This window comes from Nicotiana attenuata, unplaced genomic scaffold (assembly GCF_001879085.1).
Source record: "Nicotiana attenuata strain UT unplaced genomic scaffold, NIATTr2, whole genome shotgun sequence".
Classification (NCBI taxonomy): Eukaryota; Viridiplantae; Streptophyta; class Magnoliopsida; order Solanales; family Solanaceae; genus Nicotiana; species Nicotiana attenuata.
In genome coordinates this window covers 190,060-261,571 of record NW_017670932.1, presented here as the reverse complement: position 1 = coordinate 261,571, position 71,512 = coordinate 190,060, and the positions used below count along the sequence as shown (strand labels likewise).

General features: G+C 39.2%; 5 protein-coding genes and 1 pseudogene across 9 annotated transcripts in view; 4 read left to right on the top strand and 2 right to left on the bottom strand.

Moving 5' to 3' along the window:
• The window catches only part of LOC109244586 (ubiquitin carboxyl-terminal hydrolase 12), a 22,740-nt gene extending 21,754 nt beyond the window's left edge, over positions 1–986 (bottom strand). For both annotated transcript variants that reach the window (XM_019411697.1, XM_019411698.1), the window contains exon 1: positions 806–986. In XM_019411697.1, the coding sequence (XP_019267242.1) occupies positions 806–835 (30 nt within the window). In that variant the 5' untranslated portion in view covers positions 836–986. The remainder of the gene's footprint in view (positions 1–805) is intronic.
• Positions 987–24,304: 23,318 nt separating this feature from the next.
• Positions 24,305–29,057, top strand: LOC109244584 (myosin-binding protein 7). Of its 3 annotated transcripts, XR_002070712.1 has the most exons (6): positions 24,305–24,597; positions 25,225–25,283; positions 25,427–26,830; positions 28,287–28,333; positions 28,518–28,824; positions 28,944–29,057. XR_002070712.1 is itself a non-coding variant. In XM_019411696.1 (5 exons), the coding sequence occupies exons 3-5, from the start codon at positions 25,433–25,435 to the stop codon at positions 28,618–28,620; spliced, it is 1,548 nt and encodes a 515-aa protein (XP_019267241.1). In that variant the 5' UTR covers positions 24,305–24,597; positions 25,225–25,283; positions 25,430–25,432; the 3' UTR covers positions 28,621–29,057. The 3 variants fall into 3 exon arrangements, 2 of the variants coding, with proteins under 2 accessions (XP_019267241.1, XP_019267240.1); XM_019411696.1 differs by having other exon boundaries at positions 25,430–26,830; positions 28,518–29,057; XM_019411695.1 differs by having other exon boundaries at positions 28,518–29,057.
• A 916-nt stretch (positions 29,058–29,973) lies between these two features.
• On the top strand, positions 29,974–33,451 carry LOC109244583 (F-box protein At5g06550). Its single transcript, XM_019411694.1, has 2 exons — positions 29,974–31,341; positions 32,890–33,451. Exons 1-2 carry the CDS (start codon positions 30,044–30,046, stop codon positions 33,128–33,130), a joined length of 1,539 nt encoding a protein of 512 aa, XP_019267239.1. The 5' UTR covers positions 29,974–30,043; the 3' UTR covers positions 33,131–33,451.
• Positions 33,452–34,099: 648 nt separating this feature from the next.
• LOC109244582 (calcium-dependent protein kinase 20-like) lies at positions 34,100–43,957 on the top strand. Of its 2 annotated transcripts, XM_019411693.1 has the most exons (8): positions 34,100–34,553; positions 38,363–39,181; positions 41,082–41,225; positions 41,325–41,477; positions 42,435–42,550; positions 42,864–43,031; positions 43,187–43,411; positions 43,537–43,957. In XM_019411693.1, the coding sequence occupies exons 2-8, from the start codon at positions 38,515–38,517 to the stop codon at positions 43,615–43,617; spliced, it is 1,554 nt and encodes a 517-aa protein (XP_019267238.1). In that variant the 5' UTR covers positions 34,100–34,553; positions 38,363–38,514; the 3' UTR covers positions 43,618–43,957. The 2 variants fall into 2 exon arrangements, with proteins under 2 accessions (XP_019267238.1, XP_019267237.1); XM_019411692.1 differs by lacking the exon at positions 34,100–34,553 and having other exon boundaries at positions 37,746–39,181.
• Positions 43,958–44,621: 664 nt separating this feature from the next.
• Positions 44,622–51,429, bottom strand: LOC109244581 (prolycopene isomerase, chloroplastic). Its single transcript, XM_019411690.1, has 13 exons — positions 50,573–51,429; positions 48,733–48,939; positions 48,537–48,636; positions 47,618–47,700; positions 47,473–47,529; positions 47,248–47,400; positions 46,585–46,663; positions 46,298–46,446; positions 46,084–46,218; positions 45,866–45,979; positions 45,609–45,719; positions 45,401–45,509; positions 44,622–45,076 (listed from the first exon to the last, which is right to left on the bottom strand). Exons 1-13 carry the CDS (start codon positions 51,041–51,043, stop codon positions 45,003–45,005), a joined length of 1,842 nt encoding a protein of 613 aa, XP_019267235.1. The 5' UTR covers positions 51,044–51,429; the 3' UTR covers positions 44,622–45,002.
• Positions 51,430–53,045: 1,616 nt separating this feature from the next.
• LOC109244575 lies at positions 53,046–53,627 on the top strand (annotated as a pseudogene).
• Positions 53,628–71,512: the final 17,885 nt, after the last annotated feature.

Sequence of the window (71,512 nt, the reverse complement as noted above, 5' to 3'; positions counted from 1 at the left end):
TAAGGTTTAAACATATAACCCATTATATTTTTTATAGTTATGGGTTCATATCTACTAATTTTGCAATTTTAACAAGTTTTTACATATACATTTTTACTCCGCGTCAAAAATTATGGGTTTGATTGAACCCGTCATTACCACACTACATTGCCCCTGTGCCCCAATCCAAGTAAGCATTTATTGAGGATTACCTAGTGAATTAGTCAATGACTAAATGTGGTAACTCTATTTCTCCTTTTATAAACGTGGTGTACGGGCCAGCTTGTACGCACCTCGACTAATTCCACGGTGTACCTGTTACCTCCCATCAGCATAGGTACCGGGTTAACTATGTTTAATAAGCATTGATTAATAACCTAGACTAAATAGTAAGTTACATGCTATAACAGGTTAAACTACGCTGATAGTGTAAGATAAATTTACATTTACAGTACATATAACCCATCCAAAAATAAAAAAGACGCATGCATCATAAATGCAAAACAAATAAACATAAAAGCAAGTCAGGAGCATGATCTAGTAAAACCCTAACCTAGTCCTTTGAATAAAAAACACTACTTTTTTTTCTCCATTCACAACAACGCAACTCAATTTACAAACCAATGAAAGACAATTTAGTCCCTAAACCCTACCTTACCATAAGAAAAACCCTAGCTGATCACAAACCTATTCAATGCAAGACAACTTTTGGCATCACTTGAACATGCGAACAATTAACAAACTTGACCAGGAAAAAACCATATAAATAGACATTTCTATCGATAGTAACAGTGAAATTCAACGAAGTAATGTAGGGAAGACTCACATCCAACGGTTGAGGATTCAGCATGGTCATGCTTGAGGATAACGACTGACCGTCCGATCAACTATGGAAAAAAAAAAAAAAGTTGCCCTAGTAGGGGTGGGTAGGGGTAGGGGGTGGGTGGGGCTAAATGAAGAACTGAGTTTTATTTTTAGAAAGAAGGATGAGTTCTGATCGAGAGTGTTGTTTGGTTGGGTTTTCGATGGGGGAAGGGATACGTTTGGAAATTAGGGAAAATAAAAGGGTAAATTAGGGAAAGGAGAAATAGTCATATTTATGCTGTTAGAGAAGCTTTGCTATTGTGAAATGTTTGTACAAAAAATGGGTATGAGATGACATATGAAAAGCTGACACGTGCAGGGGGACACGTGGCGGCGGTTTGGGGATGACCGACAATTGCACTACTTTGTGATTTTTGTGGAAAATAAGGTGGCGTTTTTTAAAAAAGGCAGAATGCATAAAATGACACCTGAACTTGTACTCAAATCTCTGTTACACACTTGTTGATCACAAAAATATTTTTAAATACTCAATCTTTCAAAATTGTATCTATTACACACCACTTTGCCTACATGGCACGCGCGTCCTTTACATACAAATAAGGCGAGTGAACTAAAAAATTTTGTATCTGAAGCCTCATAAAAATGCCACATGTCCAACTTTTTCCCATTTCTTTTTTTTTATTCATCTCCTTCATTTTTCTTCCTCCATTAATGCTCACAGAACCTCTTTCTAGTTTTTTTTTTTTTTACTTTCCAATCTTTTTTTCGTTTTTCAACTAGTAAATAAAGTATTTTCGGATTATCAAGAGATTGCTGTGAAATTGTTGGCTCGAAAAGTGCGATTTTAATTAGACCCAAAAAATTTCGATTCAAAAAGTGCAATTATTTGCCTGAAAAATCAAGAGAACAGTACTAAAATTGTTTATGTAAAATTATTTTTTTACTGAAATTGATATTTGGATAATGAATTAGTTGTTGATTAGAAGCTCCATTTCAAGTTGGAACTCATTTGGATATGAATTGAGAGTTGGATTGAAACTTGTTGAAGAATACCCAAGAACAATGTTTTGAATTAAGTATTGGATCTTAGATTTGAAGAAGTCTAAACTTGATTTTAAAAATTTTGGTAGCTGAAATTAAGATGAAAGTGGGCGCAGCCATGGTAGTTGGTCTTGGGAAGAAGATGAGTTCCCTTTTCTTTTTCTTTTTTTGCCTGGGTTCCTTTTTTTTTAAAAAAAATAAATTGCTGGAGACCTTTTTTTATTTTTTAAGTTAATAACACATGTCACGATAATATTGATGCGTGACGTACACCTATTTAAAAGAAGTGGTCAAATATCAAAGTGGTGTGTAATAGATACAGTTTTGAAAGGTTGAGTGTTTGAAAATATTCCCGTGGTCAACAAGTGTATAACAGGGATTTGGGGTACAAGTTCAGATGTCATTTTATGTATTCTGCCTTTAAAAAATTAAAAAAGAAGTCTGTATTATGAAATATTATTTTGTAGTGGATGTCTATAACTCCTAAAGAAGCTACTCCCACTACTCTTCTCCATTAAGTAGATAACTCCCACTACTTCTCACCATTATAGTTGTAACTCCCACACCTCCATAACCTTCCCATGATCTTTCCCCATGATCTCAATAGTTAATACCATGTTTATGATATCCCTTTGTATACCTCAATGTCATCCTATAAATAGAGGGTTTGGACATCACATTGTACACACTTGAATACATGGAAGAAATAGATTCTCCTCTCTTTCTCTCTACATTGTTGTCTATCTTTTTGTTTTATATTATTACTTTGAACTAAGTTTTGTAATACGTTATCAGCACGAGTCTCTAATCAATTGAGTTATAAAGGTCTAAAAATTTGTTCTACATAAGTAAAGGTTGCAATCGAAAGCCAATCATCATATTTTGATAAGCACATGAAAAAAAGGGAAGCTCAGATGTGCAACTCATCTTCCTACAAATTCATAAGAGTGCGGAGACTGTAATCACCACATTGATCGCAAATAAGCTATCTCAGCAAACCCAAGAATGCATTAGCGGAGAAACTTTCTAGTGTACAGATACGTTCTTCACCATTTCTAAACTTTCCATCTTTGCATTAAATTATGTGTACTTGTTGAAACATGAATCTGTACTGGTACATCATGTGAAGTTTTCTTTTTCAAAGCTTATGATTAACAGGCCATTAGATGTAAATAGGAACTACCTATGACTAGTAGTGAAACTTGAGAATCTATGGTTTTTAGATGTGCTACAAATTTTACTAATCTTTATTCCTATTAATGCTAACCGCTGGGAGCGCTTTCATGAGATATGCATATACTTCACTATAATTATTTCGCATCTATTCAAATTCTTCTATTACATATTTTATATGTGGGGCCTTGCAATATAATTGTTTTTAGACCGTAATTTTGGTTTAAGTTTCTCTAGTTGGAATATGGTGTCTTGCTTTCTTTTACATGTGAAAGGAAATATAAGTTTTCCTTTATTTTCGGGGTGCCTAGTGACTTGTTATTTATTCTTTTCTTATGAGCTCTAATTTAATATTCTGAGTTATGCAGGGAAATAGGAAAATCTGTTTTTTGAGCTTTTGGATTGAAGGATGCAGTAGAGGACTTGTGTGGAAATATAAATTAAAGTGCTTGGCCTCTTGAGGTCTGTACAAGCCTTCCACAAAGGTTTAGTATGAATTGGTCGACTGGCGATGCTTTCCATAAGTCTTGTGACGTTTGATGTCATTAGCATTACAAAATTTTAAGAAGTTTATGACCGCCGCACGTTATAATATTTTAAAGGCTCAAATGCGGTCCTAGTGAATTTTGGCCTATTATGTCGGAGATTGAGGGTAAGACGGTGGGTTCAAGTCCCATCGTACTATGTTGATGAAAAGATGTTGGATTCGAGTTCGAACGCATTATGGCCTTACATGCCTTTATATGGGTAAGGCATTGGGTTTGAGTCCCAATGCACCATATTGATGATCTAATGATGACTAATGAAAATAATTTTTCATGATTGTATGCATGTACGAGGGCATGGCAAGCGGCGAAATAATAGTTGTCATCACTAGGGTAACTATAAAAAGAGAACTATAAGGGTTCTCGAAGTAATCCTTCAATAGGTGAAGGAAATATTTACCATCAAATTGGTATGAAAAATTTATAAAGCAAGTCGCGATAATTATACTCCATTCTTTGAAGAGAATGTGACTTGTGATAAGCATTGAGAATGCAGATTCATTCCTGAAGGTGAATGTAACAATATGTGATAAAAGTAATGAATAAAGGCGTGCAATGCATGATTGGATACACACCACAACTCACCTCTAAGGGAGGTTTGAGAGAAAGAGAGATAATGAATATTACTGTGTGGTTACATGAATATGTCATTGGTCGCGTACGTGTGGTACGCCAAAAAATAATTTGACATGCCTTATAAAAAGTTATTAAAGGGAAAATTAAAGCAAGAAAAGAGTTTGCTTATGATGATTTTGACCATGACAATTATTATGATAAGATAATTTTCTATGTGGAGGAAAAATTCACCACTTGGATGGTGTTATAAAAGATCTTGTAGTGCAAATTACTGAGAGCTCCAGAAGAGCGAATTTGTTACTACCCGAATAAATAAAATTATTCATGGCATTAGTGGTAGTAAGTCTCAAAAGATACTTTTTGAGTTTCAAATATATTAGCCAAAGTGGTTGGCATATTGAGACTATAAATGAAAGGAAGATCGATTATCTTCATATTACTATAACATACCGGGTAAATATGAAGGTTACCCCATTTTTCTTCTATTTGTACTACAGATGTATAAGCATGATGATGAAATCACATGCCAGAGTAAATTAAATGTTTACTGAAATAAATATCAGTTGGCATGACCAGTTGCCCATCCCGGTTCATTTATGATGTGAAAATTGATTGAGAATTCACATTGGCATATATTGAAGAAATATAAGATTCTTCAAGAATTCTCTTGTTCTGCTTATTCTCATGATATACCAGTTAAGGTTAGGACTGAATCCCTTGATTTCTGGAACGAATAGAAGGTGATATATATATGGGCCCAGTCACCTACCATGTGGATCGTTTACTATTATATGATTTTAATAAATGCATCTATTGTATGGTCACATGTGCGTTTGTTATCAACTTGCACTTTGGTTTTTGCAAGGTTGTTTGCTCAAATTATTAGAGCACAGTTCCAGAATATATATTATGATAATTTATCTTGATAATGCTGGTTTAAATCCAAGTTGGTTTAGCAGAAATTCTATGCCTCCAATTATAGCTAAACCATTGGTTATGAGAACAAAACTCCCAAATAGAAATTTGGTATGATGTGTATTATTTAATATACAAAAGCACTTGTACGCATCTAGCCAACAAGTTATGATAAATTCTCCCCATCACAATTGGTTCACGTTCAATAACCAAACATTCCCATCTAAAAATATGGATGTGCTATATGATTTAATTGTGCTGCCATAGTGCACAAAGATGGGTTCCCAAAGAAGGTTGGCAAATGTGTTGGTGATCTCGACATTAGGGGGGAGAAAATGGGCAGCTGAAAAAGTGATACGTGAAATGAATTATTATGAATACATCTAGATCCTCGTACAAGAAAATGTGAACTTGAAGTTCAAGTGATAATTCATTTCTAAAATATTTCCAAGCACATTGTTGACCCAAAGCTAAATGTCATATTCCAGCTGCTAATGCTCCAAATAGAATAACGTCCATGATGGATAGAGTTTATGGCACGCATGAAGCGTAATAGACAAATCGGTTCCAAAGATAAAACTCCTTGAAGAAGGAGGGAGCAAATGTTCAAAATGGTCATAATAAGGAGGCAAGTGCTTTATAAGAGCACCATGATATAACATTTTATAAGACCTTATGGGAGAGGCTCGGGTACTTGAAAAATAATGAGATCTCGATAAGTTATGTCTTTATTGTGCGATGATGGAACCGATATAAAATGATCGTCGACGATGTTGTTAATATAATGTAGCGCTCAATATTATTAATATTGAAGAGGATCTTGAGCTCAAATATGTCATGGAATTTGGACAAATAAATGATTGGCCAAATAAAAAATACGCAACGAAAATCTATTTCACCTGAAAAATGTGAAATTGGACGGATAGTCCCAACACCTGAAAGTATAAAACCAGTGAAGGTATATATGTGTTCTTGTACGAAAATTGAAATGTAAAATCAAGTCGATAGACATAAAGATGACTTGTGGCACAAGAAGATTTGCAAATATCATGGCATTGATTATATGAAGACATGTTCTTCTGTGGTGGATGTAGTCATTTCAGGTTTTGGTCTGATAATACATTTGATATGCATATAATGAAAATCCTTGAATGATTTAAATTGTTCTGAAACATATTAAGGTTCCCAAGAAATTTATTAAATAAATCTTCGGCAGATCCTTATGTAGATTAGAGCGATCGTGGCGTATATGATTTATTTTTGTGTCTAGTACAATTGGTACACTCATATATCTGGCTAGAACCATAAGTATTACAATATGCTAGCAAGATATAGTTTTATTTCAATGTGGAGATATTGGAATACAATTAGTATTATTTTTCAAAAGGAATACTTGATGTAGATTTGTTTATTCTAACAAATATTGCCAAGATTTTGTTGGTTATGCAAATGCAGGCATTTTCCTGAAGTTCGTTCTTCAGACATTCTATTTGCATGTGAGAGTACTGCCATATTATCATTTTACAAGGCAGTTAATTGTTGATACTTATTCAAGTCATGCCAAGATAAGCAACTGATAAAGCAAGGGGCTCAACACACAACACACGTGACTTGACTTTGAAGAGAAGATTCCAATTATAGCTCCTCGAATATCTTCTCTTGTCCTCCTTCTCTTCTTGTTCTTTCTTCAACCTTATCTGAAATGAAACAAAAAAATAGAATTTATCACGGGCAAACTGAGTAACAGGTGCACAAAATCTATTTCTTGCCTGGAGAATTTTTGAAAACATACCCTTAGGTGTTCCGCAATGTCTTTCTCACCGACATCACAAATTATTTTATCCTTGTCACTCTCACGTATATAAACAAGCATGTACGCGTTGGAGTATTTTGTAAACTTAAAGGGAGTGTTATTGAAGCCAGGATTTGTCTGTGGCAACTGTTAAAGCAAAAGTAAGTCCAAATCAAAGCATGACACAACAAGACACAATTTAGACCTGCTATTAGCGACATATACCTCCTCCTCTCCACCATATTGTTCCTCTAGAGCCCTCTTCAAGTCTTCTTTTGTCACCCGTTCATCATCAAACTTATACCTAGCATAGAACCAAATAATCACATCCAATCAGAGCCCAATCACAAAGATTAACTTTTCAGTTTATCTGAATGACATATGATAGATACAGAATTTTTTTGTTACCGCTCTGTTGTGATCCTACGGGAAAACTATATAATGTAGATACAAGCGCATACAAGCGCCCATCCCCCACCCCACCCCCAAAAAAACAGCAAAGAGAAAGATGAAAACAGAGACCTGACGTAGAACATTACGAAGAGAATTCCAAAAATTGAAGCTAACAAAATCCAAGTATATTTAGATTCTTTGCCAGTCTCAACATGCTTGAAGTACATGTTTATATACATCACACATACAAGCATGTGTGAACACGAAGTGTAGGAGATAGGTACATCAGAGGGTGTTCGGTGTTCGGGTGCATGTTCGTGAGCATATTGGATTATTAGAAGAAAGAGACAGAGGAAGAAAATATTTTACAGAACGGTGCATACCATTGATCTGATAATGTTGGCCTGATGAAAGCATAATAGTGTCCACCGTGCACACCACCACTATGAACCAACACACTGCATTAAGAAAAGGGCAAGGCGATACTCTTAGCATAAAGATAAAAGATAATGCTAAGCATCTAGGCTAGCCAATGGTTCGGAATATCATATCACTAATGAACAAAAGGAAACAGCACAAAGAATATTGACATACCAATTCATTGTAAAATCTTAAGCAAATACAACATAAGAGAATGAAAGCGAGTATATAAGAGTATAAAACTAAAAAAGTGTGAAAAAAATTCTCAGTAACTACAAAAAGGTTTTCGTGGTACATATGGTTTATAAAGAGCAAAAGAAACACATCAGAAAAAATAGATGTGTATAAAGCATAGTTGAGTTAAGCCGAATACTTCGTACACAGTCCTAGCCAACTAGATTATGGGACAACCAGAGCAAAGTCATAGTTGGGATTGAGGACTGGGGATTAGCAGTAGTAAGTCAGTTTAGCTCCGTGCAACAAGGGTATTTTGGACCAGGATACCGAGTAGGGGGAAAATGCAGCAGCTTCACAGTAAAGTTTCCTACACCTTGCTTATGTCAAGTAATGGAAATGAGCTTGAAAAAGGTAAAAGGTTGGTGAATAACCTTATGCAAAGTGAGGTAGCAAAAGAGGTGTCAAATGTGTTCTCTGTTCTTTTTGGAATAGAATGAGTAAGGCCGACATCAATCGTGAATGTCTTTTCCCATTGAGAGGTTGAAAGTCCATAAAGAAGTAAGGAAGTTTTGGGATACCGCTTACCTATGCATCATGTGGTATATACCCCACATGAATTTACTCAAAATGTTGGGAGGTCATTTACTCAAAATGTTGACCGAAGTCGAACTTCGCCCTTTAAGCCAGCCTTAAGGAACCAAGTGTTCCGATTTCGATCCAAACTCTTCCAAACCCCGAACCAACCATCCCCGCAAGTCATAAATCCTTAAAAGCAAGTACGAGAAGTCTTATTTAGGGGAACATGGTTCTATAGAGCAAAACGACCAGTCGAGTCGTTACATTCTCCACCTCTTAAACAAACATTCATCCTCGAACGGGTTTAGATTCAAACCTGAAGTGCTAAATAAGTGTGGATATTTGCTTCGCATGTCCTCCTCAGACTCCCAGGTCGCCTCCTGGACTGGTTGGCCCCTACACTGGACCTTTACCGCAGAAATCCTCTTGGATCTCAACTGTCGATCATGTCTATCAACAATGGCAACTGGCTCCTCCTCATAACCCAAGCTCTCATCTAGCTGAATAGTACTGAATTCCAACACATGAGACAAGTCGCCGTGATACCTCCGAAGCATAGACACGTGAAAAACAGGATGAACCCCTGACAGGCTGGGAGGTAAATCAAGCTCATAAGCAACCTCCCAACTCGCCTCAAAACCTCAAATGGGCATATAAACCTTGGGCTCAACTTGCCCTTCTTCCCGAATCTCATAATACCCTTCATCGGCGAGACTTTCAAGAGAACCTTCTCGCCGACCATGAATGATACATCACGCGCCTTCTGATCCGCGTAACTCTTCTGTCTGGACTGTGCTGTGCGAAGTCTTTTCTGAATCATCTTTACCTTTTCCAAGGCATCCTTCACCAAATCAGTACCATATAACTTAGCCTCACCAAGCTCAAACCACCCGATAGGGGAACGACATCGCTGACCACATAAAGCCTCAAATGGAGCCATCTCGATGCTGGACTGATAACTGTTGTTGTAAGCAAACTCGGCCAAAGGCAAGAACTGATCCCACTGCCCTCCAAAGTCAATCACACATACTCTTAGCATGTCCTCTAATATCGGAATTGTCCGCTCCGACTGTCCGTCGGTCCGGGGATGGAATGTTGTGTTGAGCTCCACACGGGTCCCCAACTCACTCTGAACAGCTCTCCAAAAATGTGAGGTGAACTGATGGCCTCTATCTGATATGACGGAAGCATGCACACCGTGCAACCGAACTATGTCCCGAATGTAAATCTGAGCCAACCTCTCTGAAGTATAGGTAGTCACAACCGGAAAGAAGTGTGACGACTTGGTCAACATGTCGATAATGACCCAAACCGCATCAAACTTACGCAAAGTCCACGGCAACCCAACTACGAAGTTCATAGTAATGCGCTCCCATTTACACTCAGGTATAGTCATTTGTTGAAGTAGCCCCCTGGCCTCTGGTGCTCATACTTGACCTGCTGGCAATTTAAGCACCTAGCTACATACTCCACTATGTCTTTCTTCATTCGCCGCCACCAATAGTGCTTTCTCGGGTCACGATACATCTTCGTAGCACTTGGATGAATAGAATACCGCGAGCTATGTGCCTCCTCAAGAATCCTCTCCATCAAGCCATCGACATTAGGAACACATAGGCTAACTTGGAGTCATAGAACACCATCCTCGACGATAGAAACCTCCTTGGCACCACCCTATTGTACCGTATCTCTGAGAACTGCCAAGTGCGGATCATCAAATGCCGGGCCTTGATCTGCTCCATTAGTAAAGACAGGGCAACAACACATGCAAGAACTCGGCTTGGCTCAGAAATATCCAACCTCACAAGTCTGTTAGCCAAGGACTGAATGTCCAAAGCCAGTGGCCTCTCCTTTGCTGAAATGAATGCCAAGCTACCCATACTCTCTGCCTTCCTGCTTAAGGCATCCGCGACCACGTTTGCCTTGCCCGGATGATAAAGAATGGTGATTTCATAATCTTTCAGTAACTCAAGCCATCTACGCTGCCTAAAATTGAGATCCCTCTGCTTGAACAAATGTCGTAAAGCTGCGATGATCAGTAAAAACCTCACATGACACTCCATAGAGATAATGCCTCCATATCTTAAGAGCATGCACAATCGCTTCTAACTCTAGGTCGTGCACAGGGTAATTCTTCTCATAAATCTTCAACTGATGTGAAGCATATGCAATAACTCGCCCCTCCTGAATCAATACACAACCCAAGACAACGTGTGAAGCATCGCAATATACCGTATACATCCCCGATCCGGAAGGCAATACGGGAACTTGTGCCGTCGTCAAAGTTGTCTTGAGCTTCTGAAAGCTCGCCTCACAATCATCGGACCAACGGAAAGGAGCACCCTTCTGGGTCAATGTCACGACCCGGACTTCCCACCCTCGGGGGTCGTGATGGCGCCTACTAGTGAAAGCTAGGCAAGCCAACCAATTGAATTATTTACCTTGTTTCCATTTTTAATCCGTTAACATTTAAGAACCAACAGTTAATAACCAACAGAACTTAATAAGCAGAAGACTGAATCGCAAAGTTTTAATAAAAGTGCTAATACCAATCCATAACAAATCTACCCAAGACTGGTGTCACAACTTCACAGACCGTCTAGGAGTACTACAAATAAAGGTCTGAAAGAAATAATACAATATTATCTCTGGAAATACATGAAAGAAACAAGAATAATAGATAGAAGGAGACGCCAAGGCCTGCGGGCGCCTGCAGGACTACCTCAGGTCGCCTGATGAACAAGAAGCAGCAATCTCACTGCGGTCCGAAATCTACACCACTGTGATCTGCACAAAAGAGTGCAGAGTGTAGTATCAGCACAACCGACCCCATGTGCTGGTAAGTGCCTAGCCTAACCTCGGCGAAGTAGTGACGAGGCTAGGACCAGACTACCAAATAAAGTTGTGCAGTTATTTCATATACAGCAGAAAGATAAAAGCAGGTATGTACAGTTAAGGATGGGAGAGGGAAACATGATACGGGGAAACATCAAATGATAACAGAAGGACAACAGGTAAATATAAGGAACGCCATAACTCAATTATCAACAAGAATCAGAAATCAAATAAGTGCACGGCATCACCTTTCGTGCTTTTACTCTCGTCCTCACCATAAGAATCAATATAAACTGCACAGCATCACCCTTTGTGCTTTTACTCTCATCCTCACCATAAAACAAAAAAAATCGGCACGGAATGGTACATCGTGCGACACGGCATCACCCTTCATGCTTTACACTCTTCCTCATATAAATCATACACGGCATCACCCTTCGTGCTTTAACGCTCTCTCACCAAAACAATGCATGGCATCACCCTTCGTGCTTTAACACTCTCTCACCAAAACAATGCACGGCATCACCCTTTTAGCTTTAACACTCTTCCTCACCCAAAACAACAATCACAAACAATGAGGGCAAGGAATTAAATAGAATCACAATAAAATCACAATGAAAATCCCGTCAAGGGAACAATATCAAAACAACAACATCCTAGAAAGGGAACAATATCATAATCCTTTTCTCTTTTTCACATTTTCTTCCCAATTCGATTCACAATTTGAGTCAATGCTCTATAAGGTTCAATTGCCAATTGTATTTTCACAACTCATTATACGACTTGAGCCAACGCTCCTCAATGTTCAAATATCACTATTACTTCCACAACTTTGCCCAACAACAGAAATCATCACAAAAAGGCATGAACAAGACAAACGGAGTCATAATAATCATAATATAAGACTCACGGGCATGCTTGACACCAACGTATAGATGCTCGTCACCATGCCTATACGTCGTACTCAACAAATAACACATAGCAAATAGGACACAACTCCTAATCCCTCAAGCTAAGGTTATGCCAAACACTTATCTCGATGCCACGAACACAATTCAAGCCTCAACTATCGCTTTACCTCTTGATTACACCACCAACTCGCTCGTATCTAGCCACAAGTTAATTATATCAATAAATGCTAAATGAATCAATTCTAATACATGGAAATAAGTTTTCTAAAGTTTTCCCAAAAAGTCAAAAATCGACCCCGGGCTCTCTTGGTCCAAACCCGAAATTCAGACCAAAACCCGATTACCCATTTACCCCCGAACCCGGATATATAATTAGTTTTGGAATCCGACCTCAATTTGAGGTCTAAATCCCCAAATTTCAATATTCTTAGGTTTTACCCAAAATCCCAAATTCCACCATGAAAACCCTAGATTCTAGGATGAAATCTTGCAAAAAGAAGTTAAGGAGTAAAGAAAATGAATTTGAAATCACTTACTAATGTTTTAGAGAAGAAAGAGTGTTTGGAAAATCGCCTCTTACGTTTTTAGGGTTTTGAAAAATGAAATATAACTGAAATTCCCGTTTAAATATACCCCTCTCAGACCCTCTCCGCAGACCCGCACAAAAAGGACTGCGGCCGCGGAGCTCTACTGCGGACCGCACAAAATCGAGTGCGGCCAAAAAGCCCCCACCGCATACTGCACAAAATCATTTGCGGGCGCAAAGTCCCCTCCGCGGTCGCACTAAATCATTGCGGACCGCACAAGCTCGTTCAGAGATCTGCAACTTCTCTGGACCTGCAACAGCTATACTCTAAGTCTAAAACATCCCGGAACTGATCCGAAACTCACCCGAGCCCTCGGGACTCCAAACCAAATATGCATACTAACTCAAAAACATCATATAGACCTACTCGTGTGATCACATCATCAAAATAACATGTAAAACCATGAATTAAAACACAAAACTCATCATTTTCATCAAGAACAGTTAAAGTTCATAACTCTTCAACCGGAAGTCCAACTCACGTCAAATAAACTCTATTTTTCACCAAATTTCACAGTTATCATTTAAATACTATAACATATTTGTACCGGGATCCGGAACTAAAATACGGACCCGATACCAATGGTTTCAAATATTAATTTTTTTCTTTATTTCTTAGATAATTCAGCAAAATAATTTCTTTCAGAAATTGATTTCTAAGGCTTGGGACCTCGGAATTCATTTTCGGGCATACGCCCCAGTCCCATATTTTACTGCGGACCTCCTGGGATCGTCCGAACACGGATCCGGGTCCGTTTTCTCAAAATATTAACCAAAGTCAACCATAATCAAATTTTAACTCTAGAAATTCCTATTCCTCATATTTTTCACATAAAAGGCTTTACGGATATAGGTCCGGACCACGCACGCAAATCGAGGCGAGGTAAAAAGGAGGTTTTTAGGCCTCGAAACACTGAATTTGTTTCTAAAACAAGCGATGACCTTTTGGGTCATCACATCCTCCACCTCTAAAACAACTGTTCGTCCTCGAACGGATATAAGAAGGAAGTACCTGAGTCGGGGAAAAGATGGGTATAACGGCTCCGCATACCGGACTCGGACTCCCAAGTCGATGCCTCAGCAGGCTGACCTCTCCACTGAACACGAACAGAAGGAAAACTCTTCGATCTCAATTGACGAACATGCCGGTCTAGAATAGCTACCGGCTCCTCCTCATATGACAAGTCCTTGTCCAACTGGACAGTGCTTAAGTCTAACACGTGGGGTGGATCGCCGTGATACTTCCGAGGCATGGACACGTGAAACACTAGATGCACGACTGATAAGCTCGGCGGCAACGCAAGTCTGTAAGCCACCTCCCCCACTCGATCAAGAATCTCAAACGGGCCAATGAACCTAGGGCTAAGCTTGCCCCTCTTCCCAAATCTCATCACGCCCTTCATAGGCGACACCCGAAGCAATACCCGCTCACCAACCATGAATGCCAAATCACGAACCTTACAGTTGGCATAACTCTTTTGCCTGGACTGAGCTGTACGAAGCCTATCTTGAATGATCCTGACCTTGTCCAAGGCATCCTACACTAGGTCTGTACCCAACAACCGAGCCTCTCCTGGCTTAAACCATCCAACCGGCGACCGATACCGCCTACCATACAACGCCTCATAAGGAGCCATCTGGATACTCGACTGGTAGCTGTTGTTGTAGGCAAACTCTGCTAAAGGCAATAACTGATCCCACGAGCCTCCAAAGTCAATTACAGAAGCTCGGAGCATATCTTCCAAAATCTAAATAGTCCGCTCGGACTGCCCGTCCGTCTGAGGATGAAACGCTGTGCTCAACTCAACCCGGGTGCCCAACTCCCGCTGAACTGCTCTCCAGAAATGCGAGGTAAACTGCATACCTCGATCCGAAATGATAGACACGGGCACACCATGAAGGCGAACAATCTCCCAGATGTAGATCTCAGCTAGCCCTCTCGGAAGAATAAGAGACTGCCACAGAAATGAAATGTACTGACTTGGTCAGCCTATCAACAATAACCCACACTGCATCGAACTTCCTCTGAGTCCATGGGGTCCAACAACGAAGTCCATGGTGATACGCTCCCACTTCCACTCAGGAATCTCAATCTTCTGGAACAAACCACCAGGCCTCTGATGCTCGTACTTAACCTGCCGACAATTCAAACACCTCACCACATATGCAACAATGTCCTTCTTCATTCTCCTCCACCAATAATGTTGCCGCAAATCCTGATACATCTTAGCGGCGCCCGGATGAATAGAGTACCGGGAACTATAGGCCTCCTCTAATATCAACTCCCAGAGTCCATCCACATTAGGCACACAAACTCGACCCTGCAATCTGAAAACTCCATCGTATCCTAATGTAACTTGCTTGGCACCTCCGTGCTGCACCGTGTCTCTAAGGACACACAAATTAGGATCATCATACTGCCGATCTCGGATACGCTCCAATAAAGAAGAGCGAGCAACTGCGCAAGCTAATACACGGCTGGGCTTAGAAAAATCCATCCTCACGAACTGATTGGCCAAAACCTGAATATCCAAAGCAAGAGGTCTCTCACCGATCGGAATATACGCAAGACTGCCCATGCTGGCTGACTTCCTACTCAAAGCATCGGCCACCACATTGGCCTTTCCCGGATGATATAAGATGGTGATGTCATAGTCTTTAACAGTTCCAACCACCTTCTCTGCCTCAAATTTAGCTCCTTCTGCTTGAACAAGTATTGCAAACTCTTGTGATCCATGAACACCTCACATGCCACCCCATACAGATAATGCCTCCAAATCTTCAGCGCGTGAACAATGGTTGCTAACTCCAAATCATGGACTGGATAGTTCTTCTCGTGAATCTTCAACTGAAGCGAAGCATAAGCAATGACCTTGCCATCCTGCATCAATACCGCACCTAGTCCAATACGAGATGCATCACAATAAACTGTATATGGCCCTGAACTTGTGGGCAAAACCAACATTGGCGCCGTAGTCAAAGCTGTCTTGAGCTTCTGAAAGCTCGCCTTACACTCGTTCGAACACCTAAACTGAGCACCCTTCTGGGTCAACCTGGTCATCGGGGCTGCGATAGATGAAAACCCCTTCACAAACCGACGATAATAGCCTGCCAAACCCAAGAAACTCCGGATCTTTGTAGCTGATGTGGGTCGAGGCCAGTTCTTGACTACCTCTATCTTCTTTGGATCCACCTAATACCCTCTGCTGACACAATATGACCCAAGAAAGCAACTGAACTCAACCAGAATCACACTTCGAGAACTTAGCGTACAACTGACTATCTCTCAGAGTCTGAAGAACCACTCTCAGATGCTGATCATGCTCCTCCCGGCTGCGGGATCAAAATATCATCAATGAAGACTATCACGAACGAATCCAAGTAACGCCTGAACACTCGGTTCATCAAATCCATGAAAGCTGATGGGCAATTTGTCAATCTGAATGACATCACCAAGAACTCATAATGCTCGTACCGAGTGCGGAAAGCTGTCTTAGGGATATCAGATGCCCTAATCCTCAACTGATGGTAGCCCGATCTCAAGTCAATCTTAGAAAACATTTGGGCACCCTGAAGCTGGTCGAACAAATCATCAATCCTCGGCAATGGATACTTATTCTTGATTGTGACCTTGTGTCTATTGCCGGTAATCTATACACATTCTCATCGATCCGTCCTTCTTCTTGACAAACAACACCGGCGCATCCCATAGCGAGACACTGGGCCTAATGAAGCCCTTATCAAGCAAGTCTTGCAACTGCTCCTTCAACTCTTTCAACTCAGGCGGGGCCATACGATACGGCGGAATAGAAATGGGCTGAGTGCCTGGAGCCAAATCAATTCAAAAGTCAATATCCCTGTCGGGTGGCATACCCAGCAGGTCTGAAGAAAATACCTCAGGGAAATCACGAACTACGGGCACAGAATCAATAGAAAGGACCTCAGCACTAGAATCACGAACATATGCTAAATAAGCCAAATGCCCCTTCTCGACCATACGCCGAGCCTTCATATATGAGACAACACTACGGGTGGAATGACCAGGAGTCCCTCTCCACTCAAGACGAGGTAGACCCGGTAAGGCTAAGGTCACAATCTTGGCATGACAATCAAAGATAGCGTGGTAAGGTGATAACCAGTCCATCCCTAGTATGACATCAAAATCAACCATGTCCAACAATAATAAGTCTACTCGGGTCTCAAGGCCCCCAATCACAACCACGCAAGAACGATGAACACGATTTACCACAATAGAATCACCCACCGGGGTGGATACATAAACAGGAGCACTCAAAGAATCACTAGGCATGACCATATACAGCGCAAAATAAGATGACACACAAGAGTATGTAGAACCTGGATCAAATAACACTGAAGCATCCCTACTACAAACCAGAACCGTACCTGTGATAACTGTATCGGAAGCCTCAGCCTCAGGCCTGGTTGGAAGAGCATAACATTGGGGCTGGGCCCCACCACCCTGGACTATATCTTTGGGACGACCTATTGCTGGCTAGCCTCCACCTCTAGCGGCCTGAGCTCCACCTCTAACACCTCTACCTCCACCTCTAGTTGGCTGGACGGGCTGTGGAACACTCGGTGCCTGAACCATGGCACGGGAACCCGGATGCTGAGAGCTGCTCGATGCTCGAGGACAAAATCTAGCAATATGCCCCATCTCGTCACAAGTATAACAAGCCCTCGGCTGTTGAGACTGCTGACCCTGACGAGCTGAATGACCACCCCAAAAACTCTGGAGCGGCGGTGCACTGATAGGAGCTGGTGGTGCACTATAGGACTGCTGATCACAATACTGCATATGAGAACCACGGTCACCTGAAGAACTGTGAGAAACCTGAAGTGCTGACTGAAAAGGCCTAGGAGGATGGACTCTACCATACGAATCCCTGCCTGCAGACGAGGTGCCACTGTATCTGCCTGAATGACGAGGCCTCTTGTCAGACCCCTGACCACCTCCCTGCGATAGAACCATCTCAACTCTCCTAGCCACGTTGGCCACCTCCTGAAAGGAAATCTCACTCCCCGTCTCCTTAGCCATCTGAAGTCGAATGGGCTGAATGATCCCCTCAATGAACCTCCTCACTCTCTATCTCTCATTGGGAAATATAAGCAGAGCATGACGGGCCAAATCAATAAACCTGGTCTCGTACTGTGTAACAGTCATGGAACCCTGCTGGAGACGCTCAAACTGCCTCCGATAGATTTCTCTCTGAGTGACGGGAAGAAACTTCTCCAAGAATAGCTGTGAAAAATGATCCCAAGTCAGAGCTGGTGACCCAACTGGTCTAGCCAAACAATAATCTCTCCACCAAGTCTTGGCGGATCCAGATAAGCGAAAAGTAGCAAAGTCGACCCCATTGGTCTCCGCTATCCCCATGTTCCTGAAAACCTCGTGACAGCTGTCTAAATAATCCTGGGGATCCTAAGAAGATGCACCGCTAAAAGTGGTAGTGAAGAGCTTGGTGAACCTATCCAATCTCCACAAGGCATCGGCAGTCATAGCTGCTCCGTCACCGGTCTGGGCTACCACACCCGGCTAAACTGCTCCAACTGGCTGAGCTGCTGGAGTCTGAAACTGGGGAGCCACCTGCTCCGGAGTGCGAGTAGCAGGAGTCTGGGCTCCTCCTCCAGCCTAAGAGATGGCTGGTGCTACCGGAAGCAAACCTGTCCGGGTGACACTCTCCATAAGGCCCACTAGACGGACCAGAGCATCCTGGAGTACTCGGTAGCAATGAACCCCACTGGGACCTGGGCTGGTCCTGCTGGAACTGCCTGGGCCGGAACCTCCTCGTCAAACTCGACCTGAGGCTCCGCCACTGGGGCTGCTGCTCTGGGCTGAGCTCTGCCCCTACCTCGGCCTCGCCCTCTGCCCCTCGTGGGAGCTGCTGCTGGGGGCTCGGGATACTGATCAACGGATGAGGAAGCACGTGTTCTCGGCATCTGCGAAAGAACATAGTAAAAATTCAATTAGCATTGGGAAACCAAACAGCACGACAAGAAAGAATAGATGTGAAGTTTTTCCTAACTCTGTAGCCTCTGGGGATAAATACAGACGTCTCCGCACCGATCCCTCAAACTCTACTAAGCTTGTTTGTGAATTGTGAGACCTATGTAACCTAGAGCTCTAATACTAACTTATCACGACCCGGACTTCCAACCCTCGGGGGTCGTGATGGCGCCTACTAGTGAAAGCTAGGGAAGCCAACCAATTGAATTATTTACCTTGTTTCCATTTTTAGTCCGTTAACATTTAAGAACCAACAATTACTAACCAACAGAATTTAATAAGCGGAAGACTGAATCGCAAAGTTTTAACAACAAGCTCAAACATGAATAATACTGAAAATCCTTTCATCCAATTAATATAACTAGGCACTTTCTTCATTTAAAACAAGTGACCTTTCAAGCAATGAACCATACGAATTATGAGGGGTTCCGGTTCTATTATCACACAAAAATACCACCGAGGACGTTCGACCCGATCCAACATAAAAGTAAATTGTGCACTACCGAGGGTCGAACGGCTCGAACCATATATATACATTTATTAACCTGCCGAGGCGAATGGCCCGCTCCCATGAGAGTAGTGGAAATAATCACCCCACTCGCGGAATATACTTGCGACACAGTTAAATGTAAATATAACTTAATATTTCCTCAATTCTTATCAAAATAAATATTTACCTGAAATCATAACATCTTCAACTTAGACTCATTCAATGCAAATCAACAATTATAATTATATAACGGTACCCAAAATGCATGGTGTAAGCCTAGAACTACCCGAACATAACAAGAATAGTAGCTACGTATGGACTCTCATCACTTCGTGCGTGCGTAGACCCACAATTAATCATATATTAATTAAGTTCACCTATAGGGAAATTTCCCTCTTACAAGGTTAGAAAAGAGACTTACCTCGTTTCGAGCTTATTTCGAACTCAAGAATGCGCTCAAACCCTCAAACCGGAGCCGAACAATCCGTAACTATTCAAATAGTGTAAAAACTAATCAATATTGGTTCAAAAGTTCATATTCCCACTATTAGGGTGATTACCCAACCCATATTACAAGATTCCTAAAATTCACCCCCGGCCCACGTGTCCGGATTTTCGAAAATTTTCGAATAAAGTTATTACCCATAACCTAAGGATAAAAAATATATGATTTTGCTCATTCCATAACGAATTTTGTGGTCTATTCTTTTTTTTATTAAAACCCTAGGTTTTACTCTAAACCCATAATTTCCACTAATTTACATATTGTAATCTACCCATAAACTATGTATTAAACTCACATTAAGTAGAAATAACTCACCTCACAAAGCTAGGTTGAAATCTCCCCTTTTGAAGCTCCCAAATCGCCCAAGAATGGAGTAAAATGTGCCAAAATGACAAACTCCCGTTATTTAATGAAGGCCAGTGCCTTCAGCAGTTTCCGCATCTGCGGTCCAGGGCCGCACTTGCGTCAACCGCATCAGCGGAAAAAGGGCCTCTTTTGCGGACCTTCGTTGGGCCATTTCTGCGGAAGCCCCACCGCTTCTGCGGTGAGGGAGCCGCTTCTACGATTTCTGGACTGGCCACCCATAGCCGCATTTGCGATGGCTTAGCTGCTTCTGCGGTCTCAACCTGCGGCTGGCCAACCGCAGGTGCGGTTATGACAGAAAATTGGAGCTTCAGCTTCTTCACACATTTTCAACTTAGCTCGAGCCTCGTCCGATTGACACTCGGGGCCCCGCCCGAACATACCAACAAGTTTGAAATGATTAAACGGACTTGATCGAACCCTCGGAACACTAGAAACAACATTTTAACCAGGAATCACACCCTAAAACCAATTGATTCAAACTTATGAACTTCAAGTTCTTCAATTTACTTCTAATATAACGGAACACACTTATACTACTCAGATTGACACCAAATTTTGCGTGCAAGTCTTAGATGACCTTATGGAACTATTCCCGATCTCAGAATTCCGTTCGGACCTCGATATCACAAAAAATTGCTCCAAACCAAATTTAAAGAACTTCAAAATCCTTAAGGAATCAACTTTCACTATTAGGTGCTAAAACGCTACCGGGTTATCCAAAATCCGATCCGGACATACGCCCAAGTCCAAATCATCATACGAACCTGTTGGAACCGTCAAATCCCGATTCCGAGGTCGTTTACTCAAAATGTTGACCGAAGTCAAACTTGGCCCTTTAACCCAACCTTAAGGAACCAAGTGTTCTGGTTTCGATCCAAACTCTTCCAAATCCCAAATCAACCATCACCGCAAGTTATAAATAAGTAAAAGCAAGTACGGGAAGTCTTCTTTAGCAGAATGAGGTTCTAGAAAGCAAAATGACCAGTCGGGTCGTTACACATACTAAAAATAAATTTCATATAACTAATTATATAGTATACACTTATTTATAACTTATCTACAACTTTCATACATTATTTTTACCCTGTTAAAATACATCAACAACATCATACAACTTAAATATACTTTTCATCCAAATTTTATACAATATCTCTTTTGTATATTTTGTATCTGATTTGCATATATTTTATATGTGGTGTGTGTTTCTTCCTCTCTAAAATTCCAATCAAAACTTTCTTTCTTAATACATTTTTTATACATATGAGCAATTTTATGTAAAAAGATAGTATTGATAACTTAAATACAAATTTTATATAGTGATTCATATATTATACAACTATTTTCAACTTTCATACAACATTTAAATATACAAAANGAGAGAGACAGAGAGAGAGAGAGAGAGAGAGAGAGAGAGAGCCGGAGGGAAAGAAAATAAGGATGGGAAATAATTGATTCCTTATTCAATTCCTAATATGAATTACTCATTTAATTCCTAAAATGTATATAATTGGTAATTTGTATATGTCTATGTAATTAATTTGAAACTTGAGTAGGGAAGATAATAAAGTTTCAAATACTATATAGGAAGGTATAAATCCCATAATGAATTAACTATATGTCACAGAGAGGGTAACGAGCTATATATATATGTATATTCAAGTTTTATTAATTATAGGATCTTAATGACAATGTCTTTTAAGGAACATGAAGAGATGAGTAACTTTGATCATAAGTTCAAGGTCTAACAAATAACCATATCAAATAACTTTAGTTGCCGTTCTCATCATTTGGAAATTTAATAAATTCATTCAACTTATAATCAACTTAAATAGTATTCGAGAAAGAAGGGAACTAATATCCTTCTACTATTAAAAATTATTCACATATGTCCTTCGTTATACTATATGTCTAAATCTACCCCTCCCGTTAGCAAATTACTCAAAAATATCCTTATTTCTAACGGTACTCCGGCGTGGCAATCCAAATCTTATATGGTCTGACATTTGGGTGAGGTGGATGCCACGTGTCATGCCACCTCACCATCTTCTTCCCCTTCCGTTTCTTCTTCCCCTCATACCTTAAAATGGAGGTTCCAAATTTTTTTCCTTTCAAATCTGGACAAAATTACTGTTAATCTCTGAATCTAACAAGAGTTGGCTTTCAGAATTGTAAGTAACTGCTTTTCGAAGATTCCAGAAGTTTTCATTTTAAAAGACTCACTTTCGTCTTAAGTGGACACTTGGAGGACTTTGCATCGGATTTATCATTTTCATTGGTGAAATTTGGGTTCTGCAAATACAAACGGAAGTTCGTATGCTTCGTTACATAATTCGCTTCATAGGTTTTATGAACAGATTGTTTTCAGTATATGATATCTATGATGATTTAATATCTCGAAGAGTGAACACAAGTGATGCTGAGAAATTTGCTGAAGTTTGTCCGTGCTGTTCTGCTGGTATTTTTGGGGAGTTCTCTGGGGAATGATATCATTTGTTTTTCTTTGTGGAGCTATGTACCATGGACTTGTCCTTTTATCTTGAGGTATTTTCCTGGTTGCAAACTTCCTTTTTTTTTTGTTGTATCTCTACGGTTTTATCAGTCTGTTTGACGGGTGTTTATTAGATTTTACATGGTCTTATTTAATGCTGTGAGAAAGCTTGATTTGTTAGATCCGGAAATTACCAGTAATTTTGTCCAGATTTGAAAGAAAAAATTTTTGGAACCTCCATTTCAAGGTATGAGGAGAAGAAGAAATGGAAGGGAAAGAAGATGGTGAGGTGGCATGACACGTGGCATCCACCTCACCCAAATGTCAGACCATATAGGATTTGGATTGTCACGCTAGAGCAGTGTTAAAAATAAGAGTATTTTGATTACTTTGCTAACGGGAGGGGTAGATTTTAACATATAATATAACGGAGGATATATGTGAACAATTTTTAATGGTAGAGGAATATATTTGGCCTTTTCCCTTTTTCAAAATGAAAAAGATTGGACGTTTCAATTATGTAATTAAATGCCTCAAGTGCTGTGGTTCAAAAGGCGCGTGACGAGGAGAGGCATTTTACCCGATAAGGGGCAAGATGTAAGTCTCGAGGTAATGGGCATAAGTCTGACAAATCTTTAATATTCAAATTTTATAGATTAATATGATAGAAATAAATATAAAAAGAAGGTAAAATTATAAAAAATAAAAATAAAAATTAGTGGAAATATATATAGAACAATTTATCAAGAATATATTAGCAATTGACTAAAAACTAATCAGGAATGCTTTATCCAATAAAAATTAATCAGACTTTTAAAAAGTATGTAAGTAGCAATTTATAAACTAATTTGAAAGAGCAAAAGAACTTGAAAAGAAGGAAAAATGAAGAAAGAATCTACTATCAGAAGCGATGAAGGATGATACATTTTTGCTTTATATTTTACAAATTATTATTTTTTTCTTTACTCGGAAGAAGATGAAGTGAAGAATAAAAATCATGGCTAAGAACAAATAATCTATTGACTTTTAAGTTTTTAATATTTTAAAATGTAATAATAAGTTGATTTTTTTTAAGATGTGATATTAAATTAAAGACTTTTTAGCAATTTTAATTCTAGTTTTGAGAGTTTTTCTAGGCTGGCGTCCCAAAGAAAAAACTCGCCCAGCGCTTGTGCTTACACCCAAAACAATGGAGCTGACGCCTCTCTTAGAGCAACAATAACGTTATTTCTGTATGACTTGTATGTCATGAGTTCGAGTCGTGTAAATAATACTTAATGTATGTGGAATGTTTTGTGCACCCTTTTAAGTGCGGCATATATTAAATGACAAAACGAAAAATTAATATAAATACAAAAGAGATAAGACGTAAACATAATAACCACGAATAAAATACAATTTGAAGTAGTTATTAGAGCTTATACAACAACACGTAAGTATCATTACTATGTGTAGTTCCAATTTTATCGAATATCCCTTTAACGAAAACATTACTACGACTTATCTAATGAATAAAATGCTAATCAAACATTAGCACGCGGTTTCAGTTGTACTATCCGAAGAAAACTCTCAACCAAAATTTCCCCTTGCAGTAAAAATTCCATTTTCACCCCTTTTTCTTTTCCTCTCTAAATCATCCCACATTTTCCCTTGCAAAAGAAATAGAGAGAAAAGAAAAAGAAAATCAGAACACAACAGTCTTATCAATTTCTACATTACAAATTGAAAAATAAAATTCAAAAAAAAAAAATAAAATCAAGGGGTTTTCAAATTCCCTTTCTTTTCTCTCTCCCACGTTTGGTTTCGTTTCTCCCTCTCTCTCTCTCCCCCTTCCCTCCTCTGTATTTTCGTTTCTCTCGTTTTCCTTAATATCTACAATTCTCCGGGAAGCTGGAATTATAATTTCCATTTTCCCGGCTGAATTCACCTCCATTTCTCAGATACGCTACACATGTTCATTTTCTCATTTTCTCCAGGTACCTTACTTGATTTATGATCGCTTTTATCCTTTTTTATGCATATTTAATATGGATATTTCGTTCGTATATGTGCATGGATATGCATTTGGTGGTTGTTTTAGTATTTTTGTTTGATGTGTCATATAAGGAAAAATAATCTCGACGTAAGGTGCTGTATTATTGATTTATAACATTCTGTTTGGGGAATAAAACTCTGAATAATTTATGTGAACGATGTATTTTTTCTCCTTTTTTTTCTATGAACATGGTGTCTGGTCGGCTTGTGCGTACCTCGATTATTTCACCAGCCGCCTGCTAACTCCTACTAGCGCAGATACCGGGTAAATTGCCCACCAAAGCTTAGGCATATGAGAAGAAATTAGAATTACCTTGTAATTGTGTTTTTCCTTTATTTGATAACGGTGGTGATGTAGTATTATTTTGTACAACATAAAATGTGGAATAAGATATAGGTATCAACATTGCCAGGATAAAGGTATTGCACATAGAAATCCATGTAAATTATTATTCATCTCCATCTATTTTTTTGTTTTTTGTTTTTTTTGGGAGTACAACAATGCAAACCTAACTTTAAGGTATTGTGCCTGGTCTTAGAATTGAGAAGTTTTGGCTGTTTTTTTGTAGGAATTTGCATTCTGTGTGGCAACTGAGGAAAGGTGGAATTCATCATATGTGAATTCGAGGTATATACTTGTACATACATGAACAATCTATCAAAGAGGGAGGGATTGAGAGCTTGTTGTACAGGATTAATCAACCTTTTCGTTTGTGAAATTTCTGTTTTTGGTTTTTTAATTGAGGCTCGACGATTGATTTGAATGTGCAGTAGAAAATGGATTCTCAAAATTCGGCCCCGACGACCAGCCAGGTCAACTGCTGTGATTGCGGGTGCAGTTGTTCTGTGATGAACAGGTCCTACTCGGGAACTTGGCTCCGGTCTGTGAAGCGAAAATATGATGAATACAATGAGAATAAGTTCATGATCCCAGGCTTTGTCTTACCTCTAAATGCTCGTATTGAGATCGAAAATGAATGTACAGCACTTAGGGAAATGGTAGGTAAGCAACAACAGACAATTCAGGATTTAAGTGCTGAGTTAGAGGAAGAAAGAAACGCGTCCTCCTCGGCCGCAAACGAGGCAATGTCGATGATTTTGAGGCTGCAAGGAGAAAAGGCAGAGGTTCAGATGGAATTTAAACAATTCAAGAGGTACACTGAGGAGAAAACGGCGCATGATCAGCAGGAGATAATGGCGTTGGAGGATTTATTATACAAGAGGGAACAAACAATTCAATCATTGACCTGTGAGGTGCAAATGTATAAGCATAGAATGATGAGTTATGGGCTCACAGAATCTGAGGCTGATGGTGATTGTGAGACGGAAAAGGGTCGTTTTAGTCGGAACAATAGTATGTCCGAGACTATCAATGGGCAATTCGAAGTTCCTCCATTTGATTACCCGCCGTTGAAATGCATTATTAATGAGAATCAAGTATACACAGAGGTTGATAATGAGGTTGTTGATGTTGAGAAATATGCATTTGAAGAGACCCCACGTTCATGCGATCAATTGCGCGATTTGGAGCATAGGATCAATCAGTTGGAGAGGACGCCAAGAAGTACCGATGGGGATCTTTTCAAGAACAACATACTTGAAAAAGTGATAGTTGGTCATTCCCCAAGGAGGACTAGACATCTTAGAAAGTTTTCAACTGACAGTTTAGGTTCTCCCTTTGTTACAACTAAAGAAATTAACTCAGATTTCATCTCAGATTCTCCAAGGTTTGGTGGAAATATTAGAAAAGCAGAATATTCACAAACAGAAGAGCGTTCAAACTTGAGGAAGGTTGATAATTCATCAGAAGTTGGAGATGACATGAGTGACCGAGTTTACACAATTGATTCTGTACACCGGAGGGCTGGATATGATGGTGTGCCAGACCCCAAGGCTTCAGTTGGAATGGTTGACGATTACACCCCGAGGGATTCATTGAATCATACAGATTTTGGAGATCCAGAGGTCACGAAGTTGTACCTTAGGCTTCAAGCACTTGAGGCTGATCGGGAATCAATGAGACAGGCTATGATTGCTATGCGGACTGATAAAGCACAGGTGATATTGCTCAAGGAGATTGCTCAGCAATTATGCAAAGAAATGTCCCCAGCCGCGAGAAGACCTTCAAGGAAGCCATCTGTAATTGCGAGCTTTTCTTTCATGTCCGTATTCAAGGTATGATATTAATCTATGATCAACTTTTTTGGTTTTCCATTAGCTACATTTTCACATTCAGAATGATGCCTATGGTCGTTTTCCTGCTTGAGAAAACAAATTTTGGGTCATTGCAACCACAGTAGTAGCAACTATTCGACTGTAAACATATATTTATTCCATTTGATTGAGTCTGTAAATTAACTGCCCCATTCATGGCGATGACTAAATACTAATTACTTTCTTTGGTAATACTCTTGAGATTCTTAACAAAGATTATTTTCCTGTACATTTTCAACTGAGCATGCGCCGAGAGAAACCTGAGATTGGGCGTTTAAAAAAGAAAACAATGAGATTGGGTTGGATTGTGTCTTTTCAAAACTTCTACTAGACCTTGAGTTAGCTTTTGTGGGCATTGTTTTTTTTTCTTGGACCAATGATGGGTGAGGTCTGGTATGGCTGAGAGGTGGTATATTGGAGTAATTTATGGTTAAGATTCAATAATATTTCCATCTTCCAAGTTCACTTATATCTTCAGTCAAGTCGTCCGAGGATATCAGTGGATTAGCGTCTCATGCTTATGTCTAAATAAGATGTTGAGCCCATCACAATGGGAAGAGCTGGTGCAAACCAATGTAATACCAACTTTTAGAAGAATCACATATCAAATGGTATGTTAGACAAGGTTACTTGTGATGTCAATTTGACATTACTTAAATCACGATGCATTTTCACAGGCATTTTCCTTTATTTCTATGTTTGTCCATATTGACATGGACGATGAAACACAGGTCCCTTCTTTAGTTACTTTTGATGGGCATCTTGGACTCTAACAAATGTGCTAAGACTAATTCCCTTCTTTGGATTGTTTTTCTTATTTCCTACGAGGAGAAGGGTTTCTAGGGACAACAAATCATAAGTACCATTTGAATTTTCCTCTATTATATTGTTGACACTAAAAGCAAACAAGGTAGACCTAAAGTCATGTAGTTAAGCTGTCTCTAAAGAACTACAATCCCTAGATCTAATGCGGACCTAGCTTAGAATAGACACAATGGTACAAAATGAACCATATGTTCATATGAACTAGTAGGAATCATGCTGTTACACACATTTGGTTTGGTTAAGGTTAAATGGGTGATTTGGAGAACCTCCTAGTTTATAGAACTTCCTGTTTTGCCTTAAAAGGATAAATTATTTACCTGCACTAGATGACTTTGGTCCGAATAGAGTGGAATGGATATAGAGGATTCATCTAGCCGATCTCAATTAGTTTGGGATTGAGACATTGATTGATTCTCGAGCCACTCTTTTCTTTACCATTTTTTAAGGGAGAGGACGGATGGGGTGAAAATTAGCAAAACAATTTGTTTTATTCTTACATCAAAATTTCTTACCTGTCTTACTCCCCCCAGTTTCTGTCTGTGTTCTGAGTTATAATCAAAGCTGATTTATTTTTGTTTTCTTTTTTATTCAGTGGATTGTATCTTTTGTTTTGTGGAGAAGAAAAGCGCGCAGATGCAAGTGAGTTGCTCGTTACAATTTGGTTTCTTATCAAGAAATTGTTTCTATACTGATTCAACTTTCTTATAATTCCCTTACCATATAAAAGAAAACAATAAACCTATTTCCCTTTTTGCCTGCTTGAGTTAGTTTCTTGTTTGGGCAAGTTCTAGTTGACACTTGATTAAATCTTGATACTTGTCAGGTACATGTTTGGATCGTCCACCAGCAATGTAGGCTTGCTAATGCTTTTAGACAAGGGACCTCGTGTGGGGCAGTGGAGATGTCTGTCGAGTACGCAAGTGTAAAACCAGCTCCTAGTTATTCCACATCGATTACTGAAGACTGTATCATAAACGTCAGTGCGAAATGGATTGTAGTCAGACTAATTGCTTTTTCATGTTACTTTCTTTTCCTCCCTATATTCCTTGCTGCTGCAAATTTGGGTTCACTCTGCGCTGTGACATTTTGTTGAACCAGCGGCATCGAAAATATAGATGTTCCACTGCCAGGTTGGGACTTGTGAATAACTGTGATCATATATGGCTTGTTTGGATTCTCTCAAGGTTTTCTTTTTCTTTTTTTCTGTATATTACAATTTGTGAATGAATTTTTTCTTTTTGTCAATCAGATGTTAGTGCTACTGGACTTTTGTAATCGTGATCGAAGAACTTCCTTGTTATTAATGTAGACTTGGTCCAAGACTGACTAAGGTTAATAAAGCCTAGCCGGAACCTTCTATGTTTACATAATGTTATTTTAGTTTCTGGTGAAATAGGGCGAATCCTTAAAAATGGAATTGGAAATTCTTGGAATCTCACTTCGCGAAATGCGCTCCGGTGTTTTACCTTCAAGTGAATGTTTTATTTTCTTTTCCCTTACCTAGATGTTTGTTGTGCTACAAATTATACAGTTACAAATTAATACTAGTAGTCTTTACTCTTTAGCACCTATCTCATGCCAATTATTCACTCATGTCAAGTATCCTCTTCCGCGTAAAGTAACCAAGGACTTGGAAAAAATAGAACCTGAGACGGCCTCAACGTAACAAATCTACCACTAACTCGAACACCCAACAAAGTGTGATGCATGAAAGTATGGTCGGAAAGCCGAGAAAATGACAAAAATGGTAACTTATGTTTTGGGGGTAGGTTTGAAATAATTCCTTAAATATACTATTGAGAATTTTGGTCCTTTAATTTTGTGATCATTTTTATCTCCTTTAAATATTTAAAAACCTATGGTTGTTAGGTTAAACGGAATTACGAAAAAGAAATTTAAACATAAAGAAAGTCCGGAATTTTAGAAATTACAACACAAAAAACTGCATTAGACATCAGAATAGACAAAAAACATATAAAAAATAAGCTGCAGACACTGAAAATAGATCCAAAATACCAAAAATTGCAAAATACCTCCAAATGCGAGTCCTCAGTAAATATTATTGTTTTCAAAGTTTTTGTTAAATCAAAAGAATTTGTAATATATTTGATAGAGATCAAAAGTACCAATTATTTTCTATAAATTTAAAAGGCCAAAACTACTAAGGAGTATATTCAAGGGTCTATTTTAAACATATATAAACATAAGGGACCATTTTTGTCATTTGGTAAAGCCTTTCTCCAGCTGAACTAAAAATGATACTCCAGGGAACAGTAAACACCCTCAAAGCCTCGGCGGCTCAAACCACACTTCCCAGCTCCTCCTCCTCCTCCTGCTCCAGCCGAAACAATGCTGGGTTCCAAGACATTGATATTCAAGAAGCAAAAACGAAAGAGAAAAAATGGCAAGAGTAAAAAATCAAAGAAAGTTTCAGTTTCCACAAAAGAAGAAGAAAGGGTTACCAAACAACACCAAATAGCACCACAAGAAGAAGTTGAAGAAGAAGATGATGAGGGTTTCAGCTTGAAAGCCTCAGCACAATCAGATTCCCATGGAGTTCAGCCACTTGGGAATCTTTATTTCAACCCATCATCTCATAATTCAAGAAATACCGGCCTAGGTAATCTCAAGACTTTAACTGATGAACTTGTTCTTGATATTTTAGGCCTTTTAGAAGGTACCCATTTAGGTATTTTGTCAAATGTAAGCAAAGGTTTCTATATTTTTTGTAACCATGAACCCCTTTGGAGGAATCTTGTATTAGAGACTAGTAAAGGTGGCTTCTTTTTTAAGGGTTCTTGGAAGTCTACTTTTGTTAGTGCATATAAGCAGCCTTCATTTCCAGTTTTGAGTTCTGGTTTGAAAGTTAGAGACTTTTATTCTGATTACTTGTTTCAGAGTTGGTTATGTGCTAATCTTGAAATGAAACCTGAATGGTTAGAAAAGGATAATATTGTAAGGAGGAAAGGAATTTCTGTTGATGAGTTTGTTATGAATTTTGAGGAACCGAATAAGCCGGTTTTGTTAGAAGGGTGCTTGGAAAGTTGGCCTGCATTGGAGAAATGGAATAGGGATTACTTAGCTGAGGAATGCGGAGATGTGAAATTCTCAGTTGGCCCGGTGGAAATGAAACTTGAAGACTATTTTAGCTACTCTGATCAAGCGAGGGAAGAAAGGCCGTTGTATTTGTTTGATCCAAAGTTTGCGGAGAAAGTTCCTCAGTTAGGAAAGGATTATGATGTCCCTATGTACTTCAATGAGGATTTGTTTAGTGTATTGGGTAATGAGAGGCCAGATTATAGATGGATTATTATTGGACCTGCAGGGTCCGGCTCGTCATTCCACATTGATCCGAATTCTACCTCTGCTTGGAATGCAGTAATCAAAGGATCCAAGAAATGGGTGTTGTTTCCACCTGATGTGATTCCACCCGGGGTTCATCCAAGCCCTGACGGCGCAGAAGTAGCAAGTCCTGTTTCGATAATAGAATGGTTCATGAACTTTTATAATGCAACCAAGAATTGGAAAAAGAGACCTATTGAGTGTGTCTGCAAGGCCGGGGAAGTAATCTTTGTACCTAATGGATGGTGGCATTTGGTCATCAATTTAGAGGATTCAATTGCCATTACCCAGAACTTTGTTAGCAGGTATGCTACTTTTGTCTCTCATATATCCGGCACTTGATATTGTTTTCATGCTTGGTGAGAAATTACCAGTACTAGTTTCCTCAATGGTATGCAATGTTTCTGCTTTATAAGGAGATGGACACCAGTGGTAAATAAATGCAAAAGTTCACAATTGATTAAATAGCTGTAACTCCATATCACATATATTCTCATGTTAATGTTCTATGTTCCGGTTATCCACTTGAGTCATTGTTCTACATAATCTTCATGTAACTAAAACTATCATATGAGAGGAAAGGGTTTATAGTGCTTTTATATCATGCAGGAAGGGTGTTGTTGGAGATGTAACATAAAAGTCTTCTTGAGTGAACTTTACTTTGAGTAGTACTTTTTTCTTTTATGACCTCACTCTCTTTTCAAGGTTTAGGAAGTGATCAAGAAAGGCAAACCCTGATAAGATGGAATGCTGGTTATTACCATGAAACTCTGGAACACTAAATAGGGAATATATATGCCAATAGTTGGAAGCATGCAGACTAGAAAATGTCTAAAAGATTGAAAATAATTACTTGATCTGTTTGTTTGGAGTAATCTTTTAGAGCATATTTTCCTCTCTCCTACAATCATGGCTTCAAAAGATTTTATGGTGACTCTACGTGATGATACAAATTCTTCAAGATGCAACGGAGCGTATGGTGTCTTTGCTTTACATCTAATCCTGGCATGTATATTGAGCTTTAAGATTTAGGATAAGCCACCTTTGAGCTGGATATTTTTTTAGTGATAAAAAGAATTATATATATTAAGCTTTAAGGTGGTTTATCCTAGACAAACAAACTTTAGTGAGTTGTTAAGCTACTTTACATTTTGTGTTTTATCATGGTTTTCTGGAAGCTAATGATGACACATTTTTGTACTTAGAACTATGGGATCGAATGTTTGTTGTGGCCTTTTTTTCAACAAAAGATACATCTTTAATGTTCTATTCTTTCTCCCTTTTTTTCTTATCCCTTAAACCATAGCCAGATTAATTCCGTTAAACCACAATAGCCTTAGTAGTTGAAGCGTTGTACTCAAACACAGATATGCATAGTCATGCGTAACTGAATTCTGCTTTGCTTCATAAGGAAAGAGTTCTGAAGTTGATGCCAATCTGAGATAGAAAGTTGTATCGTTGGTTTTGCAGCCTTGGTTGTGGGTTTTTTGTTGTGCTATGGATAAGAAACATCTTCCCTAGATATGTCAAAGTAGTATTAGTTGAGTGCACTTAGTTCGAACATAGCATGGGAATCTTTCAGGGCAACTCTCTCCCTCCACTTGAGTGTCTGTTTAGGATCTCCACTGATATTTTCCGGACGACTCTCTTCCTCCCTTGTGCATCTGTTTAGGATTTCCCCTGAAATTTTCGGGACAACTCTCTCCCTCCCGGTGTGTCTTGTTTAGGATCTCCCGTGAGTTTGGAGAGGATAACTTGTTTCAAAACTCACCTGGCGAATATTAAAATTCCTTGCTCTTGCCAATATGTATTTTACTATGGATATTTACCAACTGTTATTTCTCTTCTTGCAGGAGGAATTTACTGAATGTTCTGGAATTTCTAAAAAAGCCAAATGCTTGTACTCTTGTGTCGGGAACAAGTGACAGAGTCAATTTGCACGACAAATTTAAGAATGCCATTGAAGCATATCTTCCCGGTACCATTGATGAGTTGACTCTGAAAGACGAGGAGAAAAAAGCCCAGCAGAAGAAACCTTCCTTCTGGGAATCGGTCACCGATTCCAAAGCAGGCGCTTTCAAATTTTCTTTTTGATGAAAGGCCAGTGATGAGATCTTCACCAGTTAGTTTCCAGGCAGTAGACTTTTACTAATCTTTTGCGCCAACAAATGAAGCTGCATGATCAAAACTTGGTCATTCTTTACATGACAAGAGGGATTATTAAGGCAGTTATTGACATTTTGGCATCAGTTATTCATCATTTACTGTTGTAAGCTCTGTTCCATTTGCTGTATCAACTACATTTGCTGTCTGATTTGCAGACACAAGGAGCAAAGGAAACCAAAAAAAATTCTCTTTTTTTTTTTCTCTTCAGAATTGTTTACTAATCTAACTACTGATCGTGTGTTGTACCTATTCTAGAATCAAAAAGCAAAATAAAAGTATAGTATCAAAATATAAAAAAGTTGAAGAGTTTGTCTGTTATTGCTTTTTAGTTGGTGAATTTCCAATGTTGATAATTTAAGTAACAAATACTCCTATATTAACAGAATGTTGATTGACAATCTTCAATGTTAATGTCAAACAAAATCTAATACTAAAATCTGAGCCCTTTTCTTTCTTCAATTATTTCATTAATTGACTGATTCAAATGGCAACAGTAAAGACTGAAGCATGAATTCAGTGTCTAACACTAAGCGATATTATACGACTAGCTATCTGTGTTACAAAGTATTTTACTAAATTTATAGACTATCGAGAGCAATGTTAAAATTATCACGAAGTAACAAGTACTTATAAAATTTTCTAACTTGGTTCTATAACCTCTATATTAGAAATCTTAATAGAAAAAAAAGGTGTTAATGCATTAAAATATGATATATGGTAGATTATACTGTGTCTCAAGTTATATTGCCTATGCTCCTTTTGTTAGTTTTTTACACTTGAAGAAAACAGAGAATGTGGTTTGTGCGGTTCAGTAGTCCCACACCGGAACAAGGTAAGGAGTAGACAACAGAGATGTGCTATTTAAACGAAGGCCCTTTACCTTGTTAAAGCATACCTTTCTCGGCCTTTTGGCTAAGATCAAGTGTAGTATCTGTTCTTATCAGTTTAATATCTGATATGTGGGCCATCGGCCCACACGATATTAACTTAATTTTTTAAGGGGAAGGTCCATCAAGGTAGCTTGCTATCTGGGCCTTCGCGCGTCGCCTAGGCGTTACACTACAGCCCAGGCCTGGCGCACCCCACCAAATCTAGTTTAACATTTCCGGGCTTTGTGGCCCAGTAGTATAGTGAACAACTTTGTGAACAGAACAAGAATTTTTTCCGAGCTCTTTGGCCCAATATATAGTGAGCCATTTTTTTCCAGGTTTTTGTTGTTTTCCCTTTGCCACCAATACTTGGCCGTATTCTTGAATTTGAAATGAGAAGAAAAATAATGCGACATGAGATAATAAGCAAGGCTTCTTAAATCAGAATACCACAAAGCTGTTTGACATACAGTAGAATCCAAGTAAGTTTTTTACCTTAAATTTTGTATTCTTTGTAACTTGTATATACGTCCAAAAAATGATGATACCCGTCTTTAGTAATTAAGAAAAGGTCTATGATTTGTAAGTGAGTCGTGGGAAGGGAATACCAAGATTTTAGCTACACAATAAAGTCTATACAAAAATTACTGAACGCGTCAGAATATGCAAAGTAGAAGCAAGAGCAAGTCGGAAATGATTTCTGTCGTTTTCTTTTTTCTAAGCCTTACTTTGGGCCATCTTTTTTTAGAAGTTTAAGCGTTTCGATGTACGAAGGAATTTTTATATTTCTATGCCATATAGAAAATTATATCACATTCAATGTTTAATGTTTGATATAATTACATTTAGTATACTTAATTACCAATTATATACCATAGTGGTTTTTAAGGGTATTAATTACACTCCTAATTAAATGGTACCGTATATTTCTTCTAATACCAATCCCCCACGTTTCTCTCTCCAATTCCCACACCTTCACCCACATTTCCCTCCCACACCCACGATTTTTGTATCAAAATCCTATTATTTCTTCCATAGCCAACGCTTTGAATTCGAATTTGGGTTTTCAAAAGACATTGTTTGTTTGGATTGAATGTTGTTGCAAAGAATTGAGAATTCTCTCTACGTCTCTCTCTACCTCGCAATCCCAAATTTCAGTAATATAAGACGAAAGGAAAATAGAGCAGCAATTCCACCATTGACAGCCATTAAAAAGCTTTGAAGCTTTGAATTCTAATTTGGGTTTTCAAAAATCATTATTTGTTTGGATTGAGTGTTGCTGTAAATAATTGGGAATATGGTTTGAAGTTTATATCTCAATTTTGAGGGGTTTTGGTGAAGATTAGACTTGGTTTTGGCTGAATTTCAGATTGAAACTCGAAGAAGAAGAAGAAGACATGACATACATTATATTGTAGAAATTGTAGATAAATTGTAGAAAATTTGTAGAAAAATTGTAGATTGTTGTTTATTTATTTTTGAGCTTTGTGTTTTTGTGTTAAAAGTTTTGATGGGAGCTTGTTATTCCACTTCGTCTGTTTTGGAGCTAACTTGTGTAGAGGAGAATTTTTTTAAAGTTTTATATATTGCTATACCTTTAAATTCAAGAAAGTATGATTGTATTGTATTTAAAGAGGCGTGAATTTGTAGAATAGGTTGAATGTGAGGAATGAGTCAAATAAGATTCACAATGGCTTGTTTTCTACATATAATCTACAACAAAACTACATATCATTTGAAAAATTAATATGAAAATACAGAATTTCAACGTTTCTACAAATTATCCACAAAATTTCTTAGGAAGATCTATCCCTTCATCATGTTTTTTTGGATTCCATATTTAATATAACAGTTTCGTAAGGAGTAACAAGAGCATATAGGAGAATCACAAAATTGTAGCATAATCGGGATTTTCGACATAATTGCGTTTTTTGCAGAAGATTTGTAGAAGTTTTAGTCGTTTTTTATTTGTGAAAACTGAAAACAAAGCATCTACAATCAGAATACAAATAATCTACAATTTATCGACAAAATATCTACAAATTGGGTATATTGAACTTTAATATCCCAATTCCCATTCAATTGTAGCATAATTGGGATTTTCGACATAATTGCGTTTTTTGCAGAAGATTTGTAGAAGTTTTAGTCGTTTTTGATTTGTGAAAACAGAAACAAAGCATCTACAATCAGAATACATATAATCTACAATTTATCTACAAAATATCTATAAACTGGGTACATTGAATTTTAATATCTCAATTCCCATTCAATTGTAGCATAATTGGGATTTTTGACATAATTGCGTTTTTTCAGAAGATTTGTAGAAGTTTTAGTCGTTTTTGATTTGTGAAAACAGAAAATAAAGCATCTACAATTAGAATACAAATAATCTACAATTATCTACAAAATATCTACAAACTGGGTACATATTTGGACTCGACATGCTTCCCCTGAAATGTATGTTTCACATTTTTGATACATATTTTTGTCCAAAACAGTACTAAATCATCCACTTAAATACAATTTTTATACAATGTTGTTCAACTTTCATACAATAGGTAAATGAATAAAAGAAAAATAAATAAACAACAGTCTACAATTTTTCTACAATTTCTGCAATATAATATATGTCATGTCTTCTTCTTCTTCTTCTTCTTCTTCTTCTTCTTCTTCGAGTTTCAATCTGAAATTCAGTCAAAACCAAGTCTAATCTTCACCAAAACCCCTCAAAATTGAGATATAAACTCCAAACCATATTCCCAATTATTTTAAACAACACCCAATCCAAACAAATAATGATTTTTGAAAACCCAAATTTGAATTCAAAGCTTCAAAGCTTTTTAATGGCTGTCAATGGTGGAATTGCTGCTCTCTTTTCCTTTGCTTTGTATTACTGAAATTTGGAATTGAGAGATAGAGAGAGATGTAGAGAGAATTCTGGAAACAGAGTGTATCGCAAAAACAGAGTATGGAAAATTTGAAACGAAGCCGACGATAATTATGAATGTGCGTGATTTGCGTTGTGGAAGATCTGAAGAATATTTAATTCCCAATTTTGCGCGCTTAAATAAGGAATCCTACAGCTACAATGATTCCTTATTTAATGCATTGTATATATTATGTAGGAATACTATTAGCATGAATGGTAATATGCAAACTATGAACATATTTGGTAATATAGTTTCCTATATGGTATATATACGAAAATTTCCCATGTAATTATTATCTAATACTTTTGAGTTAAATATTATTATACTATTCTAAGATATGACTAAGTTTTAATTTTTATTTGCTTAGCCTAATATAAAGCTTGCATCTTAAAATTTTATAGCATTCACATCCTAAGAATTTATTTTACATTCATGAGGTAAAATATATTAGATATAGACAATATCAAAGTGTTACGAGTTTGAATTTACTAACATTCTGTTTGGTTGTTTAATCTTCTCATTAAATTCACCATAAATAACATTTGTATAAGTTATACGGGAACTATGTGTTATTGTATGTGGAACAAAAAGTGAAATATATTGGACTATTGAAAGACAAAAATACCCTTGAAGTACATAATTCTTGTATAATAATAATAACAACAACAACCATTCTTTCATTCTTAATCATCACATAATAATCCTATGTTTTTAATTCGTGATTAACTTGTTTCCGAACCAAAAAATCCCTTAGTCTTTCTTATTTTTTTGTTAATTGTGTGAAAAGGAAAAAATAAAAATCCTTTACGTAGCGGTAGGTTGAAAAATGTGATTGCATGCTAATTCATGCATGAAAAAACACTTCTCCAATCGTTAACAGAATTAACGAACTGATCATCAATATTATTCCGATCCATTTCATCTTTTCTCTTTCCTCACCATTTCCAACAATTTCTCCTCATTTAATTTCTCCCCAATTTCTTCCAAATCCCTAAGATATCATTTTCATTTGCCAGCTTCGATATTTGAGACATCATCTGTTGTTCAATTCTTAAATTTTCAGAAAATTCAGATTTTTGGTACGCTTTTTGTGCAATCGAGTGATTTAATATATGAGTAGTTCGGCTCATTTTGATTCTAGTGGAGTATTTAATTTTTGGGATAAAAAAAATTAGGGCTTCATTAAGGCTTCTGTTGAATTTTGATGAATCAGCAATGGCATGTTTAGATGGTATTGGGAGAAGTTGAGATTTTGATTTGAGCTAGTAGTATTTGTTTTGGTATTTTTTATTTTTGGATGGGGAATAATTGTGTAGGACCCAAATTGGCTAACAATGGGTTCTTACAATCTGTTACTGCAGCTGTGTGGAAACCTAATCAATCAGAAAATTTACCACTCCCAAATGAAGGGGAAAAAAGCAAAGAGAATTCAGTTGATTCATCAAATACAAATGATGCAAAAGGTTCTGATGATAACAAATCATGTATTCAAAGTAATCCACCTCCACACCTTATGATAAATGGAGATAATACACAAATGAGTGTTAAAGAGGAGGTTAGGAATAACAATAAGAATACAGATGCTAATGATACTGTCAATAAGCCCGTGGAGGGCGTGAAACAGAACAAGCCTGGTCATGTTAAGAGAGTGTCGAGTCTGGGGCTTCAGATTGAATCTGTTTTAGGACGAAAAACGGGTAATTTGAAGGAAATTTATAGTTTAGGGAGGAAGTTAGGACAAGGGCAATTTGGGACGACGTTTTTATGTGTAGAGAAGTCGAGTGGGAAGGAATTTGCATGTAAGTCTATTGCTAAAAGAAGGTTGAACACTGAGGAGGATGTGGAGGATGTAAGGAGGGAGATTCGGATAATGCATCACTTGGCAGGACAACCTAGTGTTGTTCAAATTGTGGGGGCATACGAGGATGCTGTTGCGGTTCATGTTGTAATGGAGCTTTGTGTAGGTGGAGAGCTTTTCGATAGGATTATACAGAGGGGGCATTATTCAGAGAAGAAAGCAGCTGAACTTGCAAGGGTAATAGTAGGTGTTGTAGAAGCATGCCATTCCTTGGGTGTTATGCATAGGGACCTCAAACCTGAAAACTTTCTTTTTGTCGATCAGCAAGAGGAGTCGCCGCTGAAGACGATTGACTTCGGTTTATCAGTGTTCTTCAGGCCAGGTATTCTCTTGAAAACACAATTTCCTTAAAACTGGCATTAATATCGCCCCCCAAGTCTGTCAATGACCTGTAACTCACTGGAGAGTCTATAATCTAATTAAATGCTTAAAGATACTCTGCAAGGCAAAAAGTGTTTTCTTATTAAATTCTTGCTTTCAGCAACTTTCTGCCGCCAGTACTGCTTATGCCTTGGCTCTTTCTCCAATGTATGAACCTATGATTGCTTTGTAATACCAGAAGGCGATTGAATTGTTACGCAAGAGTGGGTTACATTTAGGTTTAAGGCTTTCTAATATTAAACTCTTATTACCACACCTGATAGGTGTTCCATCCATGTGTCCCTAATAGCTGCAGGAGTTGTTTTTGAAAGAATTTACAAACCAATCTTAGAAATCTCTGTACTTTGTTCATTGTGGGAAAGTAACTCCCCCATGGATCTTGTGAAAAGGAAAAGAATTCTGAAAAGACTTTTATTGAAATTGGTTATTAACAACGTACAAGAGAGGTTCTTATTGGAGCTTTGAGTCACAATAAGTGTTGCTGAATATCTTTCTTGCCAGAAAGCCACTGGTAATTGCACAGCAGAAAAAGTGATTCTCACTGCACACAGAAAAAAATCTATCCTCAATCAATGGAAAGAGAAATTGTGACTCGAATCTCCAGGATATAGTTCGAATTGGTGGCTGAAGAGTTTCACTGGAAAAGTTGTTTGATGATGACAAGACGCTGGCTAAAGACACGATACCACCGAAAAGAGGCACGGTTCGGTTATCCAGAACAGTTATTGTTGAGAGGATGACTAGATTGTGGGTGGAATGCTGGTCAGAAAAGGAGTTGTGTCACCAGAATATTATCGAAAATAGGCATGGTGTTGTTGGAATAATTGCTAGAAAGTGGTACAGTGCTACAGGAAGGATTATCGGAAAAAGGTATAGTGCTGCAAGAAGGATTATCAGAAAGAGAAGTAGTACCACTAGAGCCGTCATCACTAAAAGATAATAATAGTATAACTATGACAAGAAAATAAAACCTTATGGCATAATTCTGGTCATTAGTAGGAAGGCAATCCGCAATATGAGTTTTGAGATGGAGGTGTAGTTGTTGTAGGCAGACACTAGTTAAGTCTCTACCAAAATTGTAAAGACTCTAATACCATGCGAAAAAAGAAAAGAAGAGAGCAAAAAACTCTTTTTGAAGTTGGTTATTAACAACATATTGGAAGTTCCTATCTTAGGAGTTTTGAGCTCCACAATATGAGGAAAATTCTCTAATTCTTGGGATTATTAATTATTATGAGATACTCATTAGAAATATTCTAAAAAGAATCATTATACTTAAACAATATTGTTAATGATTTTCTAGACTTTCCACCATAACATAAACATTAAACATGTTCTATACACTGTTCTTAATGATTCTTTTAAGTTTCAACTAGTCTAATCCTGATTTAATAGTAGCAAAGAGCATGAATGTACTTGTAAAGACATCTTTGAAAGTAGTGAAAAAGTCTAAAATGGAGAAAATGGTATTGCTCTTTGTTAGCATTTACTTGCTTGATTTTCGGTATGTTAGAATGGGCTGTTCTATCTTGTTTCGTAACTTAAGAATCGTAGGGTGTCTGCTTGACATTGCCTTTTCTTAGAGCAGAAGTCGCACAACAATATGACCTGCTATTTTCATACCTATTTTCACATTAAGCTTATTAAGGCAGAGTGTTTACTGTTCATATAATAGGCGACTACTATTACTTTCATTTTAATCTTTATCTTTTTAGTTTTACTTTAGTTATTTCAGATAAAATGAAATTATAAGAATCAGTTGCTGTTCTTCTGGTTTCCTCTAGCTGTTTTATGAGCTGTATTCCTTCACCTAATCAAGAATACAAATATGGTGCACTCAGGTGAAACCTTTGGTGATGTCGTTGGAAGTCCTTACTATGTGGCGCCAGAAGTGTTGCGGAAGCATTATGGTCAAGAGTGTGATATTTGGAGTGCAGGAGTCATTATTTATATACTACTTAGTGGTGTTCCTCCATTTTGGGATGGTAAGTTTATTTTGACTTTTTTCCTTTGCAATTTGATTTTATAATCCTTGAAGCAACATGAAGACCATGTGGCTTATGAATTTTGATGTTTTGCACCAGAGACGGAGCAAGGAATATTTGAACAGGTTTTAAAAGGGGAACTCGACTTTGTATCAGAACCTTGGCCTACTATATCAGAAAGTGCAAAAGATCTAGTCAGAAAAATGCTTGTGAGAGATCCCAAAAAGCGGTTGACAGCCCATGAAGTTCTTTGTAAGATGCAGTATTCACCAGTCTGATCCTTTATGCTCTTCTTGGTGTTATGTATGTTTTCAGTATATAATGATGCTTCTCATCCTTTCTTCTTTGCATCATATGGCCTTGTGCTCTGGATCAATTGCTTGTAGATTATCAACTGTCTTGATATGCTTCTAAAGTCATTCTTATTATACAACTTACTTAAAATTCTTCTGTACTTTTGTTGGAAAAATATTCTTATTTCTGTTGTTGAAAAGTCTAGGTTTTACTATGATTTCTAATGTTATTTAAAGAAGGATGGAAGATCACTTAGTTTTGATGAGAGTAACTGGAAATGCCAAAAAGTTTAGTTCATGGAACTGGTAGCACTCAGCGCCGACAATAGCTTTTCCTGATCGCTGCATCTGCTCTATTAAGGAACCAGATATATTTAAGTTCCTGCATTTTCTTTCTGGATATACATCGCTCATGTGCATCCTAGCTATATGTACAATAGAGGACATGTGAACATCAAAATTTTCTTCTACCTCTTGAAATCAGATAACATTAAGAAAAAAAATTGAATTAAATCAGTGGTATATGCAGCTTAGTGTTTATAGGAGTTTGGCCAAGTTGTTGGCTGGTTGAGACTTCAGACACACGTAATCGGAGGACCTATCTTCCTAAGAGTTATAGCTTCTTGCTAGGATTTCTTGCTTTGCCTTTTGGCCTCTCTATAATGTTAAAAAGATTTCAGTATGAAGATGATTTCAGATACTTCTATATGTGCTTCTTTGAGCGACAGATTAACAGAGACGAATACATAGGGGAGAGGTGATGAAAGAAGGAGTTGTAAATTGGTAGAAATCTGACACTTATTCTTAAAGGATTGGTTAGAACGACATCATCATGTTTGCCTGTTTATTTGCTTAACAAGCACATTAAAATGCTCTTTTGCATGAATGACACATATATATGTATTATCTATGTCAGGTCATCCATGGGTGCGTGTTGGTGGGGTTGCTCCAGATAAGCCTCTTGATTGTGCTGTTCTAAGTCGTCTCAATCAGTTTTCTGCAATGAACAAATTAAAGAAGATAGCAGTCAGAGTAAGTTATTCTAATTGTTCAGACCTATCGTTGCTGAGTTTACCTGAGTAATGGCATTCATTGCATTTCTGCAGAAAGACAAGGGTGCCAATCCTTTCAAGAAAGAAAATGCCATGGCTATCTAGTTACTAATCTTTCCATTTCTTTCCTAATTGGCCTGTATTTGGTTATATTTCCAAGTATATATGTGCCACACTTATACACATTTCTCGCTAATTTTTAAATCAGGAACAGGAAAAGGACATTGAAACATATTACTGCATCAAAGTGTTTTTTAGTTGTTATGCTTGAGCAATCTCTGTTTGCTTTTTAGGTAATTGCTGAAAGTCTGTCTGAAGAGGAAATCGCAGGACTAAAGGAAATGTTCAAAATGATAGACACAGATAACAGTGGAAATATTACGCTAGAAGAACTGAAAAAGGGTTTGGAAAGAGTGGGTGCCAATCTGAAGGATTCAGAAATAGTTAGCTTAATGCAAGCGGTAAGTGATACTTCTTATTATGTTCCAGAGCAGTCTTATGTACATCATGACAGCTTTAAATAGCATTGCAAATCATGTTGGCATATCAGATCTTCTTAAAAATAAACTGTCAAAAAGATCCTTACTAAACAACCTTTCTGTGTTTGGAAGTTCAGGCGGATATTGATAATAGTGGTACCATTGACTATGGAGAGTTTCTAGCTGCTATGCTCCATTTAAACAAAATTCAGAAGGAAGATCACATGTATGCTGCTTTTTCATATTTTGATGAAGATGGTAGTGGATATATCACACAGGATGAGCTCCAAAAGGCTTGTGATAAGTTTGGTTTGAGCGATATCCCCATTGAAGAGCTTATGCGTGAAGTTGACCAAGATAATGTAAACCCTATTATTCTCATCTTCAGTGTTCTATTTCTAATATCTTGCAGATATATAATGTGCATGGTCAGACATAAAAGCATATATAAGATCATAACATTCATGTACCTATTTTTCTTTTTCAGGATGGACGCATCGATTACAGTGAATTTGTGGCGATGATGCAAGACACTGGCTTTGGTGAGAAGAGAAGCAAAAGAGTGTAAGCATTGGTATACCATAAGCCTTAAAGCCTGGTAAACTTGATGTCACTGATTACACATAAACTGGTTGTGTATATCATCCACGTAGGTATGTGAAACAAGAAACTTCAATTGCATTATGCTGTAAAGATTAGTCAGGCATTGGTATTACATCCACAGGAGTGTGTGAAACAAAAACATGGATTGCGTTATGCTGTAAAGATTAGTCATTCATCAGAGATGAAAGGGAACTTTGTTTAGCATTCGATTCTGTATTTTTATTTGTTTGTTTCTTTCTGTTGACGGAACCAATGTTCACAAATATCACTCCTTTGACTTATGCTTGCTCAACCAGTTGACTGCCTTCTTACTGTAGATTCAGCAGAAACAGTCCAGACAGAACTTTATACTGTGTGTTCCATTGAACCTCTAGCCTGGCTACTTTGGTTCAATATGCATCTTCAACAGAAGCTGTGGTACTGCTACTTGCTCACAAGGATTTTCTTTCCTCTACATGCAGCCATTTATAGGTCCTTTTACCCACTTAGATGATTTTGGGGCAATAGCTTTCTTTCTTTTAGTAATATGAATTATTCATTTGTGGAGTCTAACTTTTTGTTTCTAGTTAAAATTGGTCTGATGATGAGTAGTAGTTTTTTTTTTAGGATTCTGATTAGTTGGATTAGGTTCTGAAGTGTACATATCTAAGTCAGAAATAACATACAATGTTGTAATTTCAATTTTCCTACTAGGTAGCTAAAAAACACATATAATGCGCATTCGATACCATTTCTTGTGAGTACCTCATTTTAGGGATCCGCTTGAGATTTTTATACTTGATTGCTATGGTAATGCTGACATGGTGATTTAATGTTCCTTTTGGAAGATAAACTTTCTGATAATGGACCAGAATAGATGCCAAGTGGACTGAAGGGTGTATTCTTGTTGCTACTTTGTACCTCAGTAGTGGACTGGTGTAGCAATATTTCATAAATGATGGTCATAGAAGAATAGCGTTTGCAGCAATGTGATATACAACATATACTGGGAATTTTCTTTGTTCCATAACTATGGATCTGAATGTTACCAGAATGTTATAGCAAATGATCCACAGTAGACATTGAATAGATTTACAAATCAAAACAGCTCTCAATATCTTGTGACCTGAATTGGACCTCATTTCCAGTTCATTTACATAAGAAGATAAGAGGTAATAACCTATTAAAGTAAAAAATTTGGCACTAACCAATGCACTGCCCAACAAAATAAACCTGTGCCTTATATGAAGATGTTTCTGGCAGAAGCCAATCATTTGACTGCCAAAGTATTGTCATATGCTTTTATTCTTTTTTTTTTTTAATTTGTTGAGAAGTTTGTCATATGCTTGTTTTTAACTTAACGAGTAGATATCATGCTAGTGTCCTTAACCAACCGAGTAGTCTAAGAAGACCACTGTCCAGCACCTCTGATTTTTTCTCAAATCCTGTGACAGCAAAACGAGGATATCAAAATCAGACTATGGAAATATGGATATAAACTAAATATAAGATACATAAATTCCATATCGATGAGCATATTATATTAGATTATAGGATATCAAACAAAACTTTTCATCAATAACCAAAGTAATAAGACCACTTATTGCTGATTGGCACATATTAAGTCGATACCTCCCTAGCGGGAACCTTTTGAAGGCCACAGAGTAAAATATAGTAGAGCTAGTGATATGTGTAATAAAGATATCACGACAAATGCAATCGGGACTTTCAAGTTCTGAAAATTGAATATCTTGTCAAACCATGTTTACCTAAGTCGGCAGCAACTCGGTGAGCACACATTACTCCTGAAAAGGCTACAGCTATAACACCTTGTCCAGGAAAGCAACTATCGCCCACACAATATAGACCATCTATAGCCTGTAAGCTCAGAAACCATACAGAACAGTTTATTCTGTGCGCTTCTATTTACCAGTAGAACAGTAAAGCAACTAGATACTGAAGTTATGATTCACTTACAGTGGTATTGAAAGGCATTCCTAGTAATCCCTTTGGAGTTCCGCGTGGCATTGGTCCATAGGTACCACTATCACGAGCAAGGTATCGTCTATGTGTCTTTGGTGTTCCCACCTACAAGAGTCCAATCATAAATATAAATGGATGAAGCCCCAAGGCACGAAGCCACAAACTATTTTAGCATGTAGATTTGGTACTGAAGAAAGCTCATTATCGTTCACTATGACCAACTATTCAGTTCATAAAATCATGACTTATACCTCCTTAAAGACAATAGATGACTTGAGCCCTGGGAAGAGTGTCTTTTCAAGTCTGCCTATAATTCTTTCAGCAACAAGCTCTTTCTTTGCTTCATAGTCTTTCAGAGAGAGTCCCTAGTAAGGAAAAACATCCGTACTTTAGTTTCCAGTAAAAAAAAAAGGATGACATAGATACACTAGAGGTTACCTTAGACACTTAAGGCATATACTATTTTTACCTCCCAATCTTCTATGTTCGCCGTTGTAAAAATGTGAAGAATATGATGTCCTTCTGGGGCCAATGATGAATCAAGAACAGTAGGAATGCTCAAGAATATACTTCCATACGGTTTCTCCAAATTTGTCCAATTATCCTGTAAAATCAAGAGATTATGAATGTGAGCCTTAAACAGGAAAAGATAGATAACAAGCCCGTTGAAGTGCCAATAGTACCTCAAGGGTAAAATGGTGACAATCAGTGTCTGGAGGGAGAACATCTGCTTTAACCCCCATGTGAATAGAAAGAAATGAAGGTGCTTTTACATAAGCTTTCTGGAAAGCTTCTTCTTCTTTTGGCAGATTCTCAGCTTTTAAAAGCTTTCCTACAATGTAAGACACTTGACATGAGAAGATAAGATATGAAGAGAATCAAATGTGTACAAGAAAACCACAGTACTAGCTCTAAGACAAAAGAATCTTAAGAAAACATATAAATTATGCTGGCTTCTAGGAAAACTAACCAAAAGTATCCCATCTGGTGGCATTCGATACTATGGTTTTAGCATAAAACTTCCTTCCATCGGAAAGTTTCACTCCCACCTAAAAGAAAAAGAAGCGTTTGAGAAAATGGCCTAGCATGCACATTGGCGAACACAGCATTCAAAAATGCAAAACAAGATACGATTAGGACATTGAAAAATACAATTTTCATTATTTGTTACGTATAATTTAGTCATGTATGTATAAATATGTAGACACTTTCTGTATTTTCAGGGGCGTAACTGACATCCAACTAAAGGGGATGTAGGACCTACCCAGATGTTTGGTCTTCCCTCTTCTTTCTTTGTCCTCACATTTTTCCTCTTTTACTATATACTACTACCCAATTTTAAAAATATTTTAACATCCTAACATGCTAATATTACCTTAAATCTTAAAACGGCTCGTCTAGATGCAGTTAGGCATACCAAAGACCTATATAGGACAAGTGTTTTTGATGGTCAAACAGTGGAAAGACGATTTGACGATAGTTAAAAGTGTGCGTGACATGTGTCACTGTATGTCTAAGAGAGTGTCGGCAAAGACATGTCCAATATGAACACCAGAACAACAGTTTTGCATATCACAATAGGAATAATCACTCTTAACAATAATTTCACAATGGTTCTAGGACCAAGACTCACAGCTTTGCCGTTGTCCAAAATGATACTTGTGACATTTGCCCGATAAAGTATCTGACTTCCCTGATTAACCAAGCCTTTTGCTAAGGATTTGGCAATCTCGCCAACTCCACCCACGGGATAGTTGATTCCTCCAAAATGTCTGTCACATAGAACCTGCAGAAAGCAACTCATGAGAAAATGGACATCAATAAACACAAGAAGGCCTAAGGTTAAATGCAGAATTACCATGCTTGCATTGATCATTGGTGTTTGTAATGCATTAACTGTGCTCACAATAAAACACTGCAAAAGAGAAAATATAGTTGAATTCTTCAAAAGGTAAAGAAATCATCAAAAACTTTTAGTAAGTTGTACAGATTATTTGCCTCACCTCTGCATCTATGAAGGACAGCAACACGGGATCTTTTATATACTTCCGAGCAATGTCACCAGCATTCTGGGGCAAATAGTAGGCTGTGATGAATAACATTGGCATAAATTAAGATTCAATAGAAGGATATTCAATCATTCTGTGCTGCACAAATGTCAGCATGAAAAAATACCCTATAATTGGATAGTTATTCTTAAATTAGTCCGCAAGATGGATATTGGCAAATGCCCAGAATGACAGGAAGAACCTATCATAAGTCAAACGCTTTTGGGTATTAACACATCTATGAAGGAATTTTCCATGATTTATGAGCCATCAGTCGGACTGCAAAATTAACTAAATGCACTACAAAATATCCAAAGCATGTAAATCAGAACTGTTAAACACAAGAAGGGTGATTTGATAGCATAAGATCTCATTATCTTTATGCAAAAGGATACCAAGTTAATTGACGTTATACAGTGGAACGAGGTCTGTGTTTGATCAGTGAAAATGACAAAAGCCACCTAAGATAGGAAATGTTACAATCTTTGGTCATGAATTTCTTGATTATTGAGAAACAGGTCAGAGTAAAAAATCAGAGTAATCTGTATTCAGAACTGTATTAATTTTTGGCAACTACTGAGTTCTACAAGCTTTTTCAACACTATCAGTTGAACATCTGTTTAATTATGCAACTACAGTTATCGTGTGAGTTATAGCATTTCTCTGGACTTTTCCTGCTATTAATGTAAATTTGTATACCAATAAAAGGACATGAAACAAAGTCAATTTGAAACAATTCTCTGCATCCATTTCTAGCATTGCGGGAGCTTAGTGCACTAGACTGCCTCTTTTACCCATTTCTAGCATTAGGACTGAAGGCACAGCTAAAGAAATACAACATTTGAAGTTAAAAGGAAAAGAGAAAAGAAATTACCGAGAGTCAAGCATTCGAGGGGCTTCTTAAAAAACTGGCCAAAAAGGTAGATGGGTTCCTCCAAAGACTTCAGTTCCAAAGAATTCAGAGAATTAAAGATCTGTGCATCCATATTCAACAAATGATTTTGAGTCTAAATCAGGAAGTCCAAAATTTAAAGCAAGCTGCAGTCACCTTAATTTTAATGACCACAAACCTTCCAGCATTCACTGTAGAATTTGATAATCCCTTCTTTTTCATGTGGAAATTTACTCACAAGCTCTTGAATGAAGTCATCATATTCTCGGTGTACACGGACAGAAAGGTCATTGGGTAGATGGAAATGCACAGTTGTTGGGTCAGGTATAACTTCTAATTTACATCCTACTGCTGCCAATGCTTGAGTTATCAAATTGAGGTTTCCCTGTCAAAAGATGTGAAACATCCAATCACATGTAAGCACTGCAGACCACATACAACAGAACAAAGCATACACCACTGCCAGTACAAATTATGTTAATGACAGAATTATGTAGTTATTGGGATGACATTCTTCAATTGAAACAGAGTCTCTTCCAGTATTTTCAGACTAAGAAGCTTGGAAAAGATTGAGATACTTCCGAGGCATCAACACGGCCCAATCTAGAGCATAAAACATGCATCAGATATACTCGAGGAAGGAATGGAAATATTCGACCCACTGGCACTTATTAAATCTAAATTTAGAGCTCCAGCTGGGGTAGAAAAGCCCCTCATTGATCCAGGTTAATGTAGATAGATGGTCGGCAATGTGGAATTACCTCACTACAACCCAACTTAACAATGCTTTGTTGTGAACATAGTACGTTGGTTTACGAATTCCCATGTGATATTCAATAGGATGCTATGATTTTCATTCTTGTACACATCTTCCAGGAAATGAACTACTCTACAGTATGGTCATACAAAACATGAACACATTGTTAGCTATACTAGTGCAGTTCTTGGAACTGAAGTTTGATGAGAGAGATCAGAATAAGAACATTATATGCACGACACATACATCAAATACTGGAAGGACTAACTGCATAGGAGAAAAGATGGTTCTTGGGGACATCACCAGCTTTGTTAAATTAACCAACCAACTGCAGACAATTACTTGAAATATCTTGTCAGTCTGTTAATTAGTTACTACATATACACTAAGCTTGGGACATTTGACATGTATTCACCAACTTGACCCAAAATGTTACAGAGTATATGCACATGTGTAAATAGGTTTTCTACAATGCTATTCTTCAGAATTTGTTACTCTATAGCACGGCATATGTAAAAGCACAGAGGCATAAGACACTGTATCTGCGAATTGTCAAAATCTATTCTCTTGTTTTCGCAATGTCATCACAAAAGAAGGCTGGGGGCAGGAAACCATATGTGAAGAAGACCTTGTATCATAGTTTAACAGTTGTTATCAAACAAATTCTAGGAAGACCTAAATTTGGGAAATATGCAAGGAAACATATAACTGATCCGTCCTTAAGCATCAGATATATCTCTGATATTTCTCCTAGACTAGTGCGCTAGTTAAATGGATTTACAACTCAAAAAGTTTACAATATTTTCTTATACACCAGCAGAGAGTATTTCAGGTGTAGTTCCATATCATCCAAAAGAAAAATAGTTAGAAGAGTACTTGTGTATATAGCTAAGGCACTCAAGAAAAACTTATTTCAAGAATGAAACAACAGAAGACAACATGAGAGGGAAATATAGTATTATTCGGTATGAAGGGCTATAATAAACTAATAATGACAGAAATTCTGCACCATCAGCGGTAAAAGACACATGTCTTGCATTCATTAGTTTAGTGCAAACACCAGGTGCGGGTACGTCTGAGATGCAAACAAGTACAACTGTCTTGAGCCAAACTAAAGTATCTTTTATTATTATAAACGATTTATCTATTTCAAAGCACTGACCGCATATCAAAGGTTATCATTGCTTCAAAATCTTGGTCCTAATCAATACTACTTCTTGGACATCTAAATAACAGAAAGAAAGTATACAGACAAACTGACCTTATCACTGAATCCAAACATGACTGATGAACCAACATCAAAAGTATAACCACCCCTCTGGTAAAACCCAGAGCTTCCACCAGGAATAACATACTTCTCCAAAACCAAAACCTTAGCTCCCTTAACTGCTAGCTGTGTTGCTGCCACTAATCCACCTATTCCTGACCCTATAACAATGGCATCATAGTTGCCACTCTCATTTACTTCTACATCACCAACTCCGTAGCTCTCCACTACTTTATCTACAACTGCTTTCAACTGTGAAACAATACCCCCTTTTCTTCCCTTAGTCTTATTTAGCCCCAAACTCAAGCCATGAAGCTGCTGGACACCAGTAAAATTCCCAATTCTCAAAGGGTCAAAATAAGAACTTATCTTTTTATTGTTTCTGAGTTTGCTATCACCCAAAGCTACAATCTTGTAGTTACCATCAAGAAGTGAATTGGGAAACATAAAATTCAAGGTACCCATTTTTGTATTTTTCAATATTTGGGCTTTAACCAACCAAGTCTTGAACTTTTTGCCTTCAATTCTGTAATTGCATAAGCACTGAGAATTACAAAATCTTGAATCCTTTTATCTTTAAAAATGTTCAAAATCCAAGATTACAGACAACAACAACTATAAAAATTGAATCTTGACAATTCTTGGACCTCAGGGTAGGCAACAGGTTAGGTGAATAAAGTGTATTAGCAAAGGATTTTGATGAGGTGGGAATGAGCAAAGTGGAGGGTTCTTCACTTGTCTGTAGTGCTTGAAAATGAAAGAAAAGTGGATTGGCATGATTCTAATTTTGTGATTCCCAGTGGAAATGAGACAATGTGGTATTTTTTGCTGGACAAGTTTTATTGAAATGTTTAGGTGCTTGCTGGCCAAGTTTTATTTGTTAGGTTTATGCTAGGTGGGGATTAGATTGTCATTATGTAAAAAGGTTGGAGTTTCTTAATGTCCCAAATGGTCCTAAACTATAAGCAAGTTGCTTTAATGATCCCATAATATTTGTTTTCTTCTTAATAGTTCCTACTGTGTAGCTATAAAAAGATTTGGTTAAATTTTTAATATAACGCTAGCAATATGAAATGATTCGTATAACTAATTCCAACTTATTTACAATTGAGACGAAATAGTTACTATTGTTTATGACTTTATGTGACATATCAATTATAATATTAAGGGTTAAAAATGGGAAATAAATAATTTTATTTCAAAAACAACTTAATTACATCAACATAATCACCTAGCTCTCAAGAAGTTACAATTGAACCATATTGACAAGAGTTGGAATTTCTGGGAAGTTTACCAAATATCATGGGCGGAAAATATTTACCCGTCCCTACTCATTACCTTTTCCTCTTACTCATTTTTTTTAATCTCCACCAAATGAAGCCAATTCAGGCTACTATAAACCAAGCCAAAACAAGCAAAGCTAAACCAAATCAAGCGAAGCCAATTCTAACCAAGTAAAACAAAGCCAAGTCAAAAGGGTAAAAAAAGTTGGGATGGGTGTGGGTACCAGGGGTTATTAGTTTTAATTGGGTAGGTATATATTGTAAATAGTTTTCAATTGGCTAGGAAGGAGTAATTAGTTTAAGCTCAATGAGTATTTTGCATGTGGTCATGTTGCGTCTTCCTTATTTTTTTATTAATTATTGTTTTTAAAAAAACATAGCCATCTCTCCCATTTCTAGTCTCTATTGTTGCTTTAACGGGTAAATTATTTCTTTTTTTTCCCATTTGTGGGAATATATTGGATTGTTGTTGTTAAATAAGATTTCAAATATTTTCTAATATTATAGTTTTATTTGATTAGTAGTGATTTTGATGATCTTTTTGATTTTGTTTATAATATACAAAAATCACATATGAGATTTGGCAATAACCCATGCATTTCTATATAATAATCCAAAAGAATACATGTAAACCTTAGCCTTTTGACCAAAAAATATAGATATTTGGTTAAACTAATTAAATGTATATAATGAGGGGTTAAACTTAGTTAATAATAATAACTTCAGATCTAATATAAAACAATAAATGTCACCAGAGTAAATAAAGAGAAAGTTTAAGACAATATTTAATGAGGTAGATGATTCCTCCTTCTGACTAGGAGTGTGCATTCGAATCGGTTTATCGATAAATCGAATCGATTATTTGTTATCGGTTTATCGATTTCGATTTCGATTTTGAAATTTTCCTTATCGAGTTATCGATTTTGATTTCGATTTTGTCCTCTTCGGTTATCGGTTTATCGATAAACCGATAAGATATACTAAAAAGACAAATATACCCTTATTCGATAATACCATTTCCTTTACCCTAAGTTCCTAACCCTAAAATTGGAGCAGAATCTTGCTGCAAAAATGGCTGGTCTCTCCACAGTGGCAGCCACTTCAAATGGCATCAACCAGCTCAATTACAGAGTAGGACCCAATTCGTCTCTCTGTACAACAAACCCACAAAATTTTCATAGTCAATGGCTTGGTACTCCAATCAAAATCTCTCTTCAGTCCAACAATTTCAACCATTTCTTACAAAACATTGCCCCAATAAAGCCACCATCTCCTTTAGCCTTCCTTATGGAAAGTCAGAGGCTACAGTATCTATAGAGAAAATTCCTAAATGGTCGTCAAAGGCGATAAAATAATTTGCCATGGGTGAATTGGAAGCAAGAAAACTTAAATATCCCACTACTGGAACAGAAGCTCTTCTCATGAGAATCCTGATTGAAGGGACAAATTTTGCTTCAAAATATTTGAGGGCGAACAACATTACTCGTGAAGAAACTATCAAAGTACTTGGAAAAGCTGACATGTGGTTTTTCAGTCCCGAACATCCTCCTTTAACTGAAGGTGCACAAAAGGATCTTGATTGGGCACTTGATGAAAAACTCAAATCCAGTGACAATGGGGAGATTACAACTACTCATTTGCTCCTTGGAGTGTGGTCACAAGTAGGATCACCAGGTTATAAGATATTGTCAGCTTTGGGCTTCAACGATGAGAAAGCTCAAGAGTTGAAGAATGTAATTTCTGAACCTGGTTTTGTGGATGATTAAGATGAAGATTTTTGTGTTGATGTATTCCTTTAACCTGAACTGAGTTTCCAAATTTGCAATCAGATTAGTCGTTTTGACGTGGAAAAAAAAGTTCCTAACCCTATTATTTCCTCTACCCATTCGATTTTGCATGTGCTTGTTGACACAATTTTTATGTTATAAACGGTGTTCGTCTTATTTTAGCTTCTTTTGTCCATATTAGTTAGGCGTGTTTATAGCGATATACTTTCCGTGGCATCCCGCAAATTTTCTTATTGGTGTAATCGATAACCGAATCGATAAGCCCAAAAAATCGTTAAATCGAAATCGAAAAAATCGAAACCTTATTGAAACGATAACGATTAGCATATGTACAAATCGATAATCGATAAGTAATTATCGATAAGGGTCAAAATCGAATCGATAAATCGAATGCACACCCCTACTTCTGACAATGATAAATGATAGATGAAGATCAGAATATTGTGACCCTTCTCCGATCTGGTGGAAAAGGTATGGAATAATAGAAGATCAAATCTATTTAGAAAGGTAATGTTTGTATTCTATTTAGAGAGAAAGTCTACTTTTCATGGACTGTCCTCATCAGAGAATATTACATGCATGTCACCTGATAATTATTTTTATTTATAAGGGACATACCCCCAATTAACCCTAATAGTACAAACACTGGAAATATTTAATAGAATATTCCCTTAAAAATCATGTTACTAAAATAGCCGTTACTGCTCCTTCTGACACTTGACCTCGGCCATGATCGACTGCTCGACGGTGAGTTCCATTGGTTACTAATCGACCTCGGCCAAATTACTTTCAGTAATACCACTTCGTGTCGAATATTCTTAGGCAGATTTTGACCCATATAGTTAGTCCCTCTGCTTATCGAGGCCGTCTCTCAGACGACCTCGATGAGCGAACTTCGCTAGTCGTAGTTGAGAGATTTAGGTGGGCAGGTCGAGTAATGACGCTCATGGCGAGGTGGTAACGTGGTGCTTCGTGAGCTATAACTTACCGTTACGTCGGTTCAGAATGACGTCATGACATCATGCGTCATTATTACACATTTTCCCGATGTATTGTGTCACTTCCCGTGTCTCTGCTGTTTCGATATTTGTTCTAGGCATCGACGATTGGTATTCTCGATTATGGTGCATGGGTTTTTATAAATAGGGATAGAAGACCCTCTACCTGATCCTTTGTGTTTTCAAGTATTGAGTCTCTATCTCTTTCTTTCTTCTTCCTCCAGTGTTCTTGCCATTGTTACTTTCACCTTTGCATCCCTGTTTTCCCCGATTTTAACAACTTCTGCTACTAATACCTCCTTCGTGCTTGCATTTTCTACATATATAAACAACCAAAGATGGTTAATACATCTTCTAACTCTGGGGGGACATCTGACCCGGTTCCATTGGCAGTGAGCATACCCCTCATGATGATGGGGCTGCCATTGTTACAGAAGATGAGAGCTTCCCTACGGTGGAGGAAATAATTCCTCGTAGGGAGAAAGCTAGGTCTGATTTCTCGAAGTTGCCAGAGGACGACCTCGAAATCTCGGAGTCGTTGATGAAAGAGGCTGCTCTGACCGAGTTTAGGGCCAGATTCAAAATTCCCGCCCATATAGACCTGGTCCCCGCACGGCACGATGTGAAGCAACTACACCACCCTGGGTATTGCGCCTTCTACGCATACCCCTTCTATGTGGGTTATTCTTTCCCCAGCCTTCGGCTTTAGGTAGACCATCTCGACCAACAAAGGCCTCAACATCTGAGAATTTGCCCCTTCCTGTGCTTCATTTAGTAGACGAGTCATCACAAAGCGAGGAGGACTTGGTTCCGCGTAAGAGGAGGTCGATTGATGTTGACGATGAGACAGTTAGAGCGCTGGACTCTACAAGGGGCGACTGTGAGCCGACCATTGCTGCGCTAGAGAGTGACGCAAATCCATTATTCGGAGCTCCGCTGTCTACGAGGGTCGTGGATGATGCTTCTTTACCCGAGGTTGCGGTTGAAGTTGGAAGGCCGTCTGAGGCTGCTAACGTCGTACCAAGAAACGAGCCGTCATTTTTGGGACCGGTTGACGTTCCATCATCAGTTGAGGAGAGAGGAAAAGGCATTGCCGAGGACGGTTATGAAATCGGCTCTGACATTGATCCCGAGGAGGTACGGATGTTGAGTGAAGGATTTATTCGGGTGGAAGTGAGGTTAGAGGGGTCTACTCGTACCATCGTAGTCCTCATGGACCGTGACCTGTTGGTGAACACGGAGGACGTGGTTCCCTCCTTGGGTCCCCTTTGTTCCGACGCGGAGGGCAGGACCCTAGAGACGTTGAATGATGCCGCCCATCGTCGGGCATAGCCGGCCTCACCCTCAGGGTAAGTTTTCCGATCCTCCTAGTTTCTATGCCTTGCACCTTTTTGTTTTTTTCTTAGACTGACTTTCTTCCTCTTTTGCTCTTTTTCTAGACCATTATATTTGAGATTGAGAGTGCTCGCCGAGAAGAGAGGCGTAAAACCATTTTTAAGAAGATGGAGAGGAAGTACCGTGAATACCGCATCAAGCATTTTTAGATTTGCAGGCGATTTGGCGAGAGTGGTAATTTCCAAGCTATCAGGGATGAGCTGAAGCAGAAAGATGATGAGCTTATGAGAGTCATCAGTAAATGTAGTGTCCTCGAGGGGGCTCTTAGAGAAAAATAAGAGGAGCTCGAGGTGAGCAGGGGGTGGAGGCCCAGTGCGCGGACCTTCAAGATCAAGTTCTCTCTCTGCAGACCAAGCTCGAACAAAGTTTGGTCAGGGCTTATGTTTTGAGTGGCGAGGTCGCCCAGAAAACGGAGGAGGTTGCTGAGAGGGCAGCTGACTTGGAGAGGGCCGAGTTATCTAGGCTGGCGGCTTCGACAAAGGTTGAAGCTTTGGAGGATGCGATCCGCGTTCTTCGATCCGAGTGGCCAAACAATTTGGAGATGGCTAAGCTCACGGAATCTAAGCTTGATGAGCGGATATGGGAGCTAGAGAAAGCGGTTTATGGTCTTGAAGACCAAGTCGCCGCTCTTGAGGCCAAGAAGTCCCGGCTATTGGCTCAATTGTCCTCCTTTCATGCTTCTGCCTTTCCTCATGTCCCGCGGGATTTATATGACAAGTGGATCCATGCCGAGGCCCATCTAGACATATTCAGAGATTTGACGACAACGGGGTTAGTTCCTAAGGCTAATTTTTAGGGTGCTCTTGCTAAGGCGCGTGCAACTCGGATTGCCTGTGGCTATGACCCTGCTACACCGGGGACCGGTGATGGCGAGGAGGATTTGGATGCGATTGAGCAAGATGCCTGGTATGAGGACGAATATCCTGATGGCGATGGTGGAGATGGCGCTGTTGGGTCGGGTGGCGAGTAGTTATTTCTTTGGTTTGTAATTTGTGCATATTTTTGTGGGCGTCTGTTTAGCCCTTGTAAAGAATATTTTTTGAAGTATGAAATGATATTTTCGCTGTTCGTTTCTGAATCTTTTCTCTGCTTGGTCTTGTATGCTTCTATCGTTTGGTCACCTTAATCATAAGAATTTTGGTTTTGGTCGTGGCCGGGGCTGGTAGGTGTTAATTCGAACAAGGTCGAATGTGAGACGATTCGAGCGAGGTCGAACATTAGTTAGTTTGATCGAGGCAGAATGTCACTTTAATTGATTCGAACGAGGTCGAACGTGAGTCAATTCAAACGAGGTCGAATGTCACTAGTTAATTCGAATAAGGTCGAATGTGAGTTAATCAATCGAGATCGAATGTGATTAATTCGAACGAGGTCGAATGTCACCTTAGTTGATTCGAACGAGGTCGAATGTGAGTTAATTCGAACGAGGTCGAATGTGAGTTAATTCGAACAAGGCCGAATGTCACTTTAGTTAATTTGAATGAGGTCGAATGTGAGTTAATTCGAACGAGGTCGATTGTGAGTTAATTTGAACGAGCTCGAATGTCACTTTAGTTAATTCGAACGAGGTCGAATGTTAAATTCGAACGAGATCGAATATTAATTCGAACAAGGTTGAATGTGAGTTAATTCGAACGAGGTCGAATGTCACTTTAGTTGATTTGAACGAGGTCGAATGTGAGTTAATTCGAACGAGGTCGAATGTGAGTTAATTCAAACGAGGTTGAATGTCACTTTAGTTAATTCGAACGAGGTCAAATGTGAGTTAATTCGAACGAGGTTGAATGTTGCTTTAATTGATTAGAACGAGGTCGAATGTTATTTATTCGATTGTGGCCGTAGGCCGAGTAGATACTGAGGCAATGTATTTTTGGAAACATGGGCGAACCTACATTTGTGATTTGCTCATACTTGAAAGAATTTACATGTTTTTCGGGCTGGCATTCCAATTCCGGTCTATCTAGTCCCTTCATTGGGCGACTTGGAGATGTGTTGAGAGGTCGGGTGATGAACTGACCGTCCCGTGCCTTTTCCGTCCATACTTCAACTTGGAGTTTCCCCCTTATCGCCTCGTTAAAAAACTCTTTGAGAAAACCCATTGGGACAAAACTCAAGCGAGGGAAAAAGAGTACGACTTGGAGGACGCTTGTTCTTAAAAATTAAAGTACTTGAGGTGGGCGACGTTCTAGTTGTTTGGTAGCAGTTTTGCTTCCATTGTTTCTTGTTGAAATGACCCTTTGTTTGCTGTTGCTATGATTCTGTATGGGCCGTCCCAATTCGTTCCCAGTTTGCCCTCCCGTGGGTCATTTTCTCTCTTGTGTTTTGGCTTTGAGCACGTAGTCCCCGACTTTGAGTGGTCTGACCTTGGTCTTTTTGTTGTAGTAGAGTTCTGCCTGTTGTTTTTGGGTGATCATCTTATGTAGGCCATATCTTTCCGTTCTTCGTCTTCGTCGAGGTCTTGCCTTCCACTTTAGTCGTTCCTCGACCCGTTCTCATGGGAGTATCTCAGACTGGGCTCTTTGGCTTCGACTAGTATTACTGCATCAGTCCCATAGACTAATGAGTAAGGCGTCTCTCCTGTGCTCGTCTTTGGCATTTTGCGGTATGCCCATAGCACTTCTGGCAGTAGTTCTGGCCAAAGTCCCTTAGTGTCCTCGATGTTTTTCTTCATGATATTCAATATTGATTTGTTGGAGGACTCCGCTTGTCCGTTGCCCGCGGGGTGGTATGGGGTGGAGAGTATTCTTTTGATATGCCACTTCTCGAAAAATTCGGTGACCTTTTTTCTAGTCAATTGGGGTCCGTTGTCGCAACTGATCTCTTTGGGGAGGCCAAAGCAACACACTATGTTTTCCCATATGAAGATGATCACTTCTTGTTCGCATATCTGAGCGAATGCTCCTGCTTCTACCCATTTAGAAAAATAGTCAGTCAAAACTAAAAGAAACGTACGTTACCTCGTCCTGCGAAAAGGGGGCCGACGATGTCCATCCCCCACTTGATGAAAGGCCACGGGGAAATGACTGAGTGGAGATGCTCGCCTGCTTGGTAGATCATTGGGGCGTACTTTTGGCACTGCTCGCATCTTTTCACGAAGTCCGCGGCCTTTTATATCATAGTAGACCAGTAGTAACCTGCCCGTATGAGGCATCTGACCAGAGATCGGTTGCCAGAATGTGCCCCGCAGTGGCCTTCATGGACTTCCTCTAGGACGCGCCGTGGTTGATTCGGGACCAAGCATTTCGCTAGGGGATCGCCGTACATCCTCTTGTATAGATCATTGTGAATGATGCGGCCGCTTGCATCTTCTTGGACTCCTTTTTATCATCTTGGAGTACGCCATCTTTCAAGTATGTAATGATACGGTTGCTCCAATCCAAAGTTAGATTTATAGTCCTTACCTCAATTTGATCTATCGACGAGTGGAGGAGGGTGACCACGTTTACTTTGCCGGTTACACTTTTGGTGGCTGCCGCTAATTTGATGTGGCCATTGGCTTTGATGTTTTGTGCCCGAGGGATTTGGTCGAGCTGGCATTCATCAAAATCGGGCAGTAATTTGCAGATTTCGGCTTGGTATTTTACAGCTGATGCTCTTTGATCTGGAAAGTCCCCGTGACTTGGTTGAGGACGAGCTGCGAGTCACAACGTAGGATGACCTGCCTCGCTCCGTACTTGAGTGCTAGCTTTAATCCTACAATCATGGCCTCATACTCGACCTCATTATTAGTCATGTCCGAGCACCTTATGGACTGGCGAATTACTTCGCCTGTCGGGACCTCGAGCAGGAGTCCCACTCCAAATACTGACGCATTGGAAGCGCCGTCTGTGTACAGAATCCATTGATCTTGTGTTTGCGGAGAAGCGTGGGCGGCTTCTTTTTCTACTTCAAGCATTATTTTTGTGCTGAATTCAGCGAGGACTTGTGATTTTATCGCCGTCCGTGGTTGATACATGATATCATGCTCAATTCTATAGCCCACTTAGCTAACCTTCTTGATTGCTAGGGTTTATGTAAAATACTTCTCAAGGGGAAAGTTGTGACTACCGTGATGGGGTGGCACTGGAAGTAGGGTCTAAGCTTTCGTGAAGCTACGACCAAGGCCAGCACCTATTTTTCGAGGTGAGGGTACCGCGTCTCGGCGTCGATTAAGGTTTTGCTAATGTAATAGATGGGAGATTGTGTACCTTTGACTTCTCGGACTAGGACTGCGCTCACTGCTACTTCGGTTACAGCGAGGTAGACGAGAAGACGTTCTACCGATTCTACTTTGGCGAGCAATGGCGGTGATGATAGATAAGCCTTTAACTCCTTCAGGGCTTGAACACACCCGGATGTCCATAGGAGACCATTATCCTTCTTGAGTACGCACCTATCAGACGATCGTGAGATGAACCTCGACAAGGCGGCGATGCGGCCAATCAGCTTCTGAACTTGTTTCTTGCTGGTTAAGTGTTTTGGTATTCCCTCTATGGCCTTGATTTGGTCGGGGTTGACCTCGATGCCTCTTTGTGATACCATGAAACCCAAATATTTTCCTGAGGTTACGCCGAACACACACTTCTCGGGGTTTAGTTTCATCCCATATCGCCTGAGTATGTCGAAGGCCTCTTTCAGGTGGTCGATGTGATCTTCTTTCCATCTGGATTTGACCAACATATCGTCTATGTAGACCTCCATGGTTTTGCCGAGTTGGTGTTTGAACATTCTTATTACCAACCTTTGATATGTTTCCCCTACGTTTTTTAGTCCGAAAGGCATCACCCTATAGCAATACGTTCCTTGGTGGATGATGAAGGTGGTTCTCATGGTCTTCCTCCTCTATGAGGATCTGGTTATAGCCGAAGTAAGCATCTAAGAAGCTGAGCAGTTCGTGCTCGGCTGTTGCGTCAATGAGCTAATCGATATGGGGTAGCGGGAATGACTCTTTTTGGCATGCTTTGTTCAAGTTTGTGAAGTCTGCGCACATCCACCATTTTCCGTTCTTCTTTTTCACCATGACCACGTCGGCGACCTATTGGGGGTATTTTGATTCCTTGATGGAGCCTTTTTCCAGCAACTATTCAACCTCCTCGCGGACTACATCATTTATTGCGGGATTGAACTTTCACCTAACTTTCCTTACCGGGGGGTAAAATAAATTGACGTTCAACTTGTGTATCGCTATCTCCTTCGGGATACCCGACATGTCTTCATGGGAAAAGAACAACAAGTCTGCGTTATTAGTTAAGAAATGACTGAATTTAACTGGTTCCTGAAGATTGTGTCCGATGTTGGCTCTCTTGTTGTGGTCGTTATCATCGAGTTGGACGGGGCCAAGGTCTTCTATGGTTGATCCCGTGGCCTCTATTATTTCGGGGTCTTTGATGACGTCCTCCCTTTCATCACTGCTCGACCTCGACCCTGTTAATTGATATGCCTCTTTTGCTTTGCCTTTCATTTGTTGGGTGTATGTACAATCCTGGGTGATGCGATAGAATTCTAAGGAAGTGTGTTGTTCTCCTCGTATGCTGAACACTCCCCATGGTTCGGGAAATTTGATAACTTGGTACAAGCTAGAGGGGATGGCCTTCATGGCGTGTATCCAAGGTCGACCTATTATGGCATTATACGCCGTATCTTGGTCCATGATGTGGAATGTGGTTTCAAGAGTGACGCCGCCGACCAGGATGGGGAGTGTGATTTTTCCGGATGTTCGTTCAACTGCATTGTTAAAACCGGTTAGCGTGATGCAGCGTGGAACTACCTTATCCCCGAGTTTCATCTGTGCAAGTACTCGAGGCTAGATAATGCACGCGCCGCTCCCATCGTCCGCCATAATGCGCTTTACATCTGTATCTAATATTCGTAATGTGTTAACAAGAGCATCATAGTGAGGGAAAACCAAACCGCGGGTATCTGACTTATCGAAGATGATACTTTCTTCGAGTTCATAGTACCGTTCATGAGCGATCGACCATTTGAGTTTGTGGGACGTAGACGCTATTGATCGATGCGTCGTCGCCGCCTCCGATGATCATTTGGATGGTGCGAGTTGGTGAAGGTGGTTTTGGCGACCCTGATGTTGTTTAAGTCCTCGGGCAAAGTTGTCCTTTCCTCGGTCGCTTAACAGCTCTTTCAAGTGTCCTTGGTGAAGCATGTTCACTGATCGTCTCCAACCCTATACCACCATAAAATGGCAAAGAGTGGTCGATGCAGCTTTTACCCGAAAGGTCGGGATCGATATCCACAAGGAGCTAATATTGGTTGGGAGTTGGGTTTCTATCCAATCTAGCTATGTGTGTTGCTCTTAATTGCACTTCTAACCATGTTTGGATTTGTTGCTATTCTACTTTTAAATGCTACTGATTGCTGAAAGTAATCTAAGTACAATGTTTTTTATAGGATTTTTCTCAATTGATAAAAAACACTAGGGAAGTGACTTACACCTAGGCGAGTATCTAATGGGTCTAGATTTAGGACAAACTTGTCATATTTGGGGTCATTATATAACCTTTGCACATAATTACTCACTCTATACCTCTCGGTAGTTTGAGTGACTTTGCCCTAACTGGCTTTCTCAAGCCTAATTGGGTGTTAAAACAATGCAAGCAAAATTGGCTCAAGTCGGGTATTACTATCTCTAGGTTTAACCCTTTAATTGGGGCTATCAATCTCTTGAATGCACCCCAATTCTTTGTTAGCCTAAATTTCCTAGACTTAGTCCCTCTTCCTCAAGAAGAGTCTAAGTCATGAAAGCATGAATCAATGTTTGCAACCACCAATTCTACAATTAAAGCATGAATCAAGCTAAATATCACTAACCGATAAACAATTAAGCCCTAAAATTGAAGACCCATTAAATACCCACACTAGGGTTGGGTTACAACCCTAGCTAATGGGTTTAGATACTCATAATCAAGGTAGAAATCAAAGCTGGAGATGAAATATAAGCCATAAAAGTTTATTACAAGAATAAAATCTAAGATTAATAGCTAAAGCTGCTCTAAAATTACTCTAAGTGGTAAAATACGGCTGTTCACGAGCTCCTCAGACAAAAGATAACCTAAAAATGTGAAAAAGATCTATTTATACACAACTGAAATTACTGGACAAAAATATCCCTACAGAGGTTCCGCTGTCAGCGAAATAATGAGCGCCTCAGCGTAAGGACTTTCGCGGCCTCGCAAAACAAGCACGGACCGCGTTTCTTCACTTTTGTGCTTGGTTTGGAATTTATTTCGCGGATAGCATAAAACTTATCGCCTCAGCTTTAGCCTTAACCGCGGCCGCGGACCGCGCTCCTCAGTTAGGCTCACTTTGCAGGGTCTCTAAACCTTGATCGCCGCTCTCAGCGGAAATACCACCGCGGCCGTGTCAGGTATTCCGTGGCCGCACTTTTTCATCGTGGTCAGCGGTCTCTGTTGCTCCCAAAACACCTTCTCTGAACCTCAATTCCGCGGATCGCGTAATTGTGGCCGCTTCAGCGGTGGATCTTCCGCGGCCGCTCTTTTCCTTCGCGGTTAGCGCTTTTATCTCAGTGAACTTGTGCAATTTTAACTCCTTCATGAGTTGATTATGGCTTTCTTGCCTCATTTTGACCAAACCCGGCAGACAAGCACACTAAGTCAGTTTTCGGGAATACTTTTACACATTTTTGATCCAAAACCTAAGCAAAAGAGAGCATAAGATAGGCTAAAATCCATAGTTATCAACTCCCCCAAAACTTAAGCTTTTGCTTGTCCTCAAGCAAACAAAGTAATTCCCAGCTCCTTAAGATAAAAGAAAGGAAAATTCAGCTGTCCTAAGGTGACTTCATCAAGCATCAATTGGGACTGACAATTACCCTCAACTCAAATTCATTATTAACAACGCACAACCTTTTTAGTACCATAGCTCTAGTGCGACACAAGAGCATCAAGAGTTGACTCAACTCATCAAGGAGACTCTTTCTACTACATAGGTCATTGTGGAACCCAAACTCTTACTCCTCTACTCTCCATATGCAAACCTCACTTTAGATTGTAGCACCCAGAACGAGGATTGTGGAAAAGAACACTCATCTCTCTCAAAGGAAGGTCACAAGTCCGGCTCTAAGTACCATAAGCTTGCCCCTTATGTGAATCACCACTAATGTAAGCTCACTCAACTCGAAATCATATAGGGCTTTTGCGGGAATGTAATGAAGGATTTTGGTTCAAGGTAGGATATATCGGTCTATGAAGGTTTCATCTTTTCTTAAGCACTTCATTTTCTTATTTCGGCTCACACTTTCTTGACTCTTTGAGTCATTTTCTTCTTCCTTAGGGGACTAGAGAGACACACTGTCACTCTTTCTTGTTCATGACAATCCTTTTTCTCCTTTCTAATTATTCCAAGGTTTTCATCATTGCTTTTATTGAATCCCTTCATTTTTCTATATTATTCACTTTCTTTTTGACTTTTTGGCTTTTCTTTCTTTTTCTATTGCCTTCCCTTTTCTTTATTTTGTACCTTTTATCACTTTTGCTTTCCTCGTCTCTCCCCCAAACTTATGCTTTTGCCAATTGTGCTAAGGAAAGATCGGGTGCCAAGAGATGGTCATTTTCGAACGGATAAAGACTTGTATCATGGTTATTAAAAGAACAAGGGCTTCTGCTCAACGGGGTTGACTAGGGATATCATATTTGGTGGGATATGGATGCTTTCAAGTTTCAATTTGGATCAAGGAGAGCCTATAATCATTTCTCAAGTCGAGCTACACTCAGAATTTCGCCTAGACAAACATTCAGGGCAAGTTCTAGACTTATTGGCACGGGACATGGACTTGCAAATCAATACCTCACCTCACAAGTTGTTGGATTGATAAAGAGAGCAGAGTCGAGGGCCCACAACAACCCTAGCTAAGATTGAGCAACATAACTGGCTCCTAAAAACCACTTGATGATTGTCTAGTCAACACAAGAGTCTAAAGGTCACGACTATCACCATTCTTTGCACATCAATTTGTTTCTAACCATAAGGTCAAAGGTAAATGTGCTAGGCCCAAGTGAAGCTTTTCCTGAGACACTTTTATTCATTACTACTATTTACACAAAAACATAAAAAAAACGGACTCAAACCCTTAAGAAGGTTGTCATGCCATCCATCATCGGGAAGAGCCACCCGGTTCACACAAATTCCACCTTTGGAAAGAACCGTAGCATTAAGAAAACCAAAGGCTTATTTATCACGAAAAATTGTAAAAGTAAGAAGCTACAAATTGAAAAAGAAACTACTAAATGAAATAAGAAGCAATGCTATTAAAGAAAATTGCAAAAGAAGTTATAAATTAAAATACGGAAAGTAAACTGAATATGTACATTAGAGGATTGAGACGAATATACATAAAAGGGAAATGAATATATACATGGAAAGGTAACTTTATTTACATACCAAAAGTACGAAAATAAAGTACGATAAGTAAAAAAATAAAGAAAAGAAATAGTATCAAGGTTATTACAAACCAATATCCGAATCATCATTAAAATCAAAATAAGGCCACACCCCCCCCCCCCCCCCCAAATAAAAATTAGCATTGTCCTCAATGTTATCAACAAAAGTAGAGTAGGGCAAGGGTAGAGAGTAAAGAAGAACTCCCTATGATGCCTCTATCTGCATGGGGTCACTGGCTGGGTCCTGTGGCTAGGGGTGTTCAAACTGAACCGGAAAACCGCACCAAACCGAAAAACCAAACCAAACCGATTAAAAAACCCGACTAGGTTTGGTTTGTCTTGGTTTGGTATTGAGTAAAAAAACCCGAACCAAACCGACATATAAATATATAAATTTTATTTATATTTTTAAGAGTTTATAGTGATTTTTCTTTAGAAAATGTAGAAATATTTGAGATCCTCTCATGTATTAACCCTGAAAGCATAAATTAACGAAAAAATATTGTTAGACGACTAAGAAAATAACTATCATGTGTTACTAAAAAAATTCTCCCAATAGAATATTTTAATAGATCATATGTTTGTCAATTTTTTTCCATATTTACTAAACATATATTCACTTATCAAAGCTTATCTATAATTTTAACAAAGTAAGATTGAAATAATATTCATGTAATAAAAAAACCCGAAAAACCCGACAAAACCAAACCAATCCAAACCGATATAGTTGGTTTGGTTTGGTTTTGGTATAAACCGAACCAACCCGGTCCATGTACACCCCTACCTGTGGCTGGCCTGAGTCACCTCCCTCGGGGTCCTCCAGCTCAATCTCCAAATCCTCAGTTTGGGGAATCACCCCTCTTCTCATGGGCTCTCTGTTAGCTTCCTGCTCTGGTACCTGTGCTGCCTGAGCTGCTGGAACTGGCTCCTCCAAAAGTAAGTCCAATGGAATGTCTCCAGCTGATCTAATCTTCTCAACCTCCTTGCTCAGCAGCTTTACTGACTCCTTTGAGGCTTGAGGCTTCTTCATCTTCTTTGTTTGTTTGCCCAGGTCCTTGATTGTTTTTCCTTGTGCCTCTAGAGCATCCATGATAAGCTTCTGGTTATCCAGGAGCTTCTTCTAGTTTTCCAGAAGCTCCTTTAGAGATTCTTCCACTGAAGCGGGCACCTGAGGCTGAGCTGGAACTGACTGAGCTGCCACTGTGCTGGATATGACAAACAGTTTAGATGTAGCTGCCTGCATCCAGTTGTTGATGCTGGAAAGAGTCTGATTAACCCTCAGGGCAGTGAGAGGGTATATTGATGAAGAAGGCACTGAAGAAGGCATAGAAGTAAATGGTCTGGAGGGAGGATGTGGCATGGCAGTGGAAGGCTCAAAACCAGTTGCCACCACCCCTTGCTCTTCAGATTGGCCAGTGGAAGTGGTGGCTTTACCCTTGGACTTGGGGTTGTCCGGACCCTGAAAGCTGTACCATAAAAATGGCCTCTTGGTTTCACTTTGGTGTCAAAGTCCCTTCCTTCGACTTCCTGATCCTCCGGGTACATCGTGAGGAAGTTTGGGAAAGGATATGAGCTCTCATTCTTGTTAATCACTATGGTAATCACCTTGGCCATAATATTCCCGACGTTGGTCGGGTACCCCGCCGTGATAGCCCCCACAATAATAGCCCGGGAGAGCGGCATATCACTGTCATGCGTAGTAGGGTCTAACCGTCTGCACACAAAAGTTTCCCACCCCTTCGCCTCGAATCTCAAAGTGTTCTTGTAGATCAGGACCCCAGGTGTCAGCCAAGCTGGAGTAGTCCCCGGAAGAGCAATCAACGATGGAAGCCAAGGGCGGGCTAACTCATCCACAGCCACCTTCTCCAGATATAGGGAGTCATCCTCGTCGTTGAACCTGACATAGTCATTCAGCGTCTTGCCATCAAATCTGGTCTTCTAGTTCTGCACCTTAGTCACATAGGTGCCCTTTTTGATGTGGGCTACGTTGGCGTAGAACTCTTTGACTAGATATTCATTGGCCTTAGCTTGCTTACAAAGAATTTCCACCCCATTCTTTCATCAAATTGCCTCTTCACATTGGGGTTGTAGGGTAGAAGTTCCCTTTCTATGAATTGCCTCTCGAGGGTGAGAGACCTCTGCGGCCACCATTCCTGGAATTGTGATAGGCTTTCTCACTAACAAATCGTTCTTGCGATACTACGGGGTTCCTTGTTCTCTCCAACCCCCCTGCCTGGGTGTCACCCCCTCTCCCGTCATCCAGTATCTCAGCATCAACATCAATATCAGCAGAAACACGAGCAGCTGGTGAGGCCGGAGTTGCAGCAGGTGGGGAAGATGATCCCGATGCCTCACTACCTCCCTCTGAGTCATCAGGCGACTCAGTAGAGGAGGTGGGTACATCCACCAGTCGGTACCTCTCCGGGAAATCTGGGACTTGCGTGGGTACAAAATCACCTTTTGAAACTTCTCGGAAAGGGACGTACTCACTTGTGTCCGAGTGATCCGCTGCTCTATCCGCAGCTTTGATGGCCTTTCGCATCTTCCCAATGGATTGTTGTACTGCTAGGGGTAACTTGATCCTTCCTCGTCCCCTTCCTCGGGAGGACTCTGCTCTCCCTTTTTGTTTATCACTTCCGCCTCTAGATTTGACCATTGGCTGCATACACAATCAGTGAAAGCTCATTAGTATTGTTGTTAGAAGAATCATTAAAGGAAGGTAGATGAAAAGTTGACAGTGTTCAAAAAGCAGAGGTCCGCTGGTAGCGGAAAAAGGAGTGCGGCCGCGGACTGGCTACCGCTGTCCGCAAAAATTGGGTCGCGGCCGCGAAAGACTAGGGTTCAGACTACCCAGCCTCTGAAGTTTGACCACCGCTGAGAGCAGAATTTTGGGCGCGGCTGCGAAAGTTGCAACGCTGTCCGCGAAAAACGAACGCGGCCGCTGACCCAACTTAGCAGGACTTTGAACTTAAAATCCGCGATCCGCAAATAAAAGAAGCGCGACCGCGTAAAGCAGGCCGCTGACCGCGGAATTTCCACCGCTGACCGCGGAAAACAAACCATTTTAACTCAGGACACTATATAAATGCTGACCGCGGAATTTCAGCCGCGGCCGCGGAATTCAAAAAGAACGGGCACTGAAGGTTTTTTTTTACTAGCACACAAATTAGGCAAATATGTGCTAAAATGAACAACCCTACCCCTTATTAGGCATACATAACAAGTACCCACACGAATTTTTAACCTCAATGCCTAGATTATGGGGATTAATCAAACCTTATTTAAAAAGAAGAAATTAAAACTACGAGAAAAGAAAAGCAAAAATATAAAAGCAATGCTATGATTTGAACATACCAGTTGTTTGATTTTGTGGTAGAAACTTATTCCTGATTAAAGCTATGATACTGGTCTCAGAATAGAGGAAGATGAACAGTAGCTTATTTCTTGTGAGAGTGAAAGGTGCGAAAAGGGTAAAAGGAGGAGGGCCCTCCTATTTATATTAAAAACCTGAGGGCTCACACTGACCTACCTGGCGCGGCCGCGGAATTCCGCCGCGGTCCGTGCTTTTGGCTATTTTGAAGAGTTGCAGGTTCTATAATACCGCTGAGAGCGGAAAAGTGGGTGCGGCCGCAGAAAAAGGTCCGCTGATCGCGAAAAAGCCACCGCAGATGCGGTTGAATCTTCAAAGAGATCACATTTTGGACTTTTCAAGTCCGCGTCTGCTACAGAATTACGCCCCCGCGAAAAAGCTTCCGCTAACCGCGAAATTTTGAGCGCGGTCAGCGGTCCATTTACATACTTAGCCAAATTTGCCAGCGTTAGTCCTGCACTACATCAAAAATTCCTACACAAATCTCACAACCAGTTAGTCCAAAACAAATCCTACACTAAGAAGAAAATCAAAAAGAAAGAAAAATACATGGGTTGCCTCCCAAGAAGCGCCTGATTTAACGTCGCGGAACGATGCAGGTTACCATCAATCGCTTGATATGGATCATTGCCACCACGTGGCTGTCATCAAACTTACCAAGATAGTGCTTCACTCGGTGCCCATTAACTCTGAAAACTTCACCATTTTTATTCTTCAAATCAAGAGCACCAAATGGAGTTACATGTACCACTTCAGAAGGGCCATTCCATTTTGACTTAAGCTTTCCTGGTAATAGTCGTAACCGAGAGTTGAATAAGAGAACCAAGTCACCCTCCTTGAAGTCCTTGCTCCGGGCATATTTGTCATGTATGTACTTCATCTTGTCCTTATACAAGGACGAGCTGGAATAGGCATGAAACCTAAACTCATCAAGTAAATTGAGTTGCTCTACCCGGAGATTTGCTGCAACATCCCACTCAAGATTTAACTTCTCCAGCTCCCACATGGCCTTGTGTTCTTACTCAACCGGAAGATGATACGCTTTTCTAAATACTAACCACTACGGAGACATACCAATTGGAGTCTTGTAAGTTGTCCTGTAAGCCCACAAGGCATCATCCAGTTTCTTTGACCAATCAGTCCTATTTGCATTGACAGTTTTCGACAATATGATCTTTATCTCCCTGTTGGAGACCTCAACTTGTCCACTAGCCTGAGGATGATAAGGGGTTGATACCTTGTGATTCACACCATACTTTGCAAGCAAAGTGTCAAATGCCCCGTTGCAAAATGAGAACCCCCCATCACTGATGATCACCCTAGGAGTGCCAAACCTTGTAAAAATATTTTTCTTTAAGAAAGCCACTACACTCTGTGCCTTATTGTTGGTCAAAGCCACCACTTCAACCCACTTGGAAACATAATCAACAGCAATAAGAATGTACGTGTTACCACATGAACTCACAAAAGGTCCCATGAAGTCAATGCTCCACACGTCAAATATGTCAACCTCAAGAATAGTGGTGAGAGGCATTTCATCCTTCTTGGAAATTCCACCAGCTCTCTGACACTCATCACATCTCTTCACAAGCTCACTAGCATCTTTATACAGTGTAGGCCAATAAAAACCACAACTGAGCACCTTTGAAGCAGTTCTCTCCCCACCATGATGACCACCGTAGGGCGAGGAATGGCAAGTATCAAGAATACTCATTTGCTCCTCTTCCAGAACACATCTTCGGATCACACCATCATTACAAAACTTGAAAAGATAGGGCTCGTCCCAGTAGTAATCCAAGCTATCCCGTTTAAGCTTTTTCCTTTGGTTAGAAGAGCTCACACGGGACAATGCCGATCACAAGAAAGTTAGCAACATCGGCAAACCAAGGTATACTATTCAAAGATACGGAGAGGAGTTGTTCATCCGGGAACGAATCATTAATTTCGAGGCCATCACGGGGCCCCCCTCCTTCTCCAAGCGGGACAAGTGGTCCGCCACTTGGTTTTCACACCCTTTTCGATCAACAATTTCAAGGTCAAACTCTTGAAGCAATAGAACCCATCTCATCAACCGAGCCTTAGAATCCTTCTTAGTCATCAAGTAACGGAGTGCCGCGTGATCGGTATGCACAATCACTTTGGCACCCATGAGATAAGGCCTAAACTTTTCCATGGCGAACACTATGGCTAGCAACTCTTTTTTCGTCACCGTATAATTAACCTGGGCATCATTCATGGTTTTGCTTGCATAATACACCGGGTGAAACATCTTGTTCATCCTTTTCCCCAAGATCGCTCCTACCATAACATCACTTGTGTCGCACATAAGCTCAAAGGGTAAGCTCCAATTGGGCGCGGTAATAATGGGAGTGGTCGTCAGTTTGTACATGAGAAGCTCAAAAGCTTTCATGCATTCTTCATTAAACACAAAACCTCCGGTAGAATCCCGCATGCCCAAGAAAGCTCCTCGCTCCTTTGATAAAAGTAGGAGGAGGGAGTTTTGAAATCACTTTGATCTTCGCTTTGTCCACTTCGATATTCTTTGAGATCTTATGGTCGAGGACAATGCCCTCCTCGACCATAAAGTGGCATTTTCCCCAGTTAAGCACAAGATTTGTCTCTTCACATTGGGCTAGCACCTTGTCAAGATTCTTCAAGCATTCTTTGAAGGAGTCACCCACAACACTAAAATCATCCACAAACACTTCC

Excerpts from the sequence above, each read along its gene's own strand:
- LOC109244583 (XM_019411694.1), top strand. The coding sequence starts at position 30,044 with ATGCTGGGTTCCAAGACATTGATATTCAAGAAGCAAAAACGAAAGAGA. Across the intron at positions 31,342-32,889 it reads ACCCAGAACTTTGTTAGCAG|GAGGAATTTACTGAATGTTC; the intron begins GTATGCTACTTT and ends CTCTTCTTGCAG.
- LOC109244581 (XM_019411690.1), bottom strand. The coding sequence starts at position 51,043 with ATGGGTACCTTGAATTTTATGTTTCCCAATTCACTTCTTGATGGTAAC. Across the intron at positions 45,510-45,608 it reads GAATGCCTTTCAATACCACT|GCTATAGATGGTCTATATTG; the intron begins GTAAGTGAATCA and ends CTGAGCTTACAG. Across the intron at positions 45,077-45,400 it reads CCGAGTTGCTGCCGACTTAG|GATTTGAGAAAAAATCAGAG; the intron begins GTAAACATGGTT and ends TTGCTGTCACAG.
- LOC109244582 (XM_019411692.1), top strand. The coding sequence starts at position 38,299 with ATGGGGAATAATTGTGTAGGACCCAAATTGGCTAACAATGGGTTCTTA. Across the intron at positions 41,478-42,434 it reads GACAGCCCATGAAGTTCTTT|GTCATCCATGGGTGCGTGTT; the intron begins GTAAGATGCAGT and ends TATCTATGTCAG. Across the intron at positions 43,412-43,536 it reads GTGAAGTTGACCAAGATAAT|GATGGACGCATCGATTACAG; the intron begins GTAAACCCTATT and ends TTTCTTTTTCAG.
- LOC109244584 (XM_019411696.1), top strand. The coding sequence starts at position 25,433 with ATGGATTCTCAAAATTCGGCCCCGACGACCAGCCAGGTCAACTGCTGT. Across the intron at positions 26,831-28,286 it reads CTTTCATGTCCGTATTCAAG|TGGATTGTATCTTTTGTTTT; the intron begins GTATGATATTAA and ends TTTTTTATTCAG. Across the intron at positions 28,334-28,517 it reads AGAAAAGCGCGCAGATGCAA|GTACATGTTTGGATCGTCCA; the intron begins GTGAGTTGCTCG and ends GATACTTGTCAG.